The 72089-nt window shown below is 34.8% G+C and overlaps 3 protein-coding genes and 2 pseudogenes across 4 annotated transcripts; 2 read left to right on the forward strand and 3 right to left on the reverse strand.

Annotated features, from left to right (window-relative positions):
• Window positions 1-29616: 29616 nt before the first annotated feature.
• LOC143623184 (uncharacterized) lies at window positions 29617-31756 on the reverse strand. Its single transcript, XM_077094150.1, has 3 exons — window positions 31084-31756; window positions 30345-30571; window positions 29617-30009 (listed from the first exon to the last, which is right to left on the reverse strand). Exons 1-3 carry the CDS (start codon window positions 31754-31756, stop codon window positions 29617-29619), a joined length of 1293 nt encoding a protein of 430 aa, XP_076950265.1.
• Window positions 31757-39753: 7997 nt separating this feature from the next.
• Window positions 39754-41014, forward strand: LOC143623984 (CST complex subunit TEN1-like). The gene is made up of 3 exons (XM_077094755.1): window positions 39754-39880; window positions 39978-40128; window positions 40661-41014. Exons 1-3 carry the CDS (start codon window positions 39774-39776, stop codon window positions 40778-40780), a joined length of 378 nt encoding a protein of 125 aa, XP_076950870.1. The 5' UTR covers window positions 39754-39773; the 3' UTR covers window positions 40781-41014.
• Window positions 41015-52152: 11138 nt separating this feature from the next.
• LOC143624450 (putative protein phosphatase 2C 34) lies at window positions 52153-55470 on the forward strand. Its single transcript, XM_077095105.1, has 5 exons — window positions 52153-52883; window positions 53431-53739; window positions 54245-54362; window positions 54452-54684; window positions 55112-55470. The coding sequence occupies exons 1-5, from the start codon at window positions 52641-52643 to the stop codon at window positions 55277-55279; spliced, it is 1071 nt and encodes a 356-aa protein (XP_076951220.1). The 5' UTR covers window positions 52153-52640; the 3' UTR covers window positions 55280-55470.
• Window positions 55471-57052: 1582 nt separating this feature from the next.
• On the reverse strand, window positions 57053-57563 carry LOC143623990 (early light-induced protein 2, chloroplastic pseudogene; annotated as a pseudogene).
• Window positions 57564-60562: 2999 nt separating this feature from the next.
• On the reverse strand, window positions 60563-61277 carry LOC143623997 (major allergen Pru ar 1-like; annotated as a pseudogene). The gene is made up of 2 exons (XR_013152009.1): window positions 61053-61277; window positions 60563-60902 (listed from the first exon to the last, which is right to left on the reverse strand). The product of XR_013152009.1 is annotated as a major allergen Pru ar 1-like (transcript).
• Between the last annotated feature and the right edge of the window lie 10812 nt (window positions 61278-72089).

Here is a 72089-nt window from a genome sequence, read left to right on the forward strand (position 1 = left end):
TGGGTTACTAGGTTTATTCTTATTGGATTTTGTTGGGTGGAACCAAAAACCAAATTAAATCGATTTCTATGAGGTTTAAACCGAACTGAAAAAATGAATACTAATTCGGTTTGGTTTTGATTTTGGTTTTCAACCAAATAAAAGGCCTACTACAATTCTAATTGCTATAAAAAATTCTATGAAAAGTGAAAACAAGTCAATATGCAACTAGACTTTTTTTGAACACCGTATAATGAGCATAAGACTATTTCTTTAATTGTTGTTATCGCAACTAAATCTGCAACCAGACTTTTGTTCAACTCTGGAAACCAATGAAAACCGATTTGAAGTTTCTTCTTAAGTGAAGAACTGTGGACTGAACCAACTACAGACTTGCGGAAAGTATCAAATTAAAAAATATTAAATAGTAATACTAATAATATTATTATTGATTGTAGAAAATTAATTATTCGTTTTGTTTTTAGTACAGGGCTTGGTAATCTTAAAATGGCCAATCACTCTATCAAGTTTTATTGGTTTATAGTTTGGGAATATTTGACCTAAAAGTCAAGCGTGTTCTATCAATTTGGATTTTACTCATTCAATTCTGGCTTCATATTCATATTATTGTACTGCTAAGGTGATTGTTGGTTAACTAGGATTGTTTTTTTATAGTCTTAAGGGTATAATTGTCTTTTTCTATGAGTATTACTTCATTCAAAACTAATTGTAAACTTTGTGTCGTGTTTATATGCAATTCACATGATGTTTTATGGCAATATAATCAAATTTTGAGATAATGAATTACCATGCACACAAGTGTGTATTTACTAGAAAATTTTGAATTTGTATTTTACTACTACTAATAGACCAATGCTTCTATTTATGTATTTATTGCTTAAGTTTAATTATATTCATCTTAGCTTTGAAGTATCACGAGTATCACACTAGTTATATAATTAGTGTGTGTGCATGTGTGTGTGTATAGGAAGGTTATAATAAGAAGTATTTGTTTTTTCTAAAAGGTGTTAAAAGCATTCTCAACCCATCCCCCATAATTGTGTTAGGAGAACTAGTAAATTATATGGTGAAGTTTTGAATGGTTGTGAGTGTAAATTATAGGGTGGAGAAAGAAATGTGATGATTTTTTTTGCAAATTTGGAGAAACAAAGTTTGCCCCTATTTAATTTTTAATATTTATTGAATTGGTTGCGAGTTAATGAGAGAGAAAACTGTAATGATAAAAATATAAAAAGTAACATTTAATTAAACAGAAAAGAGAAATGTAGTGTTTTGTAGTGGAATTATAGAGATGTGGATGAGGGACGGGCTGTGAATGCTCTAAGAAGTGATTTTAACCATTAGATCTAATTTATTACATAAGGACAAGATTGTAAACAACCATAACATGTTAATTATGGAATTTAATTATAATACCTATATCATTCCTTATAACACATATAAACACTCTAATCCGACTGTAACATTAACTACATATTCATACTTTCAAAAACACACTAATTTCAAATCTAACAGAAACACACCAGTTTCAAATATGTGGGTGCATGAGGGGGAGGGGGGCTTTTTTTACTACTGATAGCGTCGAAAACTCAGTAAATATGACTGGAGAAAGTGGTGATGACCGGAAAAGGAAGAATGGTGGTGGTTAATGGTGGTTCATAGTGGATGGTGGTGGTTTGTGATTTGTTATGGAAGTGTTTTCTCTCTCACATGTGACTAATTAATTTGATTGTTTATTTCCAAATTTAATATAACACAGTAGACGATAATGCTCATGAAGAGTTATAAAACAAGTACAAAAATATAACACACCTAAGGAAAAACACTACAGTGAACCACAACCATTGGATCATAAGATCCAATGCTCCAAATCTCTTCCTACACTTCCTGGAACCACATTACTTTTTAGTATAACTGATGTGTGTTTAAAGGATGTTTCTTCTACGGAACTCACAACTAGCTTTAAATTTATAAAACGGATTTTCTTAATAAATCTACACACAACCGGCAAGTGTACCGATCGTAAGTACTATAGAATTAAGGAAGTCTGAGTATCGAACACGAGGACACGTGAAAACGTTTATGATCACTAACCCTAGAAAATACCTTCCTAAGAATAATATTTTTTAAATTTATTTTTAATTATTAAACTACTTAACCTAACTTACTTTAACTAAATTAAAAGACTTAACTTAACAAGGCTTAACGAAACTTTACAAATGAGACTAACAATGGAGAAAAACGTCTACCTAGGTAAGAATCCTATTGAAGGATTAACAAGCTAATGGATTGAATAATCTCACGACACCGGTATCTAAGGATGACAAAACTAAGGTTCACTCAAGAAAGCTAGATCACCTCTTGGTCTCACTAACAAACCCTAACTTACACTTAGTTGATTTTAAGAACAAACCGGGAAACAAATTGCTAAAGTGTTCTAATGTCGACTCTCCTCTCGGTCTCACCAACACACGACCCTAATGGAAACAAATACTACGCAACCAATGATAGAGGAACCATTTGGTTTAACTTAAACTAGATCAACTAATCGCTCACAAACCCAACCCCAACAAGAACCGAACCCGCTCTCGCGCGATTCTAATCCTAACAAGTAAAAGCTATGAGACGACCTTACTTCCTATCACCTCTAGGTCTCTAAGAAGGTGCCTACCCGCTGAATTTAATCAATTAACCCACCCACTAAAACCCTACGGTTGTAAACCCCGCAAACAATCTCTAAACACAAAGTAAAGAGTCAAACAAGCAATAATCAATTAAAACTAATTCAATTAATCAAAGCAAGAGGTATATGAGTATAATTAATCAAATCACAACCACTAAACACAACCTTATTCAATATTAAACCAAACTTTCATTAGTAAATCAATTCATGATGATCAAACAATCCATATTACTTAATAAAACCTAACAATATTCATCAAACCTAGGTAGAACTAATGAGTTTAGCCTAACATTACTTTTAGACAGCAGCAAACACTTAATGTAAACATCAAAAACTCAACCAAATCATAATTAAACTCATTCAATAATCAAAATCAATCAAGCACAACTCAATCTTCAATTCAATTGCAAAACAATTCAAGTTAAAGATCAAAATCAACAAGTTATAAATCTTGAACAAGAACACAAAGTTTATGGATGTATACTCAATTATTAGGGCTAAGATTATTGATGAAGAAACGATCCTAGGTGCTTTCCCAAGTCATCCTAAGCCTTCTTCTTCTTCCCTTGGCTCAAGAGTTGCAACAAAAAAAACAACAATTTTCCCACATGAAAAGGGCTGCCGATCGGACCTCCTATAAGGTTAGGATTTTAATTATTTTTCTTCCTGGTTACTCTTTGATGCCCACGTGAGTTACAATCCCAACCACACAAAATAATATTGTGTGTTTCCTTAAAGGAGACAAACTCAAAACACTTCCTAGCCGTGCACTTCTTCAATCAACAAACCTAATTTATTTCTTTTTCTTCTTGTCCGATCGGCAATTGTTTTAGGTGCTTAGGGTTTTAATTTTATTAATTATATATTATATATTATGCAAGAAAGGTTTTCTCCATGTGGGCTTGGGTCGGGCCTTGAGTTTAGTCTTGTTAACTTGATCATTTAAGCCTCTTATGTCTTCCAAAACCCGAACTCTTTCTCTTTTAAAACTTGTAACATACACAAATATTAAACTTTGTAAGATCATGCAAAAACAAGACATAACTTTTATTTATTATACGATTAAGCACTTAAAACATGATAAAAAGGTACGGAAAGTAAGTGTGTTTTACAACACATCAAACATCCCCACACTTAAGACTTTTTCGTCCAAGAAAAAAAATCTACACAAGATCATAACCAAGTGAAAAACAACAAACTCCCAGATAATTTATCGTTATCAAAAGCACAAGAAATAGCTCGACATATTGACCGCGATTGCCGATATTGTTGTCCACTTAAACCCAGCCACTAACCTATCAAGCCCCCAATTGTGTTAAGTGTTTTAAGTCCAAAAATTAAGGCAACACCTACCCCATCTCAGACCAAGAGAGCTAGAAGAACTAGAGTCGAAGCAAACTGGTTCGACAAATCACCATAAGCCAAGGACTCGTTGATGGTACTAATTAGATGCACTCGGTGAAATTTTGATGGATAAATGGTCATGTGGAGGCCGTACGAGCTATTCCTAAATATTATTGGACTTTGTCCTATAAATTCCTAATTTGATATTAATTGACTAAGAATCTTTGAGCCCTAATAGTGTATCCTCAGAGTCACTATCCCCTTGGTAACACGTAAACTCTAAGTCCCGTCTAGTATGTGCATCTTTGGCCTCTTCTACTAACTTTAAAGAATGCTTCTTTGGCATTTTACAATACATAACTTTCTTCACAAGCATTTGTTTTTCTTGAACAACTTTTGATAATACACATAACTTTAAAAATATACTTCTCTTTTTCTCTTTTTTTTATATCACCCTAAAATATATAACTATTTCTAAGCTCGTAAAAAGATGGACATGTGGTGGTGTGCTGTTTTGAGTGCATTTAATTCTTACCATCTCAAATTTTTCAGATTATGGTAATCCTCCCTAAGAATTGAAATTCGGTTTCACCATTTTTCAAATTATATATATATATAAACTGCTAAAGGGGACTATCAAAGCTAGTTGGGCCTACCGACACATCCCAAATCAGATATGCAAACCATCTCTTTTTATTATTATTATTATATTATATATTTCAAAAGTTCCAAGAGTTCATTGACACAATGGTAATAATATCATTTCCTGCTTAATGTAGAAGAAAAACAATTTTCAAGAGACATTTTTCTTTAAAACTTTCTTTTTTTTTAACATTCAGTCGCCCCAGCCACTTTCAGTTTTCGGGTGAATGGCTATCCCGTATGTCTACATGTGGATAACGGGACCAAACATATACAAGTATATGTCCCTCAAACTTGAGTAACCGACATAATTTTCAGTGAAAGAATATATATATTTTTTAAATATTAACTCCCAAGATTTTCAATATTCTTTTATTTTTCTTAAAAATGAAAACGTCAGTTCCCCATACCCACACTTAGTTATATCACATTTTCCTCAATGTGAGACAAGGAAAAGACAAAACTGAACATAAAGAAAAAATAAAGTGGAACAAACTCCCCTGGTATATGTGATCATACAAGTGTGCGGTGAATTATGTTCCCCGCCCTCATATTCGAACGCAAGCTTAAAACTCCAGTTCTCTCTATCAAGCTATCACTAACGAACGAAAGCAGCAATCCATAAGCAAATTGCATCCCCACACTTGTTTAAAACTCCAGCTCATCAACCGTCATCAACCAGCCAAGGAATAACCTGCAAGTAAGAGAAGAAACAACCCGAAAAAACTCGGAAATTAAAATAAGATAACTAGGAAAGATATTACCTGGTTGCCTCCCTAGAAGCGCTAAGTTTATTGAATAGTCTTCAGCCGGACTCGCTCCCGAAACCTCAATCAGGAGGCTTCTCCTTTATCCTCTTCCCATCGATGCTCCTCAACACTCTCCTTTTACAATTGGTCGGGAAGAAGCCAATTGCACAACTCTCATGGGCCCGACCATATGAATTAAACTCGGCTCACCAACTCTTGAATTCCCCCAAAAATGGTTCAATGAAGTGAGACGGGGAAGTCAATCTCTTCATCACACTACGATTTCTTCGCCCAGAAATACTCTTTCTAATTATTTTAGCCAAATTTTTAAACCTTAACACGTCCCGAATGGAGATTGAGTACGGTTCGTGCTATGGTTTCTCATGAACAAGGTGTACTGTCGGAAGAACTGAATCAACTACTACCTCATGGCTCTTTCCACAAGGCTCCTTCTTGACCCCCACACTTGGCTCTTTATACAATAGATCTTCAAGCAACTTTAAATCACCAAGTGGGTCAAACTCTCCTTCATCCATAATGGTAAAATCCGCAAACACTTCGCCAAACTCACCCATGAACTCGTCCTCCCAAGAGGGAACATACTCCACCTCTAATTGCTCCTCCATTATAGTATCCTCAATCTCACTTAGGGTTCAATAAGCATTTGAATAAGAGGTGAACGTGGAAAATATACTGAATCATTCTCAATAGCAAATAACACATCGTCCATTATTGATTCCAATCCTGGGGTTGGCACTAATATATTTCCCGATAAGTCTTTATACTCTAAGAAGTTCCCCATCTGATCATATGCAAAACGGTATGGAGGCTCTACAAAAAGTGATTCCCAATGAGCTTTTTGTGACTCGATTTATATCTTCCTTATCTCATAAGCATCATGTACCCAATGGTTTCCGCCACAGACTTCTCACCATGGTTCTCCAACTTTTAGTCTGAACATCTTCATTGTAAAGAACACTCAAAAGAAAAGGATCACGGGTACCAGATAAAAATGGATAAAATAATTAAGAATAACTATAATAATAATAATAATAATAATAATAATAATAATAATAATAATAAAACTAAACCTAAACTACAATAAACTAAAATAAACTAAACTAATTAAAATAACTAATCTAATCTAAATATAAACAAGAAACAACTAGCAAACAATGTAGGTCCTAACTCGAGTCATTCTCAATACGCCTCAAAACGTGTCCCCGGCAACGGCGCCAAAAACTTGATGTATGTTTAAAGGATGTTCCTTTCTACGGAACTCACAACTAGCTTTAAATTTATAAAACGGATTTTGTTAATAAAACTACACACAACCGGCAAGTGTACCGATCGTAAGTACTATAGAATTAAGAAAGTCCGAGCATCGAACACGAGGACACGTGAAAACGTTTATGATCACTAAACCTAGAAAATACCTTCCTAAGAATAATATCTTTTAAATTGATTTTTAATTATTAAACTACTTAACCTAACTTACTTTAACTAAATTAAAAGACTCAACTTAACAAGGCTTAACGAAACATGGAGAAGAGACTAACAATGGAGAAAACGTCTACCAAGGTAAGAATACTATTGAAGGTTTAACAAGCTAATGGATTGAATAATCACACGACACCGGTATCTAAGGATGACAAAACTAAGGTTCACTCAAGAAATCTAGATCACATCTCGGTCTCACTAACAAACCCTAACTTACACTTAGTTGATTTTAAGAACAAACCGGGAAACGAATTGCTAAAGTGTTCGAATGTCGACACTAACACGACCCTAATGGAAACAAATACTATGCAACCAAGGATAGAGGAACCATTTGGTTTAACTTAAACTAGATCAACTAATCCCTCACAAACCCAACCCCGACAAGAACCGAACCCGCTCTCGCGCGATCCTAATCCTAACAAGTAAAAGCTATGAGACGACCTTACTTCCTATCACCTCTCGGTCTCTAAGAAGGTGCCTACCCGCTGAATTTAATCAATTAACCCACCCACTAAAACCCTACGGTTGTACACCCCGCAAACAATCTCTAAACACAAAGTAAAGAGTCAAACAAGCAATAATCAATCAAAACTAATTCAATTAATCAAAGCAAGAGGTATATGAGTATAATTAATCAAATCACAACCACTAAACACAACCTTATTCAATATTAAACCAAACTTTCATTAGTAAATCAATTCATGATGATCAAACAATCCATATTACTTACTAAAACCTAACAATATTCATCAAACCTAGGTAGAACTAATGAGTTTAGCCTAACATTACTTTTAGACAGCAGCAAACACTTAATGTAAACATCATAAAACTCAACCAAATCATAATTAAACTCATTCAATAATCAATATCAATCAAGCACAACTCAATCTTCAATTCAATTGCAAAACAATTCAAGTTAAAGATCAAAATCAACAAGTTATAAATCTTGAACAAGAACACAAAGTTTATGGATGTATACTCAATTATTAGGGCTGAGATTATTGATGAAGAACGATCCTAGCTGCTGTCCCAAGTCACCCTGATCCTTCTTCTTCTTCTTCTTCCTTTGGCTCAAGAGTTGCCAAAAAAAACAATTTTCCCACATGAAAAGGGCTGCCGATCGGACCTCCTATAAGGTTAGGATTTTAATTCTTTTTCTTCTTGGTTACTCTTTGATGCCCACGTGAGTTACAATCCCAACCACACAAAATAATATTATGTGTTTCCTTAAAGGAGACAACCCCAAAACACTTCCTAGCCGTGTCAATCAACAAACCTAATTTATTTCTTTTTCTTCTTGTCCGATCAGCAATTGTTTTAGGTGCTTAGGGTTTTAATTTTATTAATTATATATTATATATTATGCAAGAAAGGTTTTCTCCATGTGGGCTTGGGTCGGGCCTTGAGTTTACTCTTGTTAACTTGATCATTTAAGCATCTTATGTCTTCCAAAACCCGAACTCTTTCTCTTTTAAAACTTATAACATACACAAATATTAAACTTTATAAGATCATGCAAAAACAAGACATAACTTTTATTTATTATACGATTAAGCACTTAAAACATGATAAAAAGGTACGGAAAGTAAGTGTGTTTAACAACACATCAATAACTTCACCCTATATTTATGTATATGTTTTTGACAAGTAGAATGGACACGTCACCAATTAAATAACAGAGTTAGTATTCCATTAGTCATGGACTGGTTGAAGAAACAAATGTTAACATTCCGCTAGCCAAAATGAAAGTTGGGACTGTTGATAATCAAAGAGCATTTCAATTGATTTAATAAAGAACAAGAGATGAACAAACGTGAATTCTGATCATGAATAATAATAAACATTGATTAACATTTGTATTGACATCGTCCCTATTTATAGACTAAATAATTACATATTAACCCTACTAATTACAATAATTACAATAAGACCCCATACTTAATATAAATATTAATAAGTTTAGTTTATATACTAATACTTCCCCTTAAACTAAACTTAGTTTAAGTGAGGTCTTCGTTTCTTCAAGATCCGGTTGTCATCACAGTAGCGTTGGCTCGTCATCTTCATCCCGGATCAAGTTTGCCTCCTCCCTTCTTTTCCATTTTGGACATTCATGCATGAAATGCCCACGTTCATTACACTTGAAACATTTTATGTGATCCTTGTCCTGTTGGGCTTGATTTCCTTTTTTTATTCTTCCAAGTCTTCCCATACTTGCCTGTCACACCCCGTCTTAGGGCCTAGGCGTGTGACCACAAGTTGGTACCTGTTTTGTAAATATATCAGAGTTATGGGTTAATTTTAGCGGAAGACTTTAGGTTTGAATATAATATTAATTTACATTGAAAATTTACTCGGGAATTAAATACCCGAGTATTAGTTTACAAAAGATATGTTTCATATTACAAGAGTTTTAGGGTATCAAAAACGGAGCCATCTTGTACGCGCTTCTATCTTCATTAAGACTCACTTGTTAATGTCACTTATACTTAATTAACTGCAATGGGTGGGAAAAATACATCAGCTATATGCAGGTGAACATGTATGACTCTATAAAACATTTGAATGACATTACAATACAAATATAGTTTTCTCTACAAGTTCAGCAGAAGCATTTCTACTTTTGGTCTATGTACCACTGCCCTATACACACATTTGTTCCCGAGCACGTAGCCCTTAATGGGAAACTAGTTATGACCATTAGCTCGCGGCCACGTAGCCTTTGAATGATTAGGCTGAACGGTTATGTTTGGATCCAGACACATGTGTATTCGGTCTGAGTTGATTTTGTATTATAACGTTTTAGAGATCACATAATCTCATGTAAACATTGACTGACTCGTTAAGACAAACACCCGTTCATCTTATCGAGTATAAATATGTTTTGACTGATTAAAAAGGTTAACCTTCACCTGTACCGTCGGTGTTGGAAACCTTGATTGATTGATTGATAGATTGTGAATGATATTTAACCTATGCATAATAGGTTTGTATAAATACTTGAATGATGTTTTGATTAAGCTATGATTTCTAAGCTTAACCTTGAAATCGTTTATCTTTGATTGTGAATGAAAACACTTAGTTTTTATGTGACGTTTGATGTAGCATGCTTTGCTTAATAGGTTATAACACGTTGGTAAGTTTTTCCAGGTAAGTAAACGGGTCCCTCGGTTGATTAGGATTTGTACGAATTACTTTTCCTTAGGCAAGAAACTTACTACTAGTGATATCACTCTTACAGTTACTACATGCCCGTCAAAATATATCTTTTGGTTAACATTACTTTGCTATGAAGTAATGTTTATGAAAACTTGTTTAAGAATGTTTATAGAATGTTTATGAAAACCTTTCAAGGTTATAGGCCATAGCCTCGATTGATTGTCTAAGCTATAATTCAAATAATTTAAACATAACTCCTACCTTAGATTGGATACTTAGATTGATAATAAGAAAAAGGCAGGATCTTGATCTACTCGATTGTATGATTGCTAGCTCGATTATAACTTAGTTCCTTGCACGAACTACGAAAAAATGGCACGTCGGCTTGACACGGCAATAGGGCACGTTTTTCAATGCTAAGTGTGTGATAACAGAGGTGTGATGGGATGAGGAGAGCTCAATACCCATCACCCCCTTTTATAGACTGTTCTGGTGCCCCATCGCGATACGCGATGGGTTCCTTGTGACCCGTCGCGTATCGCGGCGCCGCAATTTGACGCCGCCTTACTGGCTTGTGACACGTGGCCTGTCATATCGTGCCACGTGTTGACACGTTGTTGGACACATGTCCAGTGACTCAGCATGGTCATTGCGATACGCGATGACCTTGATGGTTTGGGCGGTAACGTATCGCTATGCCGCCCATTTCTGGGTCTGCGTGCAAGTCCGTCGCGCTACGCGATGGGCTTAATGCCTATCCCATCACGTATCGCGATGGATGAAGTTTTTTGATTTTTACTTATTGGTCCCTATACTTTATAAGTTAGTATATTAGTCTAAAATTTTATAGGGTAAAAGACACGGTGTTACATCCTCCCCATCTTTTGAATAATCTCGTCCTTGAGATTTATTAGAATAGATAAGGATTATTTTTCTTCATTTCTGACTCGAGCTCCCACGTATACTCGGGTCCTCGTCTTAAATCCCATTTGAATTTCACAATCTTGTGTCATTTGTGCTTGAGAAACTTTATCATAGAATCTTCTATTTGAATTGGTTGTTCCACAAACTTAAGCTTCTCGTTGATCTTAACATCTTTTTATGGCATAGCAAGAGTTTCATCGGCTAAACACTTGCGTAGATTGGATACGTGAAATACGTCGTGAATACCTTTCATTTCATCGGGTAACTCTAATCGGTAAGCAACTGATTCGATTCTATCAAGTATCTTGAATGGTCCAACAAATCGTGAACTCAATTTTCCTTTCTTTCCAAATCGTACCACACCTTTCCAAGGCGATACCTTCAATAATACTCTATCGCCTTCTTTAAACTCCAAAGGCTTGCGATGAACGTCCGCATAACCCTTTTGTCTATCTCTTGCTGCCTTTAATCGTTCACGAATTTGTATAACATGATCAGTGGTTCTTTGAAAAATTTCCGGTCCTGACAACTGACTTTCACCCGTTTCTGACCAACATACAGGTGTTCTACACTTACGCCCATACAACGCTTCAAATGGTGCCATTTGGATACTCGTATGATAACTGTTGTTGTACGAGAATTCCATAAGAGCAAGATGGGTATCCCAACTTCCTCCTAATTCGATAACTCAGGCACGAAGCATATCTTCTAAGGTTTGAATTGTACGTTCACTTTGGCCATAGTTTGGGGATGGTATGCAGTACTTAAGTTTAATCGAATCCCCATTTTCTTTTGAAAACTTGACCAAAAATTTGAATTAAAATGACTATCTCTATCCGAAATGATGGATAGCGGCACACCATGTAAGGATACTATATTTTTGACATATAAGTGTGCTAACTTATCCATACTAAACGTTTCTTGTATCGGAAAAAATGGGCATACTTGGTAAGTGATGTGTGTAATATGATGCTCTCACAACTAAGCTTTAAATTTATTAAACAAGACTCCTAAAGAAACCACACAAAACCGGCAAGTGTACCGATCACTAATAGTATAGCACTATGGAAGTCCGAGTATCGAACACAAGGACACTTGAAAACGTTAATGATACTTAACCCTAACCAAGACTCACCTAAGAATATTTAAATGATTTTTAATAATTAACTACTTAACCTAACTTACTTTAACTAAATTAATTAGCTAGACTTAACTTAACTAAACACTTAACAAAACTTGAAAACTTAACTGCAATCGGAGAAAACGTCTACCAAGGTAAGAATCATATTGAAGGTATAATAAGGTAATGGATTGAAGACTCTCACGACACCGGTTCTAAAGGATGACACAACTAAGGTTCGCTCAAGGTCAGATCACATCTCGGTCTCACTAACAAACTCTAACTTATCTTAGTTGATTTTAAGAACAAACCGGGAAAACAAATTATTAACGTATTCTAATGCCGACTCACCTCTCAGTCTCACCGACACACTAGCCTAATGGAAACGAATACTACGCAACCAAGGATAGAGGAACAATCCAACTTAACTTAAACTAGACCAACTAATCGCTCAAACACCCAAACCCGACAAGAACAAAACCCGCTCTCGCGCGATCTTAATTCTAACAAGTAAAAGTAATGAGACGAGTTTACTTCTTATCACCTCTCGGTCTCTAAGAAGGTGTTTCACAACTGATTTTATCTAATTAATTTACCCACTTATCCCTACGGTTGATCACCCCGCAAACAATCTCTAGACACAAAGTAAAGAGTTCAAACAAGCTAAAATCAATCAAAACCTATTCAATTAATCAAAGAAAGAGGTATATGAGTATAACTAATAAATTCACAGCCACTAAACACAACCTAGTTCAATGTTAAACCAAACTTTTCATTAACAATTCAAGCCATGATGATCAACAATCCATAAAACTCATTAAAACCTAACAATATTCATCTAACCTAGGTACAACTAATAAGTTTAGCTAATCATAATCAATGAAAAATAGATGAAATAGATATAAATGATAAACATGTTCATATAAATCTGATTACAAAAGGTTTGAATGCTTAAAAACCAAAAACGAACTCACAAACGTTAAAATAGTCAAAACCGACAACCGAAGGATAAAAGATGTAACCGTAAGCTTGTCCTCCTTGGTTTCTCCTCTAGAGCAGGTGTGGGATGGCTGGAAACTTGAATAAAATCGTTCATAGGCTTTTAGGGTTTATATATATGTTTAATCACCTCATTCCTAATATAAAATAGGTTAAAACAAGCCCACTAAGCCCACTAGAAGACAAAATAGACGTGGTAGCTGATTCTTGAACATTCTTGGCAGCCTTAGGACATGTTGGAATCTACCACATGCTTCTTGAATGGTATGACCTGGTCGTGTAGCTCGAACATGACATTTTCTGACGTTTTTCAACTTTTAGCTCGTTTATCTTCGTTTTTGCGTATCGGCTTCATCCGAGCTCCGTTTTAGCTGATTCTTTTTCCATTTGACTCATTTTCTCGCTCTCTTCAACATGAGACCTATCACATACACAAACATGTAATTTCATACAAGAAAAATTTACATTTGTTAACGTTTTACGCATAAAACAACCCAAAAACGGGATAAAAACGCTATGTGTTTTGCAACACATTAGTAAGTCTGTCTATGATAACCCAGATCGCATCATTTTGGCAAGAATTTCTAGGTAACTTCATGATGAAATCCATAGTTATCATGTCCCATTTCCATATCGAGATTTCTGGTTGTTGTAGTGATCCTAACGGCTTTTGATGTTCAGCTTTCACTTTAGAACACGTCAGGCATTTAGCAACATATACGGTAATATCTTTCTTCATACCGATCCACCAGTAATCATCTTTTAGATTGTGATACATCTTGTCACTTCTCGGATGCATCATATATTTTGACTTGTGTGATTCTTCTAGAATCTTATCTCTTAAATTCCCGACCATTGGTACCCAAATTCTTGTACCAAGTCTTAGTATTTCATCACTTCCTTTGACTAATTGATCGATTGAACCATTCTCTTTTTCAGCTTTAATGTTTCCTTCTTCCAGTGCTAACTTCTGAGCTTCTTTGATTAGACTAGCTAAATCAACTTTAAGTTCCAATCTAAGAGCTCGAACTTTCTTTGATTTTTCATGTTCTTTTCTACTTAAGGCTTCAGCCACAACATTCGCCTTTCCTTCATGATATATGATCTCACCGTCATAATCATTAAGTGTTTCCATCCAACGCCTTTGCCTCATATTCAATTATTTTTGATTGAATATATGCTTTAAAGTTTTGTAATCAATGTATACAATGAACTTAACACCATACGAGTAATGTCACCATAATTTCAATGCTAAGATTATAGCGCCTAATTCAAGGTCGTGTGTGGTGTAATTCTTTTCATAAACCTTTAACTGTCTCGATGCATAAGAAATTACTTTCTTTCCTTGCATAAAACACATCCCATTCCCGTGTGCGAAACATCACAGTAAATGATAAAGTTTTCTAGTCCTTCTGGCATGGCCAGAGTAGGTGCATTGGTTAACTTTTCTTTGAGTGTTTCAAATGCTTCCTCTTGCTTCGGTCCCCATTCAAATTTAATTGCCTTCTCATGAGTGAAGTTAATGGAACGGCTATTCGGGAGAAGTTTTGAATAAATCTTCGGTAATAACCAGCTAAACCTAGTTCGGACTTGAGTCGGTGTCTTGGGTTTCTCTCATTTGGTAATGGCCTCAATCTTGCTGGGTCTACTTGAATACCCTTATCATTTATAACATGACCAAGAAATTGAACTTCAGACAACCAAAAATCGCATTTCGACAATTTGGCTTATAATTTCTCGTTTCTTAGGGTTTCAACTATGATCTTGAGATGAACTTGATGATCGTCTTTGGATTTTGAGTAAACAAGAATGTCATCATTGAAGACGATAACAAACTTGTCTAAGTATTGTTTGCAAATTCGATTCATCGTGTCCATGAAAGCTGCTGGAGCATTAGTGTGTCCGAAAGGCATCACGGTGAACCCATAATGTCCATATAGGGTTCTAAAGGTTGTCTTTGGTATATCTTTTTCTTGTACTTTCAACTGATGGTAACCCGATGTAAGATTAATCTTTGAAAAACAACTTGCTCCTTGAAGCTGGTCGAACAAATCTTCAATTCTTGGAAGTGGATACTTGTTCTTGATCGTAACTTTATTCAGTTCTCTATAATCTATACACATTCTCATCGATCTGTCCTTCTTCTTTACGAACAGAACTGGAGCTCCCCATGGTGACGAACTCGGTCGTATAAACCTTTTTTCCAAAAGCTCATCTAACTGCTTCTTCAATTCTTTCATTTCTGTGGGTGCTAGTCTATAAGGAGACATAGCTATTGGTGACGTTCCTGGCATGAGATCGATCATAAATTCTACCTCTCTATCTGGCGGGGCTCCTAGTAACTCGTCAGGAAATACATCTTGAAATTCGGACACGATTGGCACCTCCTCCATCTTCTTGGGTTCAGGTTCTTTAGTTACATAAACCATGAATGCAAGGCATCCCTTACCTAAGCAACTACTTGCTTTTATCTTAGAAATGATTCCTACCCTTCCTGCTTCTTTGTCTCCAGTGATACAAATGGTTTTATTGTTAGACGTTCGAATATCAATGGCTTTATCATTACATAAGATACGGGCTTGGTTAGACGATAACCAGTCCATACCTAAAACTACATCAAAACCTGCTAATGTCATGGGTAACAATCGTACAGGTATGACGTGATTGGCTAGAGAAATTGTGGCAATAACTAAAGCCTCAGTTATTCTACTTACACTTCCATCAGCGGTTTCTACTTCATAATGTTAACTAGTTTAACTAAGGGTTCATTTAATAGACTACAAAATTTATAATCTATAAAACTTTGGTTTGCACCGGAATCAAATAAAACCCTAGCATAAACATTATTTATAGGAAACGTACCGATGATCACGTCCGGTATATCGGCTGCCTTCTGAGTGTCTAGCATAAAGACACGAGCGTTTCCTTTCTTGGCATCGGTCTTGGCACCGCTGCCACTTAAACCAGCAGTCACAATCATCGGCTTCCTCTTTGGACATTCATTACTAAAGTGTCCTTTTTCCTTACAATCAAAACATACCACTGCTTTCCTCGTGCAGTCTGCTTCCACATGACCTGGTCTTTTGCAGAAATTACATGTAACCGTGTTGTTTGGTCAAAGACATCTTCCGAAGTGTCTCGTACCACATGACTTACAAATAGGGCGAGTATACACAAACGCCCCTTCCCTCTTTTTCTCAACCTTTCTAAGTTTTCCTCCAACTGGCATCTTGCCATCATCTTTCTTCTTCTCATCCCGATTCCTTATCATTCCATCCATCAAATACCCGGCCAACTCCATAGCAGATTCCTTCGAAGACGGGATATGTGAACGGACTAAGTCACGGATTTCTATTGGCAACCCGTCGATATAGCGCGTCACTTTGTTGATTTCAGGAGTGACCAAGTGAGGTACAATTCTGCAGTACTCAATAAATTTAGTGTTATATTCCTTGAGGTTTGTTCCCACAACCTTATGGTTCCACAACTTGGTTTGTATTTGATCCATTTCATTAATCGGGAAAAATTTCTTTAGTATCATTGCTTTAAACGTTGCCCAGTATAGATTGTATAAATTTTCTCTACCCTTGATTCCGATTAGGGTATTCCACCATTCTAATGCCTCCCCCTTGAACATCTGGGAGGTATATTGCTCCTTCTCACTTTCCGTACACTTGCTTATCAGTACAATCGACTCCATTTCCTCCAACCATCAGAGGGTAACTATCACTCCCTTATCCCCATGGAACTCTTTGGGGTTATAAACTTTAAACACTTTGAAATCACAACCCTCGTGTATCTTTAACTTCTTGGTTTTATCATGGAGGTCGTTTTCAGCGGTTGATCTTTCATCACTTGCTTCTTTCTTTTTCTTACTTTCTTTCTTTTCCGATTCCTTTTTAGATTCTTTCTTTGATACTCTTATTGAAGTAGTAGATTTGCTTTTGCTTCGACTCGCCCTCTTATTAGAATGAGAGGCGGTTCGACTTGGATCATTTTTCATTAAGTCATAAAGCGGAGTTACAACTTCTTTGATTAAATTGCGAATACCGAGCACATAGTCTTTCAGTATCGTTTGAATTTTTTCTGCTACTGTATTTTCTTTATTATTTATTTGTATTTCTTCATTACTGTTGGCTTTAGACATGTTGTTACATGAATAAAACAAAATTCAGAGAAAAGACAGACTATCTTTATAATACATTATTTATCTTACAAAGAAAACATAACAGCAATACGTAACAACGATTCCTAATCCTTAATCCACTTTTTAAAAAGATTATTCATTTTGTCACATTTCTTAACTATTTTCTTTCCTATTCTCTTATTGTCCACTTTCTCATTCCTTAGCTCATCCATCACTGAATTTGGCGGGTTGGGATATCCCGTTGGTGCGGATGCAGCTGGGAAGAGATAAGCGTTCTCTTGTGGATAGAGGTGTGGATTTTCAACGTATGTATTCATTTCCTCATCGAGGATATTATTTGTATAAAATTCCTCAATCAGGTTTGCCTCTACACGGATTTTTTTAGCTTGTTGTGATATGGAAGGTCTTGGTCCAACATATGGAGGAAAATAAGGATTTTCATTTTCCTCATTTTCTTCCTCGGGATCCTCCTCTTCCTCGGGTTCTTCCTCCGATTCATAAGGATTCTTGACTGGTGATTGAACTAATCTCTTTTTGTATGGCAAGATGATTCTCATACTTGGTTTACGGCTTGTGTCTGCATTGGTCGGTGGGATTTGTAATTGATAGTTTGATGGTGGTGATCCGAATTGCCATCTCCTTTGATCACAGTGACAGTTCATCCAGCTAGATGATTCTGATTCCGTCTCCTGTTTAATCTTACTTTGCACTTCCTGTTCCTCGGAAGGATGGTAAGTGGGAATTTCAGATGGGTGGTACTGAGGAATGTTGTCAGCAGTGTTGTCGGAGATTTAGATTGAGCATTGTTGACTTCCTGGGAGATACACAGGTTGGCTCCCATAGGGTAACATCGGAATGATCGGTTGATTGTGATTGAAAAAGCTTGTATAATAACTATTGCTACTCTCCATATCGGATGGTTCGTAATTGATTGTTGGTTTTGATCGGATTGCTACTCGATGTCTATGACCAAGGTAATTAATATAAGACATCTGCATGTAGTTAGATTAGGGATAGGAAGTTTACCAATCCTATCTTATCCCTAAGAATAATAATAATTTTTAAGGTTAAAGCTTAGATACTGATGTTTAAATACCCAATTCGCTGAAACCGATGGCTCTGATACCAACCTGTCACACCCTGACTTAGGGCCTAGGCGTGTGACCACAAGTTGGTACCCGTTTTGTAAATATATCAGAGTTATGGGTTAATTTTAGCGGAAGACTTTAGGTTTGAATATAATATTAATTTACATTGAAAATTTACTCGGGAATTAAATACCCAAGTATTAGTTTACAAAAGATATGTTTCATATTACAAGGATTTTAGTGTATCAAAAACGGAGCCATCTTGTACGCGCTTCTATCTTCATTAAGACTCCAATCCTTGTTAATTTTACTTATGCTTAATTACCTGCAATGGGTGGGAAAAATACTATAACACCCTATTTTGAAACGTCTTTTTATATTATTATTTTAATAATATATATTCCAAACCGGTCCCAGATTTTTCAAAACAACGGAAGCGGTATAATGAACAATGTGACAAAAGAACTATATTCAAAATTCACATTATATATAAAACAGATACGTTGAGTAAGTTACACCATCAAACTTATCTAACTAACCCATAATTTATACATCCAAACATGGGTTATAAACATAGTGTTCGATCTTTCAACATACCGAGGCTCGGCCATACTTTTCTATTCATGCATCGGTGATTTACCTGAAAAACGTTATTTACGATAACATTAGCAAAGCTAAGTGAGTTCATTTATCGAAATATAATAATGTTTTTTTTTTCACATCACAATTTTAACCAACAATCCACCACCATATTCTTTTAATGACAATTTATTATTTAAGATGTGATTTTTACTCTTATCACATAATGGTGATTATTTCCCCCACCACATTGTACCTGTGGCAAAAATTATCACACTATGGTGATTTAACTCCCACCACATTTCACCAGTGGCAATATTTATCACGTGATCGTGATTTAACCCCCACCACGTTACACCCGTGGCAATAATTATACTCTCCAATATATTATCCTAAGATCACTTATCATTACTCATTGTAGGTTCCCAGCCGGATCACACAGGAATATCTCGTAACACGAGGGTGCAGAATCCCCACGTAATACGATACGAGTGTAAGATAGATAACACGTTGAATCGGTAAAGTATAACACACGGAATAGAATGATAAAAGTGATATATTACCAAAGCCAACACGTGATGCTAAAGATCACAATCCAACTCGTTCAGTAAAAACCTTTACCCTATAAGCCGAAGTGGAGGTTTAAATAGACCTCGACAACTTCGCCTAACATACTAGGCGAAGTTGTCATAACTTCGCTTATCCTCCAAGTTTGCCTAACACTAGCGAACATACAATAAACAATATTCAAAACATCACAAACAAACTAAACGATTACAGACACAGACAAAACACAAGATACTGAACTACTGACATTATGCACCAACAGACTCCCCATTGGCAGTAGCTTCATATCTCTATCTTCTTTCTCGTGTCTAGTAATCCCAAAACTCTCATGCCACCCGTCTTCAAGCATGAACGCCTTGTCTTACACAGACAGAGACCACCCTCTGGTACTTCTTGGCTTCATCTTCCCACGAAGGACTGTAGAATATCTTCTTATCGTTTAGTACCTGCAAATCAGCTTGAGACAAGTTTACCAAGTGCATGGGATCATACACTCTCAGAATCTCCTATTCGTCCTCATCTTCCATAACAGCTTCAGCTGTCTGACTATCAACGTACCACCACTTGAGACTCTTTAAAACATCCATGGGCATCATCTTCATCGGCACTTCTTTCAAACACCGAATCGGCTTATACTTCATCACCATCCAAGGCTTGCCATCAGCCCTCATTCCCCGATCCTTATCTTCAACCAATCTTCCTTTCTGAGGCTTTAGAAGCTAAAACTTTTTCTCCTTAATAGCTTCCTTCCATACTATCTTTCCAATTATTCTTGCAACATCATCATCACTCCTATTAATCAATCTCAAACGAGCCATATCTTTCACCTCACACTCAGGCAAGGTGTTTAGCGATCTCAATGCCTTCTTAAAATATTGAATTCCATCATAACGCTTAATCACAAACAACTTTAACTTCTCATCATACAGCCAGCAAATAATACCTTTCTTTGACTCGGCGTATCCCTTGATGTTGTAACTCTTCTTAAACATTGTTGGAACCACTGGCTTCTTTGTCTTGACAAACCACTGAGCACAGCCTTCTTTCCATCTCGGCTGTTCTTCCCACTCAGACTCATCTGACACATCCATATCTTGACTCACATTCACCTTGTCAACATCTGGAATATCATGTTCTACACTATCATCCACAATCTCACCTTCTTCTATCTCACTATCAATCACAATCTGTTCTCCTATCTTTTCAATCTCATCAATAGTTAACACATCATCTGTTAGATCATCATCATCACCCAACATTTCCTCATCATCAACAACGACATTCTCTCCACCTGATCCACCTGATGTACCAGTTGACTCCCCCTGAGATGTGGAAGTCCCAAGAGTTTGTTCAGTTCTTGGCAACTCACCACCTGCACCTTTTGATGCATTGGGATCATTGTCTCTATCTTGTCTCTTCTTGGTTCTCAACTCATAGCCCTTGCAGCTCGTATCCCCCTGAGATGCTAAGAACTCTTTAAGGGCATCGAATAATTTACCCTGTTCAACAAGGAGGGACGACTGTAACTGATTCTCCGCCACAAGTCTCTGGATGGCATGAGTTTGGATGAGATTAATTCTTGACTGTTCAGCAACCACCCGTTCAAGAGCTGCTATCCTCTCGGAATCTGATAAAGTAGCATCAAAATCAAACCTTATGTGAGAAATGTCTTGAGCATACGGTGGAGGAATGCCCAAACTAACTGGAATATCAGAAGTAGTCTAAAAAGTAACCGCGGGTGGTATTGAAACAGGCATCCCCGCAGTAGCAACCAACGTTGACTCAACAAATCTTGCAACAACCTCCGATGGAGTGACAGTAGGAGGTGGAAGGAGACTATCTCCGGTGCTGTAAATTGAAACGTGGTCGGAGGAACTCCAAAGGATGACGATGTGGTCACCACGGGAACACTTGAGGTAATCGGTACTGTTACAGTCATAGAAGCAGGAACCATATTCATACCAGATAACGAGGGTGGAGAGAAACGAACCACCCTTGAGCTTTCACCAACTCCTGAACTTTCACCAGCCCTGGCCTTCTTCGATCTTCGTACCAACTTGTCTAACTCCTCCTCATAGTCAGATTCACTGTCATCCGAGTCTTTCTTTCTCTTGCCATGTATTCTTTCTTGTCTGGCCAGAATCTGTTGTGCTTCAACGATATCGTCAGTGGAGGAGTCAGAGTCGGTTCTCTCAGAATCCGCCACAGATGTAGCGACCATAGAAACATTCACACCAGACGCCTCAGCTACTGAGGCTTGAACCTCGGCAGCTGGATCAATTCGTTCCATGTCAAAGAACCCTTGCCCTCCAAAGGCGACTTCAAGGTCAACCTGTTCTTCCGGAGTTGCAACCGTATCAGTAGTCGGTGCTTGCTGTACCATAGGTGGTTGTTGAACCACAGGAGGTGGTTGAGGAACATCAGTCTGTTGCGGTGCCGGATCAAGAAATTCATCTCGTGGAGGAGCAACATAAGCAGGATTCACCAAATAACCAAACAATGCAGTGTGCCGCGGACGAAGTTCTGGTTTGCTACGAGAACTTGATGACCTGCATTGCGCAAAAATCCTCTTACTCACACTCTCAACATAACGGATAGGACGTCGTTGAGGCAGCGTAGGAGCTACGTGATTCAGAATCATCTGTAGGAATCTCGGATACATCAAAAATCTTTCCCTAGCGACCGCGCGTCTTTGACGATCAATCTCATAAAACACCATCTGACTAAAGCTGTAGGGCTTGTTGTAGGTCAGGGCAGTCATTGCAGATTGCATCGTTGCCCCCATACCGTCTGTACCAGCTTTACGACCAGACATGCACACTATCATCATGTGCATCAGAAAACGCCACTGATCTAATAAAAATCCCTTTCTCCTTTGAGTGTCACCCAACGGACCCGAATAACCCATGCGCAGAAACGCACCATCTCTGAATGTAGCCGGAAAGTCTGTGGGATCATTTGTAGTTTCAACCCCGAACTGTAAAGCAACCCTTATTTGATCTGCCGAGAACTGTACCACCTGATTGTTCACTGTAGCACACATAACCGGAGGATCAACTCTGCAGTCATATTCAACCGTTCGCCAAAAGTCTTCGATATTTGGTAGCGAAATGGGGAGAGTAGTCGTGATGGCGTGAAAAATACGTGAGCTAACGAGGAATGAAGTGATCTCACGATAGTCGTCTATACCACTAGCATCCGGATCCAAAGTGATATACATGTTGTGACCCGGAAAGAACTGTCGGTTGTTGTCACCACCTTCGTCACCACCAGCACTACCAGCCCCTGCCACAGCAGCCATATCTGCATAACAAACGGTCTAAGTTAGAACATTGACGTAGCAAATCATAACTTCGCCTATTACCATGAGCGAAGTTATGATATCTTTTATGTTTAACTTCGCAGAAGCCCAACTTCGCCTGAGTAAAACGAAATAAACCAGATAACTTATAGTTGAAGTTTCTGATAAGGCGAAGTTAATCAGTCGGCGAAGTTATGAGCAACTTCGCCTAAACCTTAACTTCGCTTCTCTAATCGGCGCATCATAATGACCCAATTGGGGCTGTGTTTGATCGATTTTGCGAATGAAAACATGAAATCGGTAGCCGATATAGTCTCAGATGACCATATGAAGACTAAAACACAGTTAACACAAGATGTTGAACGAGGGTTTAAGGTCCGTTTAACCGAAGCCACACATTGGATCATCAAGACGCCGATTATTACCAAGTCTTACGAATTACGGGTCACAATGATCTTACAAACCTTTAACTCGGACAAAAATCAGATTATAATGAGGGTTAATTCGTGGGTATAAGTTCGCCGAGGGTTATATGTTTGGAAATTATTTGACCAAGTTGACCACTGTTTCACCTTTATATAGTTTTGAAAATACAGGGGCGAAGTTATGGTTAACTTCGCCCCTATGACAACTTCGCCTAAGGTCAAACAGCTGGTCAACTTCGCTATTTTGATAACTTCGCCAGACCCAACTACGCTTAAAACAACTTCGCCTTAAGAGAAGTTGACTAGAATTAAGGAAAAGGGGATCAAAACAAGTAACCAAGTGTTTATTAAAACGTACCGAGGTATAAAATATAAAACAAAGTAAAGATAACTAAATAAACGGGATCAAATTTCAGTCATTTCGAGAACCTGCATGTTTTAGAAAAGATCCGAATAGGAATCATACTGATTAAGCGGCTGACACTCAGATTCATGTTCAGCGGTATTATGACATAAAGAAGCAGGTTGTAGGCAGGTATAAAACTTAGTATGGTTTTCATTGCTTCTATGATACAGATTAGGTTCAATTGAGCTCAAAATTTAGATGGATATCACATGAGAGATTGTGATGCCTCCTATCTATTCTCAAAGCATATTTGGCTTTCCCCAAGTCACCCCGAGTTGACTTAGACCCGTAGTGTCTGATTAAACAATGTGCACACATCTATCTTTAGAGTCTTCTTACCGTTCTTTCTTATGCTTGAAATATTCTTTCTTGCCCCTTTCTTGATATTTGAAACAACATAAGCTTCAGAAGGCTAAACAATATACACGTTTTTTTTTTTTTGTAAATAAAGACATTAATACAACTTCAAATTGTAGACAACTGCAAGTCCCGAATCTGGATCATTGCAGGTACTTGACACTCTCTTCGCGGGAATCAAAACACTCACGGGCTCGTGTATGACTGGGTAATCGCTTTTCTGCCTATAATTCGGAAAGATGTATATGGAGACAAGCACAACTCAGAATGATTCTCCACATTAAATCGAGGAGATTTAGCTTGTATCACTTCTACTTTTACGCACCATAGAAAGCTACCATAACATAAAATGACTGTTCTAGAGTCTGTTAGGCCTAATAACTTCACCAGTTAAGCACACAGAATCAGTTTTTCTATCACTTTCCAAGGTTGGATCAATTTTCTTTTAAATATTGTATTGAAACTTCTTACGAAGTTATAGACTTGAAAAATTATATCATCTCCCTAAAAAAATTTAAATCCTATCGCCCCGATCAAGTCAAAGTTTTCAGGTAAACGGCTATCCTGAAGATCCAATGGATCAGCTGGACCGACCACATACGAGTATGTGTCCGTCTAACTAAGTATGAACGACTATTTTTCAGCGAAAGAATAAAAACCCATCATAAACCGCCCCGGTCACTTTCAGTCATCTGGTTAATGGCTATCCTCATAATCTACAAGTAGAAGTAAGGGCCAAACATATCCGAAGATATCTCCTTCAAACTTAAGCAACCGACATAATTTTAAGCGATAGTGATGGTTTTTTTTTTTTTTTGAAAGAAAACAAGGTTACTCGGGATTGATCATCCCATTAAGCTCAACAAGATTCTGAAAACGGGATCGGTCAAACGCTTTAGTAAAAAGATCGGCAAAATTATCCAAAGAATCAACCTTTTCAAGCACAATTAATTTCTTCTCAGCACAATCCCGTATAAAATGATGACGAATGTCAATATGTTTAGTTTTGTTGTGTTTAACGGGATTGTTAGTTACTGAGATTGCAGCAGTGTTATCAATGCAAATAGAAGTTTGAGTGAAATTCAGACCATAATCGCGCAATTGCTGTTGTATCCAAAAAACCTGGGAGCAGCAGTTTGATGCTGCCATGTACTCTGCTTCGCAGGTGGAAATGGCTACTGAGGTCTGCTTCTTGCACTGCCACAACACCAATCTTCCTCCGAGAAACTGACATCCACCGGTTGTTGACTTCCTGTTCTGATTGCAACCTCCATAGTCAGAATCTGTGTAAGCTACCAAATCCAGTTCTTCCCCTTTCGTGTACCACAATCCCAACTTAGGCTTGCCTTTGAGATACCGCAAGATTCTCTTCACTCCCTTCATATGAGATTCCTTCGGGCTTGCCTGAAAACGAGCACAAAGACAAACTGCAAACATAATGTCAGGTATAGATGCGGTTAGATACATTAAGGAAGTCACCCCCTTGACTTATGATATCAAAATCTTTGTTGAACTGTGTCTCGCATCTTCACGAATCAACCCGATAAAGCCGAAGCCTCTTCAATCACCCCCTAAAGGTATGATCCACCTAATTCATTCATGAAGGAGTTATCGCTTCTTTATCCATCTTGGATCTTCAAGCACTATAGATTAAGAAGAACTACCGGGGATAACGATCAAAATGAACAAAGCTTGTTATTTCCTCTTTAAGTCCAAATTCGTATCCAATTTGTTCAAAGTTCACCAACTTCTCGAACGCCTCGAAAATAACATAGAAATAACATGCTTTGAACACGGTCCAACAACGACGAAAACCCGAGCAAATATTGACTTTTTTTCGGTTGGTCAACCCAAATAACAATTATTTCTTGGCCAAAAACTATTCCCCATAATAGACTCAAATAAACGAGCTCATCTTGTAATATTTCTGGTTCTGATCTGGCCCAAGTAATGAACCCACTCTTCATATAACAGCCCAAGTGCAAGAGTATAACCAGGCCCAAAATAGATTATATCAGCCCAAGCCCCAAATAAATATTTGAGCCCACATGTAATAGTAAGAAGATCCAAGAAACATGCAAACCCTAGTTGTTCCATAACCCTACCTTATCACCAACTTACCAGCCACCATCCATCCAGCCATCATGACCGTCGGCGCCGGAAAACCGATTCTGGCGACCGTCCGCCGGAAAACCTTGCTCGAAAATGTTCGCCGCAACCCTGTGTTCATCTACGGCCACCAGACTCGTTGTTGACAGCCAATTAACGTCGTCACAATATGCCGGAAAAAGAAATCCGGCCACCACTTTAACCACTGCCGCACTCTTTTGCCGGAAAACCTTTTTCCGACAACATTGCTCAGTCACCACAACCGTCACCGAAACACCACCTCCGACCACTCCTTCTGTCACAACGACCACCGGACATCTATTCTCCAACACCGACAATGGTTACCCGCAGGCACCTTCACCCGCATCCTCTTAGCCGGAAAAACGGCTATGGCCACAATTTCAAACGCCGTCGCCGTGGCCGTGCTTCACCACCTCCCGCGGCCACCATTACAACCGAAAAGACGACTCCGGCCACCACCAATACTACCAAAATCAACCACGGCCATCAGAAGTTAATTGGCCTTAACCGGAGAAAGACAGCCTTAGCCGTTGACTGCCACCGGAAGAACGACCTTAACCGGAGAAGCGAATTCCGGTGACCAACACACAAACCCAGATCTGCAAACTCGAGACAAACCAAGATCTGCAAACTCGAGACGAACTTCAAGCACCTTTATTTCCTCAAATCTTCAAACTTTATTTCCAAACAACAAACTTTATTTCTGAAACTTCAACGGGTTTTAACGTCTCGGTTCGGGTAATAGCGGAAATAGAACCCGAATATCAAGAGCAAAGTAGAATCATAAGATTCAACCCGCTCTGATACCAATTGTAGGTTCCCAGCCGGATCACACAGGAATATCTCGTAACACGAGGGTGCGGAATCCCCACGTAATACGATACTAGTGTAAGATAGATAACACGTTGAATCGGTAAAGTATAACACACGGAATAGAATGATAAAAGTGATATATTACCAAAGCCAACACGTGATGCTAAAGATCACAATCCAACTCGTTCAGTAAAAACATTTACCCTATAAGCTGAAGTGGAGGTTTAAATAGACCTAGACAACTTCGCCTAACATACTAGACGAAGTTGTCATAACTTCTCTTATCCTCCAAGTTCGCCTAACACTAGCGAACATACAATAAACAATATTCAAAACATTACAAACAAACTAAACGATTACAGACACAGACAAAACACAAGATACTGAACTACTAACATTATGCACCAACACTCATGCAAATAAAATCATGTTTACACAAGTTCTATCATCCAAATAAACTTATGACCAAATTATATAAAATATACGGAGAGTCGTATGAACTCACCTGGACGTCTAAAGAACCTCTCAGGTGAACCCCTTGTCAATTTCTTTTTATCTCCTATAATCAACCAATATTATATATTAATAACCGATACCTACAATACACTTAACCGTACTAATATCTTGTAAGTACCCAAATGATGACATATACAATAATAATAATAATAAAATCTGCATGTGTTCCGGTGGGTATTTTACCTTTTGATGTCGGTGACTCGAATATACGAGATTCTTGTTTTATACTCGAATATCTCCATACTAAAGTCCCATACTAAAGTCCACCACCATCCTACTACCGTCTTTACTATTGAATATAACCACACCGGACGTTAACCGGCCACAACCCACCAACTACCACCTTTTCATATATCACAACCTCCTTATAGTTCTTACTAAATTCTATCACCAATAGGTTTCTTTCTGCAACTCAGAGAGCAATAAGTAGAATAGGTGAGATTTTGGAGTATGACAAATATCAAGATGACATCGACGGTTTATGACACTTATAACTCAAGGATAAGTCTAAAAATAACTAATAAGTGATGAAACAGTAGTCATCACAATATTTGCAACGTGGCTTCCAAAAACCTTTATTAGGTGTCAAGTAATACACATGCACATATAAATATCGAGCTGATATAAAACCACACCCTTGGTTTCTTTCTTTTTCTTTTGTTTGAAGACCAAACATATATTCTTATTATTATTACTATTATTATTATTATTATTATTATTATTATTATTATTATTATTATTATTTTCAATTACGTATAAATCTCATTACTTAATTTATTTATTTAACAAACATATTTCTTTTTTTTATACATACATGGATACCCACTATTCGTATTAATTAATATATATATAATCTTTGAATGATTATTGATAATATTAATCATTCGATTAGACACATCAGACCTAAAACGATCGAGTCTCATGTTAAACAGTTATTTTAAATTTATTGGAATATAATCCAACTACTTTATTTATATTCAGAAAACAGGATGTTACAATTACTCCCCACAAATTTAGGGTTTCGTCCTCGAAACCGCATTATATAGAAAATAAATGAGGATAGTACGTCCTCATTTCATTCTCTGACTCCCATGTGGTATCAGATCCTTTTTCATGTTTCCATTGAACTTTAACTTGATTGATGACTTTGTTGCGGAGTTGTTTTATTTTTCTATCAAGTATATCAACCGGCTCCTCAACATAGTTCAATTTATCATCCACCTCTATGTCATTTAATGGTACATATGCAGTTTCATCGGCCAAACATTTTCTTAAATATGACACATGGAATGTGTTGTGTATCCCACTCAACTCATCTAGTAATTCTAAACGGTATGCCACACTCCCAACTCGAGCTATGATCTTGAAAGGACCAATAAACCATGGGCTTAATTTCCGTTTACGAAAACGAATTACACCTTTCCACGGGGAGACTTTTAACATCACATAATCCACCACTTGGAATTCAATCGGTCGTCTTCGTTTATCAGCATAAGACTTTTGTCTATCCTGGCAGCTTTAAGATGAGATCGAATCAAGTCTATCTTTTCAGTCGTAGCTGCCACAATTTCTTTGCTCCCAAGCTCTTGTTGACCAACCTCTCCCCAACATATTGGAGTTCGACATTTTCTACCATATAGCATTTCAAAAGGAGGCATTCCTATGCTCGAAAGATAACTATTATTATAGGAAAATTCTGCCAATGGTAAATATTTTTCCCAACTTCCCCCAAAGTCTATAATACATGTCCTTAACATATCTTCTAGGGTTTGTATTGTTCGTTCGCTTTGACCATCAGTTTGGGGGTGATATGTTGTACTGATTAGTAAACGAGTTCCCAATTCCTCCTGAAATTTTCTCCAGAACCGAGAAGTAAACCGTGTGTCTCTATCGGACACAATCGACACTGGCACCCCATGTCATGACACCACTTCCTTCATATACACCTCGGCCATACGTTCTGAAGAATATGATTCCTGTATAGGTAGAAAATGAGCACTCTTTGTCAATCGGTCTACAATCACCCAAATTGCATCAAAACCCTTTGACGTCTTTGGCAATTTAGTTACTAGATCCATTGTAATATGTTCCCACTTCCACTTGGGAATTTCTAATGGTTGGATCTTCCCATAGGGTTTTTGATGTTCCGCCTTCACTTGTAAACACGTCAAACATCTTCGACGTATTTAACAATATCACGTTTCATACCGGGCCACCAATAGTCGACACGTAAATCATGATACATCTTGGTTGCACCGGGATGAATAGAATATTTTGATTTATGAGCTTCTTCAAGAAGTAATATCTTCACATCACATGTATTTGGAATCCAGATTCGGCCATATCGAGTCTTCACCCCATTTTCGTTTTCATTCAAATATTTTACATGCCCCACTATTCTTTCTTGTTTAACATTTTCTTCCTTCAAGGCTTCTGTTTGAGCTGCCTTGATCTTTTCAAATAAGTTCGAAGTTACCACCAAATTCAAATATTTAGTTTGAGTAGATTGATGCCCCTCTTTTCGACTAAGAGCATCTGCAACAACATTTGCTTTTCCTGGCTGGTAAATGATTTCACAATCATAATCTTTAACCAATTCTAACCATCTCCTTTGCCTCATGTTTAAATCTTTCTGATCAAAGAAATATTTGAGACTTTTATGGTCGGTGTAGATAGTACATTTCACCCCATATAAATAATGTCTCCATATCTTCAAAGCGAATACCACTGCCGCTAATTCCAGGTCATGAATTGGATAATTTAATCCATTGGGTTTGAATTATCTAGAGGCATATGCAATAACTTTACCTCTCTGCATAAGTGCACATCCCAAACCCAAATATGAAGCATTACAGCAAACTAAAAGATCCTTTGTTCCTTCTGTAACACTAGTACCGGTGCTTGTGTCACTTTCTTCTTTAAGATTTGGAATGCTTCTTCATGTTCACTTCCCCAATTAAATTTAATATCTTTTCGAGTTAGCTTCGTCAACGATGAAGCTATTTTGGAGAAATCCTTAATAAAACGCGGGTAGTATCCAGCTAAGCCAAGAAAACTACGAACTTCTGTTGGAGTCTTTGGTGGAGACCATTTCATCACCGCTTCTACTTTAGCTGGATCAACTAAAATGCCATTTGAATTTATTACATGAATTGTACCTCTCGAAGCCAAAAGGCACATTTGGAAAATTTGGCATAAAGCTTTTCCTTTCTTAAAACTTCAAGAACTTCGTGAAGATGACGAGCATAATCTATTTCATTTCGTGAATATACCAAAATATCATCAATGAAGACAATAACAGATCGGTCTAACATGGGTCTACACACCCGATTCATGAGATCCATAAATGCAGCTGGTGCATTGGTAAGGCCAAATGGCATCACTACAAATTCATAATGACCATACCTTGTACGAAAGGCGGTCTTAGGAATATCGCCATCCCTTACTTTCAACTGATGATAACCGGACCTCAAATCGATTTTAGAAAACCAACTAGCCCCTTGGAGCTGGTCAAATAAATCATTAATCCTAGGTAATGGATACCTATTTTTTATGGTAACTTTATTCAACTCATGATAATCAATACACATATGCATACTCCCATCTTTCTTCTTAACAAATAAAATTGGTGCACCCCATGGCGATATGCTGGGACGAATAAAGCCCTTGTCAAGAAGATCCTGCAACTGTGACATAAGCTCTTTCATTTCAGTGGGGGCTAAACGATAAGGCGCCTTTGCAATTGGTGGAATCCGCAACAAGATCAATTCGAAATTCAACTTCTCTTTCGGGTGGTATACCTGAAAGATCGTCTGGAAATACATCGGGAAATTCATTACTACAAGAACATTTTCAATCTTCATCTCTACCTGACTCGTATAAACAACATAGGCTAGGAACTCCTTACACCCATGATTTAAATATTTCTTTGCTTTCATTATCGAGCAAATAGAGAGGTTCCCCTTCTTTTCACCATAGATTGAGATTTGTCTACCACTAGGTGCGGAAAGATGGATAATCTTTTGATGACATATGATTTTAGCATGATGGCGAGATAACCAATCCATACCTATTACAACATCGAATTCTCCAAGAATCATAGGAATAAGGTCAATAGAATAAACTTCTCCTTCAACTTCAAGACGACAGTTTAGATGCACATCCAACACTAGAAAGCTTTTGCTATCAACTATTTCTATCTCCAAAGGATTTATTATTTTAGTAGCAGGACGAGTAAAAGATTTGCTAAACTTCATAGAGACAAACGAATAGCTAGCTCCGGAATCAAATAGCACATGTGCAGGCATAGAGTTGATTAAGAAAATACCTATCACCACATCCGGTGTGACTTTAGCTTCCTCTGCCGTAATCTGGCTCTTCCACGTACTCTAGATGTCTCGCCTTTCTTGTCACCACCTGTTGTCCGTGCCTGCCTTATATCTACTCCCTTCCCTTCACCCCCTCGTAATTTTGGGCATTCACTTTTGTTGTGTCCTGGCATATTACAATTGTAACAAACATTTATCGGGCTTGAACATTGTGGACTCATATGACCTAACTTTCCACGTTTATAACAGATGCTCTGCTTAAGACGACATTCACCCTGATGGTTCTTCCCACAAGTGTTACAATGATGAGTTCCCATGTGTGACTCCATTTTCTTTGAAAAATTCGTCTTTAATTTTTTTGAAGGAGTACTAAAAGTCTCTATCTTTCTCTTTTCACCACTAGTTTTTTGTCGATTTAATTCGGTTTCTCTTTCTTATGCCCAGTTTATAATTTCTTCTAAAGTTTCACACTTCGACGGATTTATGAATTCACGAATATCTGTTTTCAACATTCGATGATATCGATTAATCCTCATCTTTTCATCTGCCATAAAAGGACAAAATTGGAGTTTATCAAAATAATCTCCGGTAATTTCTTCCACAGTTTGATGAGTTTGAGTCATGTGGAGAAATTCATCAGCAATTCTTTCAACCGATGCTTGTGGGCAGAAATGTTTTAGGTATATTACTTTAAATTCTTCCCATGTCATTTTCATGATTCCTGCATGACCTCTTTCTTTCTTTAACACTTCCCACCAGTCCCTTGCTCGGCCTCGTAGTGAATTTGACGCATAGATCACTTTATCTTTCGGAGTACAGTGACTTGTGTCAAACGCACATTCCAATTCTGTTATCCACCTTTGACTTACAATTGGATTAGTTTCTCCTAGAAATGGATTAGGCTTGCATGCTGAAAAATCCTTGTATGAACATCTGACTTTTTCCAATTCAAGATCTAAAATATGAGTAGTATGCCCTTCACGCGTGGATGGATCTTTAGGATCATACTCATTCGATTTCTTTTCTGCTTCTAACTCTTCTTTCACGACGGATCTAATATTAGATCTTACTTATCAATGATAAAATGAAGAGTATTTTGCATTGCTTTTGCTATCTCTTCAGAAATATATTTCCGAAATTCATCATCTTGAACCCGTGGTATCGTTACATGCGAAGGGGGAGAATTATTTCTTATTGGTCTCTCAATACTACTTGTACCAGTATGCAAATGTTGAGGGTGACTTCCATCACCATCATTTACGCCTTTCTCATGACGTAAACTTGTCATTTCTTATTATTTCTGGGACGACAACGAAGATTTAGGATAATATTTATATCCTATTAACCCCACTAGAAACATATATACAACTTTCTTATCACCGTTATACTTTATATACCTTACCTACTCTTTGTACATTTTGGCAGCTATATGACCATGCTAAAATCACATTAGTACCATGTATTTACAATCATCACTAGCTAGGAGTAATTGTCCATACACTATACAAATATAATTTTCATGTTACCATATTATGCCATAAATCACAAATTTCGGATCAAATAATCATTTAGCACATGATCGTGCTAATTAACAACTTAACGTACAAATAACAACCACTCATGTATGTACACAACTTAACATGCATGTAATTTAGGGATATAATCAAACTTTAATTCCCATCCCCACCCTTAGCCTCAGATCGAACATTGCTTACTCAACATATCAAGAGCACACGGTTTAAGTCTAAGTATTCTTATTATATACGTAGTTCACTTAAACCATTGCTCTGATACCAACTTGTAACACCCTATTTTGAAACATCTTTTTATATTGTTATTTTAATAATATATTCCAAACCGGTCCCAGATTTTTCAAAACAACGGAAGCGGTATAATGAACAATGTGACAAAACAACTATATTCAAAATTCACATTATATATAAAACAGATACGTTGAGTAAGTTACACCATCAAACTTATTTAACTAACCCATAATTTATACATCCAAACAAGGGTTATAAACATAGTGTTTGATCTTTCAACATACCGAGGCTCGGCCATACTTTTCTATTCATGCATTGGTGATTTACCTGAAAAACGTTATTTACGATAACATTAGCAAAGCTAAGTAAGTTCATTTATCGAAATATAATAATGTTTTATTTTCACATCACAATTTTAACCAACAATCCACCACCATATTCTTTTAATGGCAATTTATTATTTAAGATGTGATTTTTACTCTTATCACATAATGGTGGTTTATTTACCCCACCACATTGTACCTGTGGCAAAACTTATCACACTATGTTAATTTAACTCCCACCATGTTTCACCAGTGGCAATATTTATCACGTGATCGTGATTTAACCCCCACCACGTTACACCCGTGGCAATAATTATACTCTCCAATATATTATCATAAGATCACTTATCATTACTCATGCAAATAAAATCATGTTTACACAAGTTCTATCATCCAAATAAAATTATGACCAAATTATATAAAATATACGGAGAGTCGTATGAACTCACCTGGACGTCTAAAGAACCTCTCAGGTGAACCCCTTGTCAATTTCTTTTTATCTCCTATAATCAACCAATATTATATATTAATAACCGATACCTACAATACACTTAACCGTACTAATATCTTGTAAGTACCCAAATGATGACATATACAATAATAATAATAAAATCTGCATGTGTTCCGGTGGGTATTTTACCTTTCGATTTCGGTGACTCGAATATACGAGATTCTTGTTTACTACCCGAATATCTCCATACTAAAGTCCCATACTAAAGTCCACCACCATCCTACTACCGTCTTTACTATTGAATATAACCACACCGGACGTTAACCGGCCACAACCCACCAACTACCACCTTTTCATATATCACAACCTCCTTATAGTTCTTACTAAATTCTATCACCAATAGGTTTCTTTCTGCAACTCAGAGATCAATAAGTAGAATAGGTGAGATTTTGGAGTATGACAAATATCAAGATGACATCGACGGTTTATGACACTTATAACTCAAGGATAAGTCTAAAAATAACTAATAAGTGATGAAAGAGTAGTCATCACAATATTTGCAACGTGGCTTCCAAAAACCTTTATTAGGTGTCAAGTAATACACATGCACATATAAATATCGAGCTGATATAAAACCACACCCTTGGTTTCTTTCTTTTTCTTTTGTTTGAAGACCAAACATATATTATTATTATTATTATTATTATTATTATTATTATTATTTTCAATTACGTATAAATCTCATTACTTAATTTATTTATTTAACTAACATATTTCTTTTTTTTATATACATACATGGATACCCACTATTCGTATTAATTAATATATATATATAATCTTTGAATGATTATTAATAATATTAATCATTTGATTAGACACATCAGACCTAAAACGATCGAGTCTCATGTTAAACAGTTATTTTAAATTTATTGGAATATAATCCAACTACTTTATTTATATTCAGAAAACAGGATGTTACAAATACGTCAGCTATATGCTGGTGAACACGTATGACTTTATAAAACATTTGATTGACATTACAATACAAATATAGTTTTCTCTACAAGCTCAGCAGAAGCATTTCTACTTATGGTCTATGTACCACTGCCCTCCACACACAATTATTCCCGAGCCACGTAGCCCTTAATGGGAAACTAGTTATGACCATTAGCCCGCGACCACGTAGCCTTTGAATGATTAGGCTGAACGGTTATGTTTGGATCCAGACACATGTGTATTCGGTCTGAGTTGATTTTATTCTCTAATTTGTATTATAACGTTTTAGAGATCACATAATCTCATGTAAACATTGACTGACTCGTTAAGACAAACACACGTTCATCTTATCGAGTATAAATATGTTTTGACTGATTAAAAGGTTAACGTATTCACCTGTACCGTCGGTGTTGGAAACCTTGATTGATTGATTGATTGTGAATGTTATTTAACCAATACATAATAGGTTTGCATAAATACTTGAATGATGTTTTGATTAAGCTATGATTGCTAAGCTTAACCTTGAAATCGTTTATCTTTGATTGTGAATGAAAACACTTTATTTTTATGTGACGTTTGATATAGCATGCTTTGCTTAATAGGTTATAACACGTTGGTAAGTTTTTCCAGGTAAGTAAACGGGTCCCTCGGTTGATTGGGATTTGTACGAATTACTTTTCCTTAGGCAAGAAACTTACTACTAGTGATATCACTCTTACAGTTACTACATGCCCGTCAAAATATATCTTTTGGTTAACATTACTTTGCTATGAAGTAATGTTTATGAAAACTTGTTTAAGAATGTTTATAGAATGTTTATAAAACCTTTCAAGGTTATAGGCCATAGCCTCGATTGATTGTCTAAGCTATAATTCAAATAACTTAAACATAACTCCTACCTTAGATTGGATACTTAGATTGATAATAAGAAAAAGGCAGGATCTTGATTTACTCGATTGTATGATTGCTAGCTCGATTATAACTTCATTCCTTGCACGAACTACGAGAAAATGCCACGTCAGCTTGACACGGCAATAGGGCACGTTTTTCAATGCTAAGTGTGTGAAAATAGAGGTGTGATGGGATGAGGAGAGCTCAATACCCGTCACCCCCTTTTATAGGTTGTTCTGGTGCCCCATCGCGATACGCGATGGGTTCCTTGTGACCCGTCGCGTATCGCGGCGCCGCAATTTGACGCCGCCTTACCGGCTTGTGACACGTGGCCTATCATATCATGCCACGTGTTGACACATTGTTGGACACGTGTCCAGTGACTCAGCATGGTCATCGCGATATGCGATGACCTTGATGGTTTGGGCGGTAGCGTATCGCTATGCCGCCCATTTCTGGGTCTGCGTTCAAGTCCGTCGCGCTACGCGATGGGCTTAATGCCTATCCCATCGCGTATCGCGATGGATGAAGTTTTCTTATTTTTACTTATTGGTCCCTATACTTTATAAGTTAGTATATTAGACTTAAATTTTATAGTGTAAAAGACGCGGTGTTACATTGCCTCGACCACGTTCTTTGTTTCCATGCTTTAAACTTTCATGACCGCAATGTTCACATTTTTGTTCCTTTACTTTCTCTTTTCCTTCTTCTTTAGTGAACAGAAGTCTGTCGTGTATGTCTACCTTCTTGTTTTTCTTCTTGGTGCGTTCCACAAAAGCCTTTAACCTTCCAAAGGCTTCTTGGAATGGCATTGCACCAAGATCCACAAACTGCTCGATCGCAGCAACAATCTGTATGAATTTTTCTGGCACAGAACTGAGTAGCTTTCGGACCTGTTTCTTGTCATTCATAGTATGCCCAAGATTGCTCGCTTGTGATGCAACCTCACTTATTTTCTCGGCATACACATCAAGCGACTCGTCAACACCCAATTTTAGAGAATCAAAATCTTACTCGAGTGTTTCTAAACGCGCTTCTTTAACTCTGTCAACTCCAACATGTCGAACATTTAATGCGTCCCAAATTTCTTTAGCCGAAGTAAAATTAGCAATTTGCAATACCATGTTTTCTGGAATCGCTTGGAATAGTAATGCAATTGCAGTATTATCTTTTTTCTCATCAACTTCGTTGCCCTATTTTGGTTTGATGGCTTCCCAAATTCCATGGACGTTAAAGATCGATCTGATCTTTATAGCCCAAATGGTGTAATTTGTGGAGTTTAACACAGGGCATTGAAAACTCATTGATGTCCCTCTTTCCTTTGAAGTCACAACTTCTTTATCCTTGGACTCGACCATTTTACGAGTTTTCTTTTTCCCAATCTCGATAAATTGACTATTACAAATTTAAAAAAAAATTGTTGTTAACTTTAATCTAAACAGTTTCGGGTTATAAACAAACCAACTGTTAATCCCAGAAATAGTGAACGGGTTTTTTGAAACCAACTATTTCAACAACAACGGTACTCGGGTTTTCCGATCACAATGTAAATCAAAACCAAACCATTTTCTACCAAGAATAGTACACGGGTTTACCAAGGCAAGCCAAAACCAACTGTTTGTCTCAACCAACAACAGTACTTGGGTTTATCTGTTGCCTAAGCAGACTATTCTAAACACTAAAATCAACCGTTTTTTTTCTAAACCGAGAATAGTACACGAGTTTAACAAGGCAAGCCAAAACCAACTGTTTGTCTCAACCAACAACAGTACACGGGTTTATCTGTTGCCTAAGCCGACTATTCAAAACACAAACGGTATACTGGTTTATCCAACCGCTTCGACCAAGAATAGTATCTGGGTTTTCAGTTGCAAGGCAAATCAAAACCAATTGTTCGTCTCCACTGACAACAATACACGGGTTTTTCGGTTGCTAAACAAATCAAACCAACTATTCTTTTAACTTTTTTTAAGAATAGAATCTGGGTTTTCGGTTGCAAAGCAAATCAAAACCAATTGTTAGTCTCCACCGACAGCAATACACGGGTTTTTCGGTTGCTTAACAATTCAAACCAACTATTCTTTAACCTTTTTTCCAATGTTTTTCTAGAACAAATCCAGCCCCTTCTTGAAACACAACTTTGTTATATTCAACAATTGAATATAATAAACAACAGCACATGTAATACGTATTCCCAATTGATGTCCAAGATCAAAGGACTAGTAGCCTTCCAATTTGCAAATGATAATCAACGGTCTACAGAACCAATAATATCAAATAGCACTATCAGATGTTTTTTTTCTTTTAATCAAAACAATTCATCAATATAGGACAGACCATACAAACGATAGTCTAAATTGTCAATTGATTGGTGTGTTGATCAATTTTTGAATCGGCTTTTGATTCAAACTGATCACGTATATGATAACTTGGCAATTTCTTTATTGACAATCAAGATTTTCCACTTGATCGATTTCTAATTCACTTCTGCACTTCAAATCAGACTGTAGCGAAAAAAAAAATTGCGACAACCCTCAATATGATGAACCTGGGTTGTTCCTGATCGCAATTTTGACCACCAGATTGATCGATGTTTCCCTTGATCAATTAAACACTGATAATTCCCAATTGATCGATACACCGGGACTTTCTAGTAATGATGAATTGAATCGATTACTTGATTCAATTTCAAATAGACAACTCGATTTAATACTTCCTGTTTTTCCCTTGATCGATTCTTAATCACCGCTCTGATACCAGAGTTGATAATCAAAAAGAAATTCAATTGATATAATAAAGAACAAGAGATGAACAAACAGGAATTGTGATTATGAATAATAATAAACACTGATTATCAATTGTATCGACATCGTCCCTATTTATATATTAAATAATTACATATTAACCCTACTAATTACAATAAGACCCCTATACTTAATATAAATATTAATAAGTTTAGTTTATACACTAATAGGAATCAACGCCGAAAAAAATGCAATAGTTGGAACAACATAAACCAATTTTTCTAATAATAATAAAACAAAAGGAAAGAAGGGCGACAAGAATTCAACCCCCCCCCCCCCAACCTAACCCAACCCAACACACACACACACATTTCGTCTCTTTATCGCCTAGGGTCGTTGTGCAATCCATTTATCGTTCACTTTGGGCATGTTATTGCCCTCACTACGGGTGGCCTAAGATGGTGATAAATATTTTCATTGGAAATCAAATATAAGAACGATATATCCAAAACCACATACGGTTTAAGAGGTCGGGTTGGGTGCTTCATCATACATTGCTATCACTCGAGGTGGAGTTTGCCCTAATTAATTCACATTCAAATTCACCGGTAACTCACACTTTTTTCTCTCATACTTTAATTTGTTGTTAATTATCTCCGTTTGATTTAATTGATAATACTGGCCGTAGGTGTTGAATGTTAAATTGTTATTTTCCTAATTCATACTTAATTATTTGAACAATTGCTTGAATTACAAACACAAATAAGTTTGAGCAATTGCTTACAATAATATTATATTGTTTTCTGTGAATTGTTAGTTAGGGCTTCAATGGCATCGTCACCTAATGTACCCTCTGGTACCTTGGTTATTTTACAAGAACTTAACTCGTCTTCACCGCACTTCAAGCATGGTGCATCCCTTAGGGTTACTGGAAAGTGAGTCAATTCTTTTTATTTCATATGCTATGCATTTTAAGGAATAATCATGTAATGTTTAATATTTATTTGCTTGATTATTGTTTTGTGATTTTAGGTTACAAGAATACAATGTAGGGACGGCCATTGCTGTTATTGCTGACGGAGGCGCTACACTGGCGGTTGACACGCAGCATCTGAGACTTGGTCTTCGAGTCGGTTCTCTTTACCAGTTCATTGGAGAACTCTCCATTCAACCAAGTAATGAGGTACGGGAACACCATGTCTCCTTCGTTTAATTATGTTCATGACGTTTGTTTGCATTCATTTATTCAAATTCGTTTATGTGTATTTATGTTGCTAGTTTACATTTGTTTAAGTTCGTTTGTTTATATATCTATTAAATTTTTTAGGCACATTACAGCTTAGTCTATTATAATGACATTAAAATATCACCCAGTACAGTTTGGTCGAGTTTTTATAAGTTTTTAGGCCCAACAGATTGATGTTCAGGTTTACTTTTAATTGGTGGTTGCTAAGTTATGTCTGTTTTTTTAATTTTCAGTTAAGGTTGTGAATCGTTCGTTTATACTATTAATGAACAAATATAGACAAACATGTACACATTCATTTTCTTAATAAATGAACACAAATAAGAAAACCTCATTCGTTATTTGTTCGTGTTCGATCGTTTGTTCGCTTAAAGTTAAACGAACGAACACGAACGTGTCTGGCTTGTATTCTTTCGGTTCATTTAAAGGCCTGCTTATAACCATTGGCTCGTATATATTTTTATTTCAGGGTATATTGAAAGCAAGAGTGGGTAGAAATGTAGATGGGATGGACCTTAACTTGTATCAACAGTCTTTGAAGCTGTTAAGACCGTTTCAATCTGACCAAAGCAGTCATTTCAATGGATAATCGGAGTTTGTGATGAACATGTTTATTCTGAAAATTGAAAGCTGCAATATTTCTTTTTCAAGAAAGTTTTCATCTTACATTGTACGTTCTTTAACTTATTTATCTTTTGTTTTATGTTTATATCAAAAATGCATAGAAATTATTGCTATGATGATAGTACAATGTTGTCCTTGACAACACCAAGCAGCTTGTGTGGTACTTAAAGTTGAGTGATGTTAGATATTTCATATCCATCAAACAGAGTCTGTCTTTTGACTTTGCATTCAACTCTAATTTTGTAACTATAGCAAATTGCTACATTGTTTTTCAACTAAATAAATTGTTTTTTTTTCATTAAATACTTGTATATTTATTATTATCCATAACAATTAAATTTAGAGGATTGATTTTGGTCAATAATGATATTTTTAAGTGTCTATTGAAACATACTTCAAATGTTTGATATGCATACAATTTTATGCATACAAAATGTAAATGTATACCAGTGTACGTCAAATTGTTTCTGCATTGAACGAGAGAATGATACATGTTATTAGTTGTTGATTGTGCGTCGTGAAACTGTGTTTCTTTCTCTTCTCCATTATATAAGGCTAACGCACGTACGGATATGTGCATGGAAGGGTGTTGAAAATCTAAACAACACAAAACATTAGTTTAGTTTGGGTCAATATATGACATATTGCCCTTTGTGCTCACAGCTAACTGCAAACAAGTAGATGGGAACGGGGTGGACCTTAATTTGTACCAGCAGTCTTTGAAGCTGTTAAGACAGTTTCCAATCAACAAGCAGGAAACTTTTTCACCAAAAGCAAATACCCTAGACAATATATACATGCAAAACTATCGATTTGTCATCCGGTTCATTCTTTTTTACCACGTCCAGAAGCTACAAGATTTATCAATCGCGTAAGACAAAATGCGAGATGTAAGAGAGGTGCGTGAGGATCACTGGGAACGTACACCTGTTGGAGATTGAAGTGAATAGGAGTAGAAATGGATGAGAACAATTGGGCACAATTGGAATTGATATTATATCTCCCACATGCAATCATATTAACTAATATATACATGAATGCAGCTGTTTTTTCGTCTTTGGGCAAAGACAATAATCTTTTGAACCATGAAAACATACACCTAAAACTTACTCTTAAAATCCAGATGCCACTAAGAGGCTGTTTGGTTCATTCAGATCTGAATGAGTCAAATCTGAATGAGCCTCTGTCCCATTCAGCAACAACAAGTCTGAATGAATCGGATGTTTACATCTGAATGGTTCCATTCAGATGTAAACAAACAGCCCCTGATAGGGACCGATTCGAGATGGCCAATCTCCCGTTTTAGCCTTCTGTAGTAGGCAAACACTCTCAAGAATTTAGAGAAGTGAACAAGATATTGCTGCCAATTTTCTATATTTTTCATTACTTTAAATCTAATCAAGCAAACATTTCTATCGGCTAAACAAAGTAAACGATAAAAAAACTGAAACATGGATATAAAACATGGGATCATGGACTACTAAAGCTGATAATATGAAACATGCATGCAACAGTGGAGAACGTGGGCTTGAGGGTGACGTGGAGGTGACCAAGTGATAATGCATGTATCAAAACCAAAAGAGCAAAGGCGTGTGAAATCGATAATGTCTTTTGCATTTAAAAGTAAAATTATTTCAAATTAGAAATCAAAATATGATGTACCCAAAACCATACGAGTTCATGGGTTGGACCGGACGTAGTTCGCTTGATTTATTTATTTATGTTTGTACCGAGTATAGTCTTTGAAGTAGTTACGACAATTTCAATCTAACCAAAACATTCATTTCAAAGGATAATATAAATCTGTGATGAACATTGAAAATTGAAATTTTCAAGTCTTATACTCTTATTCAAATAAGTTTTTGTGTTATATATATTTAGTTATTTTTAATTTTTAATTTTGTTGTATACTTGTATTGTGGACGTTTAACCGGTAATCTAGCATACCAGAGATGGAATCTTTGGGTGTGCATCCAGTTCTTCAACGCATAAATTTTCCACTTAGGAAATCAAATCACATATCGAAGATGTAAAGCTTTTTCTATACATAGTACTAGTAGGGTTGGCCCTCATCTAATCCCGTATACTTTTCCACCTAGGTTAAATGTCATGGTTCACTAAATAGAAACTTTATAACTTGGTATACCTTATAAAGTTTATTGAACTGTCACATTAACATACTATTTTTACTTACTTATCTTTTGTTTTATGCTCACATCAATGCATAAATATTGTTTCTGTGATTCTTTCCTTGACAAGACCAAGCAACTTGTGTGATACTAGTTGAGTGATGTTAGATATTTTATATTTGTATGATTGTATCAAACAAAATGGATATTTTGCCATCAAAAAGTTTTTATCTATCTTTTGACTTTATATTCAACTCTGATTTCGTGACTATCGAATATTGCTACACTATTTTCAAAAAAAAAAAATTCATTATAATACTTATATGGGTTAAACATTGTAAATGTATTCCTTCATCTATGATCTATTATAAACAATATTTGTAAAGTAAATGCATCTTAACATGTTTTTAGAACAAAAATTCACACGTTCTCTAACTCTTATGTGAATTAAATTTCTTAGAGTTAGAATCCTTATCGTTAGAAAGACGAAGTTTTATTTCAACACAAAAAGACTGCTAAACCAAAGACTCTTTAGTACATCTAATCGTTTGATAAAGAATTTTAAAATTACTTAAAATTTTGTATGTGCTTTCTTTACGGATATTTTAAATTAAATCAAATTAAAAAGGAAAGAAAAGAAAATAAATAAGACAATTGAAGCAAAGATTATTTTAGTATATGTGTATATAAATGATAAATATTATTTATTTAAGAGGGTTATTGCAACATCCCGTTTTCTTGTTTCGGTTAATAAACGAAAGTATGAGTTATTATGAGTCGAGCTAGTGTTGGGTTAAATGGAATTGGGTTATGGACTTGGGTTATGAAGGAAAGAGGAAAAGACCATGGGCTTAAGCCCATGATCCATAATTATATAAGTCATATTTCACGCATGTTCCATACACCTCCTAAAACACACACTTAAGCTCTCTCTCTAGTCTTTCTTTCTCTCTAGCCGAAATCACCAAGAAACCGAGCATCAACCCGAGGTAATGATAGTATGTTATTGTATGAGCTTAAACCCATTAGATCTAGTTGCGAAACGAGAAGCCGACACCGTTAAACCGTTTAAGTCACGAGATCCTGGTGGAATTGGGTATAAACCGAGCCTAAGATGAGCTTAAGGATCACCTTAGCTCAGATCTGGATCGAACGGGGCGAAAAACGGTGAAAAACGAGTCAAAACTCGTTTTTTCGGCGAAACCACGTTTTTCCGGCGACGGCGCCGGAAAGTATGTACGAGGTAAGAGAATGTCAGAGAATGTTTCTGACATATTCTGACCTAACCCTAATTCGTTAACAGAAGGTTAACGAACCAGGGGTGATTCGTCATGTGATTCGTTAATGAAATCTTAACGAACTAGCCTTAGTTCGTATCCAGATTCGTTAAGGAAAAGATAACGAATTAGCCCCAATTCGTTATAGTCATTTGTTAAAGGAGATAACGAACCAGCTAACGAACTAGATCATGTAAGATAACGAATTAGACAATGAATCAGGCTTAATTCGTTAGGGCAAATGAGTTAGCGAATTAAAAAATAATTTAAAATTCTAAGAAAAATGTGATAAGACAGTTAATGGAAATAAAATTTTTCCAAGCTGACCTGGCAGCTCGACCCCAGCCAGGGACTCTGCCCCTTGGACCCTGCTAGGGGCTACCGCCCCTAGACCCCGCTGCCAGGGGCGCTGCCCCCGGACCCCCGTTCGTTGAGTGTTATAATTAGACTAGAAACGCGATATGAGTAGTGATAGTTAATTGATACATGTAATATTATTATACAGTTAGTCGTGCCCAACTGAATAAATGAATAACTATTAACGGTGAACGTAACCGACTTCAGTTGAGTTTCTAGCCCCACTTCCTTGTTATGTTTTCGGGGCTGTGTGCATACTCGATGTGATAGTTAATACACTTACCTTAAGTGGTAAGTGTATGCCTTATATGAATTATGTATAATGATTGCTTGACGGTGCATGAACGATCTTCGGATATGGCATGGACCGTCGGGTGGTAGCTAAAGATATGAATGATATATATGATGTATGATTGATGTTTGAATGAAGTATGTATGATGTATGAGTTATATATGTATGGTATGTAAATAGTACATGAACGATCTTCGGATATTGCATGTACTGCCTGGTAAAGGTTTGATGATAAAATTATTATATATGAAGAATGAATGATGTATGTATGTATGAAACATATAATTATGTATATAGAAGGGTATGGTATGAAGGTATGGAAGAAAGGGTGACCGGACCCTAATAATATCTGAGGATGGAGGGTACCGGACCCTGATAATATCCGAGGATGAAGGGAGACCGGACCCTAATAATATCCGAGGATGAAGGGTACCGGACCATAATAATATCCGAGGTATGTAGGGTGAGATACCCTTTATAAAGTAAGGTTAGCTATAAATGTGTATGGATGAATGAAGTACAGGTTGTGTATGTAATGCGTACCTTCGGGCACGTATATGTGTATGAAAAGTAAGTTATGTGATTAACTAGAACTCACTCAGCGTAGCTGACTTTTAGTATGCACGCAAGTGAGTAGAATGAGACAACTTGCTTGAGGGGAAGCACATGGCATCGATTTGAAGACACTGACATCTCAATGAAGTTTTATGTTATGATGTTTTTAAAAAACAATGTTTTAAGTTTAAATGATTTGAATGTTCGTTAAAGACAAGAAATGATGGATATGTAATATATTGGTTTGAAGTTTATTATTCCGCGAAAGTTTTAATTAACTCTGATATTTAGAACTGCGTTTATGAGTAAATCCAACGTCCAAAGTAGGGCACTAGTAATGGGGCCTTACAATTATAGAATGAACATGTTCTCTAATAAGAACACGTTAAACAATGTCTATTAATCTCTATTTAAACTTAAATAAATCAAACAAATTTAATTTGTATATATAAAACATACACATGTATTGACTACACATAACTTACACATAAAATAGTTTAAATTTAAAAAAAAACATACAAAAGAATTAATTGGACGATTTGTTATCTACATAACTAACCCCTTTTAAAAAGTTCAAAAACTAAAAAGATATAAACAACTGATACAATAAAATTAAGCGATATAAATTTGTTTCCCACTGTTCTTGCAATAATTTAATATTTTATAATAAAATTTACCTTGTATATCACATAAAAGAAATTAAAACTATCATCTTACTGGTTGTGGCTCAATGAGAAAGCACTCATTTTACTTGTGAGAGATAGGAGGTTCAAACTTCAATATCACCAATTTATATGGGAGATATGAGGGACGACCCTGGCTTGCCAGGGTTCGAGTCCTGATCTCAACCGGTTTTACCGGCTCCTCGTTGTCGTGCCATTTTGGCGGGCGTGGGGGTCGGGTTTTATCCGGTGAATCCCTCAATAGGTGGATCGCTAGGGGCTTCGTCCGTCCGGACTAGTGGCCGGCTCGGGCTACCTTTAGCCAATGGGGGGCGCGTATGGAGTACCCGGCGTTACTTAGTTGGTCGTTCAAAAAAAAATTAATAGGTTGTTTGGTAGTTTACTAATGATGTTATTAAGAGACTTTTCTATATTAGTCCGCATTAAGTGTGTTTGGTTTACCAGAATAATATCTATGAATCAGTTAACAAACCTCTTAATCATTATGCTTCAAAATTACGTTAAACGAAAATTTTACTTCTTTATTTTTACACATGAGTCCATACCCCCAAGTTTATTACTCATGCACTACATCATCGACCCAACACCACCTCCTCTGCCACCGGTCACTACCACATTAGTGATTGAGCACTAACTCAAAGAGAGCCTTAATTAACGCTTACTGGTATAGTGGTTAATTTCAATACAACTTTTATCATCATACATAATAATACTTTACCTAATTTTTTCTAATTCAATATAGGGTTAGGCTAAATGTACCCCCCCCCTTCCCTGGAAAAACCAACTTTCATATTAACCCTTGAAATCATATAATTACCAAATTAGCACAAAAGTAAGGATTTAATATTATTTTTTTTACAAGTTGCGTTTTCTTTTATGATTTCGAGTTTAGGATTTTGGGTTTCGGTTTTAGGGTTTAGGGATCGGGTTTAGGGTTCGGTTTCGGGTTTAGAGTTTAGGGTTTAAGGTTCGGTTTTGGGTTTCGGGTTTAGGGTTTAGGGTTTGGTTTCGGGTTTAGGGTTCGGTTTCGGGTTTTGGGTTTTGGGTTTAGGGTTTCGGGTTTAGGGTTTTGGGTTTTTAGTTTAGGGTTTCGGGTTTAGGGTTTCGGGTTTTTGGTTTTGTTTGTAAAAGATAAAGTGGTAAAATAAGGATATTATAAATATATATACTATTAAAATTAAAAAAAGATATTATAAATATTTATAATATTAATATTAAAAATATTAATATTAAAAAAATAAATTAATAGTAATACTTGATAGTTTTTAATTTGATATATGTAGTGAAGGTTATCAAATGAAAGTAATGTCATAGGGACTAATATGTATATAAATAATGTCAAGAGCTAATTGTAATTTATGTAATAAATTTAGGGGTAAGGTATATTTAGTAAAAATGAAGTAATGGGGGTATATTTAGCGGCACCTATATTTTATTCATCGTACATCATTTCCATGCATATTTAGTTGTATCAAGATAAGACATATTTAATATCTTATGCATCATTATCGTATAATAAAAAAAATCATAAAAGTGTTGAATTCGATTATTTTATTTACGCTTCTATCATTAACAATGATGACACATTTTACTAGTAGGCAAACAAAATTTCAACAATTTTTAACTCAACTTTAACGGAAAACATTATAATTCTTTAATAATAAATTTTGGATTTGTCTACTTTGTAATTATCGTTTGGATTACTTAATTCATCTTTCTTATGGCAGCATCATTTTAAGCCATCAACATATTTTAATTTAACTTTTTGTATACGTTTATAATTTTTTATCACCGACTTACTTCGGACATGTAAGTTTATTCATTTGTTTAATAACAATAATATTTTGCTTGGCTCATATTACTTTGGAATCAAAATGTGTCCTTTCCATCAAATCTAGCTTCATCGTAACTATTATAGCATTAATTAAATCCATATTTTCAATTATTTAAGTTTGTTACCATTAATCAAGTTAATTAAATATAAGGTAAAAGAATGGTGTTGTGAAATTATAAGTTGGGGGATAGTTTTGAATAACAAAGTTAATTTTATTACTATTATTAGACCATAATCAAATTTAAATAATAAAAAATAAAATAAAAACTAACCTTACCTTTTTCTTTCTTTGTTTTTTTTAATATAATAAAAAGTGATTAATTAACATAACGACCAACTACAAACAAGAAAGGCAAGGACCTCTGCAAAGCACGGAAGAACCAACGCAAGAACCCCTAAAACAAACTTATGTCGTGACATTCTTACACCAATTATACCAACAACTCGTAGGGCTCTTACGCTTATTCTTATTTCATAAGAAGCCCAAATAATATCACAAATAATCTGTTCAATTTTAACCTTTTTACTTTCGTAAAGCTTCTTGTTTTTCTTCTTTCAAATCCTCTTATTAGCAATAATCAAAATACTTAAAAGCTCTTCTTCTCTTTCTCATCAGACCTTAAACTGAAATGCAAATTGAAAATGCCTTCCACTAAAACAAAAATAATGAACATTGAAAAAACATGTTAAAATACTTTTTGGTAGTAAATAAAAACAGTTGACCTTTAGCTTTGTGTGAAATGAAATTTAGCTAGCCCTTGTAGTTTATAGTATTTAACCATAAGTCCAATTTGTTGAGAAATCTAGCAAGAAAGTTGTATTAGATTATTCTTTCTTTATGTAATGACATTATTGTCATTTTGAAAAAGTAAACTATCATTTTCGTTCAAGTAGTTTGGTCAATTTTATGTAAATATTTTCTTCGTCCTCGCCATCCTTATAGTTCTAAAACATGTCATTTCCATCCATTTCATTAACCATAGATAAGGGGTATTGGTCTTTTTTTTTCTTTTAATGTATAATTTTCTGAACATGTACAAGTTGTACTGAAAATAACAACTGTATATCAACGTCTTTCTATTTATCTCTTTCTATATCTCGACAACATAACCACGGCCTGATCACAAGCAACATCGAAAATATGTAAATTATTCCTTTTATAGATATTCCCAACATCTATAATGTCTTTATGTGGACAACAAAGTTCGATAATCCAATAATCCGAGGTCATGTAAATTCCTTTAATTTTAATATATCAGTTATTATCACTTCATTTCTTTCTAACTATCTTTTAGAAAACTAGTATTAGCTCTTTTTAAATACTTGCATCTAGTGAACTGTTCCATATAACTAACACCAAAGATATATAATTATAAAATACATTTCAAATGAATCAAACGTGCTAAAAGTAATTTAATGTATTGTTATTTTAATATTCATAATATCTTAAATTTATATTTGTTAGCACTTAATTAATTAATTATAGTTAATAGATTAATAAACAAGTACGATTCCAAAAAAAATGTACACAAACGTGTTGACCCTTAACCCATATCAAGCTCAACCACCGATATCCCCTTATGTAGAGGCGTTCATCGATTCTCTTTTGGATGATTTGGTTTGGTTTTCTTAGCTTTGTAGTGGGGTAAATATTTAATGGGTTGTACAAATAGCAAAAAGAAGTTCATAGCCAAATATATATAAACTCGGTTTCCTCGGTTTAACCAAACAAAGTTCTAACACCGGAAACTGAATAACTAATTCGGTTCGATGGAAAAACAAGACAAAAAGTCGAGTATGTAATATGAATCGGTTTAAACAGTTTCGATTACATTCGACTTCTTATTTAACCAGTATGCAACATAATTTTTTGCACCCTACCTTTTTAGTTTTTACAAGGAGCACATATACTTTCGGGTTAAAGTTGCAACTTGAAAACCATTAAGGGGTGGTAACTGAATAATAGTAATAAGCTTAAGGTGTTAGGTGAAATAATAGTTGCACACTGAAAAAGCAAGTCATCCAATAAAAACCAAGTAATTATTAATATGCATAGAGGAGGGACCCGGTAACAAAACAAAACAGTAAACACGCCCACCTTCGTATACATATATGATCATCCACCCACCATTTCTTGATCAGTACAAAGGACGCGTTATAGACATTTGAGATATATATATATATATGCACACGACCTGTTTGTATATATTCCCAAGTGACTTGGGACAGTTTACTTAAAGAAATACATTGAGTGAAAGTTACCTGAAGCTTCAGAAGCTGCATATATATACTGATCATTATCTTTGCAGGACTATTCTTTAGGTTTCTGTGTGCTTCTGGTCAACTTTTGGGCTGTGCTTTATATCTTACATCTGCCACAAATATTCTTGCTAAAATACAAGGTTCTAAAAGTTTCTTGATTTAGTTATTATTTTGCTTGTTTATGAAGATTTATGGATCACTTATGATATTTGTTGTTTTGATATTTTGATGTTATATATCTTGTTTTTTTAGATTGTTAATAACATATAGGTTTAATTCCAGTTGAGTTTAGATTCATTTGTTATTGATATTGGAATCAAAAGAACAAGAATTTGATGGGTATCTGTCACAGAAAGTTAAATAATTTCCAAATCTGAACCAAATAAATTATTGAGTCAGTGAATTACTAAGGTCTAAATTCATTTTTTTTTCTTTATGGAGTCAAATAATTAAGATCAACAGGCCATGTTCACTGACAGAAATTTTGCATTTTCTTGTAGTGTAAAGAAATAAGAATAAAAGATTGTTACAGAAGTTGTCTGGATCTTGTTATTATCTGATATATTTATGATTATCTGCTTTATCATTTTTTCTGAAAGGCGGTAATATATTAGAAAGCATCGACCGAGTACAAACTAGACGCCAAAAAACAGAAAAAAATTATATGACTAAAAGAGGATTTTATCTTTTACATTTGTTTATAATTATTCTATCTCTAATTTGGATATTAAGATAGTTATTGAATTATTATCGTTATCATTTCTTTTTCATTGTAACATCTTTATATATACTTAAATAGGTCAGGTTTTCAGTTATTCAATACACATAAAATATTATGCACCATCTAATATCGTTTGTTCATCATTACTGTGTTCTCGAGTTTCATTTAAGGAGAGAAAAGAAAGGGAGAGGAATTCATTTAAGAAAAGAAAGACAAGGAAAAGAAAATTTTCTCTTCTTATCTTTTCTTTTGGTATATGCTCTTTTGCTTCAACTTATTTTCCTTCTTAATCTTTTCAATTTGGAAAGATACAAATTCTTTTATTTTACTCATCATTTTCTCTTCCTTCCCCTCCTTTTCTTTCTTTAAATGAAACTCGGGAACACCTCTTTTAAATTTTCCTTCCTTTTCCTTTCTTAAATGAAACTCGGGAACACAACATATTTTTTCCATCCCTCATTTTCCTTCCCTTTCCTCAGTTAAATAAAACTCGGGAAAAGAAATATAGGGGAAGAAAAATGTGCCACTTCATTTCATGTTTCTGAGTTTAATGAAAATGAAAGGAAATGAAAGAAAATTTAAGAGTTAATAGGTAGTTAATGTTATACACACACACATTTTCTCTCATAATCTTTCCAATTTGAAAGGATGAGTATGGACTACAATTTTCAAACATTTTCTCTCCCTTCCCCTTCCCTCCCCTCTCATTCTTAAAAAATCTCTGAAACATGATTCATTCTATTTTCTTCTCATTTCCTTCTCCTTACCTCTTTAAATGAGACCCGGTCATATTCTCAATGGGAATCTTCCTAAATGTGATTTTTTTTTTTACTTTTTTTTGTAAAATATCATTATTGATCATCTTGAATATCCAAACTCTAGTCAAAATTCAAGTTTCTACCACTTATATTTGAAACATATATATGGAGCCTTAAAAGGTTCCATTTTTAGAAAACAGGTAGGTATAAGTCACAATTAACGTATCGTAAACTTGAGTAGTATGAGGTTTAAATCCATGTTTCACTAGTTTTTGTTTATCTTCAATCACCTAAAGGCCACCTGTCCAGCACAAACAGTACTGCTTATCAGATCTCATTGGTTAGCCGTGTATTAGTAAGTGGGTCCCATAAGTTTTCTAAGTAAATGGTTTTCATGATTGCCAAAAACGCATCTCAAATGGCTAGATGGGAGTATATATCATCCATGTAATGTAAAGATTTTATGCCACCTAAAGGAAGATCAGAAGGATGTGCTTGTGGTCCATCTAGGCTGTTGATTAGTTTGGTCCAAGACGTGGATGGAAAACAGGATACCATACTTTGCCTGCTATTTTGTTATTTTTCAATCATGGTCCAAAAAAGAGACTCATTTGACCTTACTTGATATCAAGCCAAAGTCCCAAAAGAAAATTTGATCACGCGTTCCCTTCATAATTTGTGACACATGTTACATAAACATAATATACTTTAGTTATCAATCATTTTCTCTACCAAAAGTTTACCATCCATAATAAAAAATCTTCCCTTTGGATTCAAAATATCTGACCAACATATATTTGAAGTCAAATTAGTTCTGTGTGTTTGAACTAGTTATATAAGTGGACTCCGTTCATAGTTACATACTTACATGAATGGATGAATCTTTAATGTTATTATGGGTTGGTTTTGTTAGTATAATATAATAACTTTCTAGGTATCAACTGAATTGTAGAAAAGATGGTGCAATTCTCGTCTTTGTTGAGCGGATTAACGAAAAATATTGCAACGAAAAACGGGAAGAAACGGAGGATTAATCTGGGAAGAGAAGCTACTGAGGCTTTGGCAAAAGAAGCAAGGAAAAACGGGTTACTATTAACATCTTCGGGTAACGTTGGTGCCAAATGGTCTGATAACTATGTTTCTGCATACTCTAAGGGAGGAAATAAAGGGATTAATCAAGATTGCTTCATTGTATGGAAGGTAAATCATTTCATTAAGCCCATATTTTTTGCTCTGTCTTTCTATAAAAGATAATAATTTATAAAGATCATGAGTTTATATTAAGTTAAACGAAGATAACACAAACGTACACATAAAAATCTAACTCGTGTGGTAGGGTCTGAGGAGGGTGGTACGGGTGTGCAGAAGTGGGTTTGGGTTGATTTTGAGCTTAAACCAAGTTTTGAGTTGAAAACCGTCCGGGTGGTTCGGTTTGGTTTTTCCATTTGGGTTTGGAATTTAGGACTATATCTTTTTGTTAGTTTAGGCTAAAATATTTGGGTTACACTATTTATTGAATTCTTGTAAACTAATTACATGCAAAACCGATACCGATACCGAACTGAAGAATCCAATTGTCACAAAAAAACATAAAACTAAACCATTGATTTTTGTTTGGGTTTGGTGATTTAGGTTATAGGATGTTTTTTTAGTTACATGCACACCTCGAGGGGTGGGATGACAAATACTAAAAATAAAAGTAGCCTTTCCTCAACTTATATTAATTTGAATGTTGGTTAAATTGCAGGGTTTTGGAGGGAAGGAAGATGTGATGTTTTGTGGCGTTTTTGACGGGCACGGCCCATGGGGCCATCTGGTGGGAAAACGAGTGAAGAAAGTAATGCCAGCTTATCTGCTTCATTTTTGGCAAGAAACAATGGCTCAATGTTCAATCTTGATGAATGGTGAGATGTTTAAAAATGCTAACTTTGACCAATTTGGAATGTGGAAGAAATCTTTCTTGAAGGCTTGTGCTACTGTTGATTATGATCTTGAGCTTCATCCTGTTATTGATTCATTTTACAGTGGTACGGCTGCATTAACTGTCATACGCGAGGTAATTGCTTGTAATTTGTTTTTGAAATATACATGATCTAATCGAATCAGTTTTCTTTAAAGTCAAACTTGAGGTCGCAATTTCAACTCGTTTATTCATGAATGTGTTGATTTATGTTATGAATTTTTTTCTCTCTAAAATGTCATATGGGTCGGGTCATTTTTCAATCTTATCCCATTTTACATAGAGAATATTAAAGCATTTTATTGAAGAACCAGATTATATTATAAGTGACAATCTTGACTGGTTCTTCGAAAAACGGTTAATTTGGGAGAAAATAAATTGTATAAGGGCTCATTGGGATCCGGATCACCTCAAACTAGTCAATGGTTCAATTTCGTTCTACTCAAATTAGGTAGCGGGTCAAAACGGTCAACTGTGGTAAAACTTGTAAGGGTCCAAATGAGACAGCTTCAAACAATCATAAATATTCATAATGATACATTTTTTGTTATCATAATAGATTTTATGCTGCTAATACTTTTTTCATTATCATGACTCACAGGATGATCTTTTGGTGTTAGCAAATGTTGGCGATTCTCGAGCCGTTCTAGGTACAACTTCAGATGATGGTAGCCTAGTAGCTGTTCAACTTACTGTCGACTTTAAACCAAATGTACCTCGTATGCACTCTCCTACATAGCCTAATTATATGAATTCTAGTTATCTAAATGTATGTTTTTTGGCACTTACTATTTTATCCTTGTTTTAGAGGAAACTGATAGAATACATAAGTCGGGAGGGCGTGTGTGTGAAGCAGAAGACGAGCCCGGTGTGTCCAGGATTCGGGCTCCTATTGATGAGGCACCAGATGGACCAGGGCTTGCGCTTTCAAGGGCTTTTGGTGACTTCTTTGTTAAAGATTTCGGTCTTATTTCTGAGCCAGATGTCATACAAACAACTGTAACTGCACGCGATCGTTTTGTCATTTTGGCGACTGATGGGGTATGATCATAACTTTTAAACATGTCAAATCTGAAACATAAACACAAAATTGTTTAATAAGTGGGTTACACGACATGAAACATCTAACACGATTAAATATAACCAGTTCAATAAGACATGACGTCGACATGTTTAACATGAATATTGACACGGTTCACTAAATGAGGTTGAAAAATAATATGACATAGTTAACATTAGAAGATAAAAATAACAAATATTTAATCATATATAATTATAATATATATTATCAATTATAAAATGATAAAACTATGTTGTTTTGATAAGCGTGTCATAAACACGTTGTGTCAACTGTCGACCTATTAGCCTATGTAACACATAAAGTTAAATGTGTTTTGGGTGTGATAGATATGTTGCGTCAACCATCTAACCTGTACAACACGATAAGTTAAACATGTACGTGTGTCAGATATGGGATGTCGTTTCAAATGAAAAGGCAGTGGAGATTGTTGCAGCTGGAAGGGAGGAATCGGCCAAAAGGGTGGTCGAGTATGCAGCCACGCAGTGGAAGCAAAAGCGGCCTGGATACGCGGCAGATGACATTTCAGTTGTGTGCCTATTTCTCCACAATGAGTGATCAGTCATCTTTTACATGATCATGAATGTTGTTGGCATATGGTGAGCAATGTCTTATTGCTGGTAGTATCCACTTTGTATGTAAAGTGTCTTAACTAATCCTTTCTTATATATTCCTATCTTTGTTATGTGTAACATCAAGGCCCAATAACCGGAGCCCAAAGTGTAATAATATATAGATATATAATGTGAGAGTTGGTATTGGTATTGGGCTAGGTAAGATATATTTCTTGGTTATATTGAGAAATAATGCAAATGAAGTGAATAATTTGTTAATGGGTATGAAATCGGCAATCCTCTGATTAATCATGTCCATGTATATTTATATTATATACAATGAAATAATGAATAGACTAACTATATGAGAATAAGATTACTATCATTCATTCAATAAACAAAATCATCTCCTATAATATTGCCTCTACATATCGAAGCAGAAGGTTGTCGAATGTTGAGATTGTGTTTGAAATTATCGAACATAACTAAAGTGAAGATGCCAGCAATCTGATGACGAGATGGGACATGTAAAACACGATCTTAGCCTTCGTCAAACTTTTCACGAACAAATTGTATATCCAACTCAGTGTGTTTCGTGCGTTGCTATTGAACCTGCTTGCAATAAAGGTAGACGACACTCACATTGTCGCAATAGACTTATTAATGTGGCATGAGTAAGCGGATTATTAAGCTCCAAATAAGGGAGGATGGTTGTCCAAAATGCCGAAAAGAGTCAAAAGAGGGGGATGGCCGGTTTTGTGTCTAAATTTTATAGGACTTTTAATCTTGGAATAACAACTCAAAGAACACAAACATGATAATAGTTGGATAAGGGTTAGATATCAACCCCAAATTAAAGGTATAGAGATTCAAATTAATGTTAACAAATTCACTTTACAAATGGGACGTTCCTTCGTCCATGAATCCTTTTTCGGCCTTAGCCTGGTTTGAATACGCCAAGTTGAATAAAAAGGTTTTACTTGATGCTATCATTATGACAACCTAGTGGATGAATTGATGTCCAGAAATTGAGTGGTTTTCCAAAAATATGACGGTTCGACTAAAGTGTTTCTTCAATGTTTCGCTTTTACGGATTTCTAGAATAAACTATAAGGCTAACTTTAGATGGGTCAAGTGGTCGAAGAGTCGACATTGGACATGACCCCGAAATGACAGGTGTGCACATTAGATTTTCTGCCATTAAAAAAAAATGTATTATGTGGTTTCAAAGCCCTCTTATATTTGGTAATGTTTAGTTGTTTGCCCATCTACTTTCTTACTGGTATGTTTTCTTTGATAATATATATATATATATATATATATCTGGCCATAAGAAAAAACCGAGTTCAGTTTATACTAGCTCATTTAAATAAATAGTACAAGTGTTAGAAAAGTATCGTATCAGCACAAGGATAAGGGTTATGGATGAATAGATGTTTACAAATTCACTTTACCATGCTTTTATATTCTTTAATAAAAGTAGTTTTTTTTTTTTTTTAAAATTTAAGTGTAGATCATTATTAACTTCTTACTAAGCTTGGATTTACTATGATGACTAATGGTTTATATATATAACAGCTATTCTCTTTAGAATTGTATGCCTATATATGCTGCGTTTTAAACAAAAGAAATTCTTCTCTCCTTTTTATTTACTGGTTTTACGTGTAACATTAATTTCTTTTCATCTTGTTGACAAATATATAAACAAAACTATATATATATATATATATATATATTAATTTCCCTGAAATTAATTAGTTTACATGATTATAATAATCTACACAAGTGCATTGGCTGTAACATACTCGGTAAAAGCCAAAGCCACCAAACCCAACATCGCAAACCGCCCATTCCAGAGCTCCGCATCCGACGTCATCAACCCACTGGACTTTGACTCCGCCTTCACCCCTTTAAACAGCGGCACCAACGTCAGCACCACACTCGTCCCAACAAACACCCCTACGCCACCGTTAGAGACCTGAGTCAACACACCTTGGCCACTGCTTAGCTCCACAGCCATTGCTGACACAAACCCTATCATCGCCAACCTCCCGTTTATCCTCTCGGGTGCTGGCCCACTGAACGCCAACACGTCTGAGAATCTAGTTCCCTGTACCTTTGGTGTTGGAGGAGTGTTCATTGGTGGTTGTGGTGCCCTCGGTTGAAGCATCTTGAGGTGGTTGTTGTTGTGGTGGCTGACACATGCATCTGACGGAGAAGGTACTGGTGGTGGTTCTTTTGAAGGGTGTGGTGAGACGGGTTGAAGTGAAAACTGAAGAAGCTGCCATTGAGAAGGATGATAATGATAATATGTTAATTGTTGTGTGTAATGTGTAGTAGAAGCTGCTGCTGTTGGTGATTAAGTTGGTGGTGGGTTTAATATATATATATAGGAGTTGGTGAAGACATGGGAGTGGATGGTTAGAGGGCCACGTTGGTGGGTTTTTGAGGCATGGCCACGTGGCTTTCAAACTAGCCGCTAGGAGGTGGTTGTGGTGAGTTTAAATGCTACATGTGTTTCACTGAGTGACTGACTGGTGGTTGGCTACGTCGATGTACAATAGAACTTTCTAGGTGCTTTTTGTTCCACTTGTAGCTGCATGTTGCGGATTTAGTCATTTTTATTTTTAAACAGAGTCGTTGCTTTAAAATGTTGGCCATAATTTTTTTTTGGATATTTCGACTCGTGTCAGGTTCGGGGTTAGTTTGGTGGTTCGGGCCGCGAGTCAAGCATAATAAATTGAAGAACAATAAGATTTTAAGTCTAAACCTTGATTGTTATTATTATTTAATTACAACAAGAAAAAACAGCAATCATACTAGTAAATCACACACATAGTAAAAACTAACTCAAAAACCCTCATGTTTGTAAATACAAAAACTAGGTCTCCGTACTTACCCAAGATTACACTAACAATCACCCCTATAATCCTGCGATACCGATGAAACTTCATATCTCGTTAAACTTCAACTGTGGCAACGTTTTTGTAAGGATGTTTGCTCTTTGTAATCTTCAACGAATCCCTTCATCTCAATGAACTTCAGCCTCGGTAACACCTTCAAGAGAATGTCAGCCCTTTGACGATCTTCGCTTACGTGTTCTACCTTAACTTCTCGCTCAATCCTTTGAAAGAATTCTGCCAACACGTGAGATGTGCACTCACCCACGAATAGTATCGCTTTGACTTGTCTGATTCGACCCATGATCTTAACATTCTCGGCTTTCACAACCGTCTTGGTCCTCGTCATATTAATTTTGACCTCTCGAGACTCCTCTTCATCCATAACCACGTTCTTTCCGCTCTCCCAGACTCGGCTATCTCCATGACCCTGTCCTTCACCATCCCCTTAGTCGTATGAACTCGCATATCCACTAACTTGACTGCGATTCGTGTCATATATAATCAAGCAAACATCAGTCTTCCAGGATCATATCTTGTTTCCGAGCACATCGTTCAAATCAAAACCTTGGTCAAAACACAACTAGTTCAAGATCAAATCAATTTTTTTGAACTCTTGTTCAAACAATGACTTGGAAAACTTCTCCACAATATCTTTAGTCTTGGCCGTTGCCTATCTCTAACCGTCTTTAGAACCGTCACAAAGTCTTGCTATGCAAAATACTTATAATTGCTAGTGTAAAAAAATATGAATTAATTTTTCCTCAAAAGTATCCTCGCTTTTGCTTTTCTTCATAAGCCTTTGTGTCCAAAAAATCAATACAGGTCGTCGGAGTTTTGTTCTTCACCACCGCTGACTCTCGATCTTCAATGCCCTATCGAAACTTGTTGCAAGAAGCCTGCAATTCTGATCTATTGCCTCACTTGCCGGATTGTTTTATTGATTGTTATTAATATTTGATTACAAATAACCCTATTTATAATCATACAATTCCTTATTAGACAATAATAGGAAAAATCTAACTCAAAAACCCCTATTGTAAATACGACAACTAGGTCCATGTACTTACGCAAGATTACACTAACAGAAATCACATAAAACTAATTATCCATAATGTAACAATCAACCAAGCAACAACATCAATACTCGACTAAATATCCAAATTCACAGACTAATAAACCTCAAATGAATCACAAATAAAGTAATAAAAAATCAAACCATGCTACCATAAAATCAATGTTTCAATAAACAATCAAACATATCCATCGGTTATTTTGAAAAAATCGTGCTTCATCAACCGATTATGATTTCTGATTTTGTCATGTTTTGATCCGTGTCGTCTCTGTTCTTGGTTGCATATATTTTTACCATTTTAGTGCATATTGATGATATTTACCATTGTTCTATGATGCATTTTTCACATTCAAGAACCATGTTAAGATTGAAGATCAAATGAAGGAATTAAAAATATCACATTTGTTTGTGCATGAAGGGGGCGTCATGGTATATGTACTTTGTTAGAGTATTCTCAACCCGTTCTCTATCCTTATCTCTATAATTACACTAAAAAACACTATATTTATCTCTCATGTTCAATTAAATAATATTTATTATATCTTTATTATTACAGTTTTCTCTCCCACTACTCACAACCAATCCAACAAATATTAAAAAATAAATAGGGGAAACAATGTTTCCCCAAATTTACAAAAATCACTACATTTCTCTTTTCACCCTATAATTTACACTCACAAACACTCACAACCTCATCCTATAATTTACAAACTTCCCTCACATAATTATAGGGAATGGGAAATGAACGCGTGAAAATATATACACAACCATGAAAATCATATATCTGCTATTTTAGTAAAATGGTTCTCACATTATAATAATTTACTCTATATTAAAAAGACGTATGGGACATTTCCTTTTATTTTGTTTTCATGGGAAAATGAATTTATGTTTCAAATATGTAATATTATTTTTGTAAGAATACGAAATTAAATAGAAGTGACCATATATCTTTTAAATTTAAAGTGTATAGTTTGACTTAATAAAGAAATCAGTAAATAAGATTTTGATAAACAAAGATTATAACAACTTCAAACCCTCCAACCACTATAGTCAATTTCTCATTTCAACCGTCTGTTGGAAAAAACATGGTTCAATAAAACTCAACCGGACAAGTTACATAGGTGGTTCACAGTCTAGTCTGACTGCTGGGTCCAGTTCTAAGAACGTACAATTAAGTAATATTTAATGTATTTATTACTAAAAAATCACAATAAGCCAATCTTAATTGGCACAGAATTCATTGAAGACTTGAAGAGACACGACATTCCAATATTAATACAAGCTTGAAAACACGAAATAAGTAACCCATTGATTAAACCACGTTCAGAAGGTTTGAGTATAATTAAATTACCAAATTAGACATAAGCATTTGGATTTGCCAAGAGAAATGCTTCAATGGCTTTAAACACACCAAAAGCTTTCTCTTTCCCCTCCTTAATCTCCTCTCCTTTGATCTCAGAACCTTCTTTGATATGATACGTGCTTGTGTTTTTGCCAATGCACCCTCCGTTCGGGCTCGACTCGAATGTCATGTCATATGAAATCGACTCAACCTTCCCAGCAGCCACCTTCGATCAATGTATATGCATATACCATCTTTTCCTCATCCAATGCATCAATTTTGTGCTTCATGTATATCTCTTGACCGTCTGCATTTCAAATGAAAGATCGATGATATAGCAAGAATACATAGTCACCAAAATCTTATTAGTTTTCTCGGTTGTGATTTAGTAAGTGTTAAAGATATTAATGTAGATGTATGAAATGAATGCATTTATGGATTAATAATGAAACTTAACCGTGAATAAAGTTGATCTGCTTGATGCTTCCGGGACCTCCGTCACCTTCAACGGTGTCGATACTTTTGATCCCAAGGGGCGTGATCTTGGGATAGAGGTTATGGGCATCAAGGATCAAGGCTTTAAACAATCTCGCTGCAGGAACGGTGCTCGTGAACTCATCGGTGATGGTGATCACATTCACACCCATGGCTACTTTGTTTTGTATTGTTTGAGAGGATGAGGAGGAGAATGAGAATGAGAATGAGAATGAGAATGAATGAAGTACATGAAGAGTTGGAAGTATAATATATAGAGGAAGTTGTAACCATGGTGTTTATTTTTTTCCCTTGGTTTTTGAAAAAAAAAATTATATAATAATACGACTTTTATGAAATAATACGACTTGTGATAAATAGCTGAAAAAATGGTTGAAAGTTAGCAATGGAAATAAATAGAAAATCACGAACATGTGGTTGGATAGGGTTCTCTATTTCTCAACAACTATGACAACTTCCCACATCCATATCTATTTCAACACTTTTGGTAATACTTTTTTTTATATACGTATGATGGAATCCTAGTTAAATCGACAATAATATTGATACAAGTTTAAAGTTTGCTTTATTGAATGATCGGATTATGTGTTACAAAATGGAATGTGAGCATAAGAGGAGTATAATGTTAATACAAGTGAAGTGTGAATGTCCTAAACAAATCCATATCCATTCTTATATAGGCAAGGGGAGTAAAAAAGACTAAACCTAGATCTACTTGGGCTTTGTTACTGGGCATTTCTTATCAGGATTTCCCTTTCTTCTTGTCTCGACCTGCTCTTTGGTCTCGCTCTAGGGCCTAAACATGGGGAACCTCATCAAGCCCACTAGTCTGTTGTCCTTATTATTTATGATAAGGATAATGGACTAGTCCCGACCCATTCTTTGCATCCTTGATAGGCCCATTCGCTTTGCCTCTTGGGCCAATTATTGATTTTGATGAGTTCTTGTTTTGACATCGGCGCAAAGTATGATGTGACCAGAACATCCATTAAATCGTTCTAGTGGCCAAACCAGTAATATTTCAAGTGATCAGGTAAAACCTTAGTTGATGCAGGTAATGTTTGATCTCCCTAGTCTTGACCCAGAGTTTTTGTTATGACGCAACATTTTTGGAGTGACTCTTGACTAGACTCTCTTGATAGTTTAAATGTACCGTGGTAGAAGCAAAAGGCCACATTTCTACATAATAAAGTGTGAGTGAGCCGTAGGATAAGATAAAAACCAAACATTTTTAAATTCAACCCCGTACAATACGCTTAGTCATGGGGTCGCCCCTTCAAATCCCCCCATTCCCTTACGCTAATTATTTGTGATTGGGACAAGGACTATTATCCCAACCCTTTTCATCATGACCCAACCATGGCTAGTGTCTTTCTTTAAGGATGGTTTTGTATGGTGAGGCGGTAACTTGATAGAAAGTTCGACGATTATCCACAAGTTAGGGAAACAAAGTTGTGAAGTCATGGGTATTGATCATGAGAGGCTCGTAAACGAAAAGGAATGAGGATTCTTTAGACCATTGATGGTCTATTTGGTTATGGCGATGTAATTTTGGGAAAAACAAACGATGACTAGGAGATTCGGCACAACCTTGGTTTTATGAATTATTTATGGAATATGATCATTGTCTTTGTGAGCTAAGGAAACAAAGAAATTGACTGACAGAAATGCAATTTATCGAGACAAGGTCATACAAAAAGGGTTCCGAATGTCAAAGTTATATGTGTTAAGTGAGGGGCCAACACAAGGGGCCATAAGTTGATTATGACATTTGGAAACATGTTATGGAGCAATTGTTTGTGGTAGCAGCGGTGTTATGACGAGGATTGTGGTTGATATGATCACAAATAGGTTATTCTAGTAATAACATGGTGGATAATGTAGTCCGCTGAAAGGGCTCAAATATACATGCAAGGGTTATTTGTTGGGTGAATCCTTTGGCATTCCATTTAGGCAACTTTTTCTTAAACTTCTAAATGACAACATCCCAACTCGGAATATTTCTCATCTTCACATTCACAAGAAGACCCAGAGATAAGAAATGATGTTTATCCTGTTTACATACTGCAATATTCGCAAAAACAACCACCTCCTTTGTTCCAACCCCACTCTAACATATGTTAGGTTTGTTAATCACTATACAGAATATCAATTGCTTTCAAGATTAAATTGGTGAGAAATAGTAACATTACCTCCGCCAAACTTGGCACCGTTAAAGAAACCCGCAAAAGCTCTTCAATCATCACATGTAACCTTTCCATAGTTAGTATGAATAAAAATGCGAAAAGAGGATCTCTTTGACGAAGGCCCCATTCAAGCTGAAATTCATCAGTAAGACTACCATTAATTAACACGGGAGCTCTAATATAATACAAACATGCTTGAATCTATTCAATCAATACACACTTCCAAAACCTAGAAAAGGACATCTTTAAATACTATTAAAGCAATACAATTTTGCCACATGTTCTTCTACTAGGGTGTCCACCTAGGCCTCCATGTCATCTCATTTCCATTCTAAGACTCTCTAATATGCTGCCATGTGTCATCTCACACTCTATTAAAACCTTAGAATTTTCCACCATCATTTTAATCTCTCTCTCTCTCTCTCTCTCTCGGCTTAATTACTAACTCCACCATCTTCCATATTCCGGTAATGTAGATCGAGATTAATCGTTTTCCGGTAATGGCCAACAATGTTATTTGATTTTCCGGCAAGGTAATATCTTTTTCCGATATGATTTTATATTTATTTTAATTGTTATATGATTTTGTAATAATCTCTTTAAGTTGTATATCAAAATCTAAGATTGAATTGATATTTTGAAGTTATTACGGTTTTCCGGTAAGATTTTTGTTTTCCGTTTTTGTTTGTATTTAATCTCTCTCTCTCTCTCTAACTCCACCATCCGCCATCTTCTATATTCCGGTAATGTAGATCGAGATTAATCGTTTTCCGGTAAGGTTATATATTATACTTTAATGCCCAACAATGTTATATGATTTTCCGGCAAGGTTATATCTTTTTCCGGCAATATCATATTTACTTCCGGTTATTGTAGATCTAACCTTTTTATCTTTATTTTCATTTTTAACTGATTTTTTTTAAATCAGTTTAGGTTCTAAATCAAAAACGGCGATTAACCTAATATTTCTACGTTTTTACGTTTTTTCGGTAAGTTTTTCGGTTCATGTGTTATACCTATAACAATGATTGTTTTATATTTATTTGAAGTTTTATATTTTTCCTGTATTTTTCTTTTACATGTTATTCTTCTAGGTTCTAAATAAAAAGTTTCATCCATTGACATTATCATTATTCTTTTTCCGGTAAGGCCAATAATAAATTGTAAATCAGTGGTTTAACATTCCATAACATGTAGCATTACCGCGATTACTTTTTTTTATTTCTAAAACGATTACAATTTCAAATTTTAAATTCCAAATTTAAGTTAAATTTGAAATTTGTAAATGGTAAGTCAATATTCCAAAACGTCTAAACTTACCATCATTACGATTTATTATTTTCTAAAACGATTTGATTTAAAAAGTTTAAATTTCCAAATTTAAATTAAAGTTGATTTTTTTATTTAATTGTTGGTCAAACGTTTAAGTTGGTAAGTTAAACGATTTGATTTAAAAATTTTAAATTTCCAAACGATTTGATTTAAAAAGTTTAAATTTCCAAATTTAAATTAAAGTTGATTTTTTTATTTAATTGCTGGTCAAACGTTTAAGTTGGTAAGTTAAACGATTTGATTTAAAAAGTTTAAATTTCCAAACGATTTGATTTAAAAAGTTTAACTTTCCAAATTTAAATTAAAGTTGATTTTTTTATTTAATTGATGGTCAAACGTTTAAGTTGGTAAGTTAAACGATTTGATTAAAAAGTTTAAATTTCCAAATTTAAATTAACGTTAATTTTTTTTATTTAATTGTTGGTCAAACGTTTAAGTTGGTCAAACATTTTTAAATTGTCTGGTCAAACATTAAAGTTCAATTTAACTTTAAGTTGAACTTTTTAAATGGCTGATTAAACGCACATTCATAATGTCTAAAATTACCATCACTAAAATTTATTATTTCTAAAACGATGTAATTTAAAATTTATAAATTTTCAAATTTAAATTAAACTTGAATTTTATGAATTACTGGGTAAATATTTCATAACATGTAACATTACCATAATTAAAATTTATTATTTGTAAAACGAATATTAATATTTAATTTTCTCATTTCAGGTTATGTTCCCAACTTGATATAGCTAATTTCATGGGTTGAAGATTTGTTGATAAGATATCTTATTTTTCGTTTAATATTGATGTATATTTTTGTTATTATTCATGTATTTATGTATTTTTTCACAATTCATGTAATTTATTTGATTTTTATATAATCAATCATATATAGTTGTTGGTTTTGTCCATTTAATATATTTTAATAACAACCGATGTATTAAAAAAATATATTTTTGTATCTTATATTTATCTATTTATTAATGATAATCTCTATAATTTATAATAATTATTATAATTTTAGTAATTTTGTTATTATTAATTTATTACCTTTTCTAATTAGTTGTTACATGTTATTTGACAAAAATAATAACATTTACTCTTTACCATTTTTATATTTCAATATATTTGACTTAAAACATTATTATTTTATTATATTGTAAGATACATTATATTTTCTAACATTTACACATTTCCATCTTTTTTGTTTGACCAATGTATATGAGGCATAAAAGTCACAATTAATGCTAATGGGTGTCATCATTTGGTTATGGAAACTGTAACAATTAATGCACTATAAAAATTTGAAGTATTATTTGAATTTGAATTCTAAAAAAAATACATTACAGTTGGTTATGGAAAATTTTTGTTTTCATTAATATTTATAGTTTATTAGTTTTCAATCTCCACAATTTTCCTATCTTATATGTTTGACCAATTTATAATTAGACATAAATATCACAATTAATGATAATGGGTTTTTTTAACAAAATTGAATGCATATTTCTTTGACTGTAATAAAATAATATTAATTGTGGATCGACTAAAAAAGTAATAATTTCAAGATTACATTATGCCATGATTTTTGTATTTAGGATCTTTGACTATACCAAATTTCGTTTAACAATTTTGGTAAACAGATTTATAACTTAAATAACAATTTATTATATTCTAATTTAATCAAATCATATAATAAAGTTTAAAGTCATTATTTATAATTATTACTTTTTATGTGTATTCAAATTAATAATTCGAATTTCAAATAAATAAGTTGAGTATAATTTATTTATTTATTTTTGGAATTGACTATAATGTGGGTCGGTGTTTCTAAAATTTTTAAAGTTAATAACTTTCTTTAATATTGTTGACCGACCATTTAATATATTCTAATTTAATTCATTTTCCTAATATATACTCAACATAAAATGTCAATATCTTAAATACGTGTTTATTACATTTTCTGTTTGTACAGGATATTCATATACGTTCGTTAGTAATGTCTTTAATAATATTCTCATTTAAATATAACAATTAATTTCCACGTTTTTAATATATATTCTTTTTATAAAAATACATGTATATATGGTTATATATTTTTGTATCATATTTTTTCACCTTTAAATATTTTTAAAGTCAACATAAATTTTTTTAATCTTTCCAAAGTTATTTGAAAATTCATTTATTGTAAATCGTTTTTATGTTTTGCAAGTTTAACAAAATATTAATGTCTTGTAAATCGTTTTTATGTTTTGCAAGTTTAACAAAATATTAATGTCATTGATTTAAAAGTTTGTTGCAAGATTTGTCAAAACTAAAAAAAATTCATAATTTTTTGAAGTTGACTAATTCCAATTTTTTTATATTTTGTAACTATTTTGAAAATATTTCAAAACGGGTTGTTTTAAATGAGTATCAAATTTATTATGTATAAAATTACGGCCAAAAAAGATTGTTATTGATATATCTTTTTGGTTTAATGGTTTAAGTTAGAAAGATGTTTTATGTTGTTGTTTTACTTTGTTTGTTGTTGTATGTTATTTTGTTTTAATAAAAACAACTTTATTAATGTTCAAATGTTACTCATTATTAAATATATTTAATATTGATGCTAATGTTTTATTATATTTTCAGGTGGTGAGCAAAATGAGTTTGTTTTGGTATAATTTGATGGTGGTTTAATATGAAAATACATGTTTATGTCTTTTGTTGATGTTTTTTGGTTGTTCGATGTACATTAACTTATTGTAACTTTTAACTTTTAAGATCTAGACAATGTAAATGGTTAACGTTTTGGTCTGAAAGTTTGAAGAAGTATTGTGTTGCTTGAATTTGTTGTTTAAATTTATTATGTTTGTTATGTTCAAATTAACTTCCTGTAATTTGAAAGTTTTAATATTAAGACAATTTAAATCTATTACTTTTTGTTTGGTATGGTGATGTGTTTAGTGACAATGTAAATCTATTAAGTTTTAATAGTTAAATAAACATTATGTTTGTTTAAATTGATGTTTAAGATGATTATATTTAGTGACAATTTATTCCACCCGCGTGTCACGCGGGTATATACCCTAGTTATAGTAATATATAATCCCAATTGAATGAATCACAAGCCTTGGCTTTCAGTATTATGGGGTTACGATTACTATGTTTGTCCACATCCACAATATTATTGACCATAAGGCCATGTGTAGTGGGCGTGGGCTCAGACAATTTTTGGGCGAAATGGGGCTAGAACACCGCCCCCTGGCGATTTTTGTGTGTGTATATATATATGTATATGTATATATGTTGTGTGTGTGTATATATATATGTATATGTATGTGTATATGTATATGTATGTATGTTGTGTGTGTGTATATGTATATGTATATATGTTGTGTGTGTGTGTATATATATGTAAAGGTATATGTATATATGTTGTGTGATATATATATATATATATATATATATATATATATATATATATATATACTAGGTTATGTACCCGTGTCTTACACGGGCTGGACAACATAAATTTTGTAAGTAATAACTTTTGATAAATAAAGTTGGGTAATACATTAAGTAAGTACGAAGTTAAGTTACAACTACTATTCACAAACTTAAAAATATGTACCTGTGTCTTACACAGGTTGGACAACTTTGTAAGTGATAATTTTTAATAAATAAAGTTGAGTAATACATTAAGTATGAAGTTAAATTATAACTACTATTCACAAATTTAAAAATAAATCATAAATCCCCTAATACTTCTTTTGATACAACATTAGATAATACACTAAAAATTGGTAGCAACTAAAGTAAAATATTATTATGAGAACATAAATGGTACATTTGAAACAATACGAATCAACCATCAATAGAAGAAACCTTTCGATTAGTTGAAGAATGTACAGTAAATGAGAATCAATAAGGTTTTGATCGACAAAATATGGATAAAAAGAAAGATATTACGGTTACATGTGAAAAGAAGGCGGGTCGGGTTCAATTAAAAATTCACGTGTTTTTAACAATGAATCCGTTAAATAATAAAAATGTTCAGTTTATAAAAAGGTTTTATAAATAAACCTATTTTAAAAAAAATTTAAAATACGTTTTGTAAAAGCAATTAGAGAAATCATTAAACAAAAAATATATAAAAATAACTTTAAAAATTATGTATAATTAATAGGAGAGATATGCGGGAAAAATAAATAAGAATGTATAAGAGAATGACATGTGTCATGAGAAAAGTTGTATTTATTATATAGTATAGATATGTATATGTATATGTATATATGTTGTGTGTGATACATATATGTATATGTATATGTATATATATTGTGTGTGTGTATATATATGTATATGCAAAATGAATCCTAGAAACAACCCGAACCAACCGAACCACCCATTCCCTCCTTTGGGTCAACACCATGGTTCGCAAAACCAACCGAACATGAACCTACAATGGAACCCCATGAACCTAAACCAACCGAGCTATCCGTTTCAATTTCCCGACCCGAACCTAAATATGTACGCCAACCGAGCTATATGTTTTTTTTTTATATTTTTAGTTATGTATTTTTTTAGTTATGTATTTTTTTTGTGTTTCTTTTTAATATTAATGCATTTTTATATAATTATTTGAAAAATTGGTTTTTATTTGATTAGTTTAATTATAAAAAGAAAATAATAAAAAAAGATACCGTGGGTCCAATTTGTAGCCCCTACACCATTACACCCCATAAACAAATTCGCCCCCTTTGCTGACTGGGCGTCACGTGTCACAATTCGCCCATATTTGTAGCCCCTCCACTACACATAGCCTAAGAGGCCCAACCAAAATCTCTCTCCCTTTAATAAAAGCAGTTTTGTTGACTTGTTCCAAATTAGCTAAACGTTTAGTAATAATTTATATTGCTATGTTATCCTTCACGATCATGGTGCTAGCCACTTTGGGAATGAGCGTAACGGACAAAGAGTTACCCTCAATAGAGATATAACCAGTAAAAAAAAGAGCAACAAACTTACAACTATTACCTTTTAAAGATCCCAAAACCTTTTAGCAACCCAAATGAAAACCTGTCAGGTCCCGAAGACTTTGTACTATCACAAGAGCATGCCGCTTCTTTAATTTCATAAATGGAGACTTAGGTTTCTAGAGACTTCGAGTCACTCTAGCTCTGATAGACGTTTAAAAAGTTAACTTCTTGAACATTGTTTTATATCATCAGGGTTATCAACCAATAATCCGTCATTTTTAATACCTCAAACTGAAAGATGTCTTCTTTATTAATCAACCAACAACCCAAAGTTGTCTTCTTTCTTAATTAACCAGCCCGTAAAAGAATTTTGAGTTTCCATTGAACTCAATGCTAGTTCCATTAAATTAGAGGACTTATTCACCTTAGGATATTATTCCAATCTTCACCAACCACCTTTTCTAACCCTTCAACATCCAGCCAGGAATTCAATAGTTTGAAAGGTTTTGACCAAACTTCATCTTGTATACCCTATGACTATACGTATAACTATTTAATAATATATAATAAATTTAAAAAAGATAATGTTAGAATCACATGCACACTTTTTATTTAACATAAATACTTTCAAAAAAAATTATTTTATTATTATTTTTATTAATTCAAAACAGTACTAGATTATATATTCAACTAAAAAAAAGGTTCTTTTTTTCTAAACAATGGGCCGACTGGCCCATTATACACTCCACATGGATCGCATTCAACAATGGTGGCTGGGTAGTTGGCTGATCGCTTGATGATCATTTGTTATATTCCAAAGCAAGCCTTGGTTTCATAGTGTAATTTGATGCCAACTAATCAATTATCTAGTCATATTTTTTAGTTTTTATTTTTCTTTTATTATGATTGATAAAATTGAATTTTGATAGACGTAAAGGGGAGTTACATAACTTTATTCATACAATAGATTTCAAATTCATTTAATTATATACTATTGGATTCCAGTTATCTATACTATATTTAATTATCATGTCGGGGTGAGTTTAGATCGAAAAGGTTAATGTCAAAACGGGCTTCAGGTTAAAACGCTTTCGGGTTGAAATAGGTTCGTAAAAAAAGATTGGGTTAAAAGTAGTTTATTTGAAATTATTGTACATTTCATCTTTGCTTCTTGCTTGTCGCCACCTGTTATGCGCGTTCAAGCATCAGTTACATGGATGACATTGTTTATACAAATCGGTTGCTCGCGTATAGGCATTATGTGGTGCGCTTACTGGCACCGGTTACAGGCCCGATGCCACGTTAAATGCATACCACTCTCGGGTTTCGCACGTACCGTTGCGAGGTTACAAACGTACTAACAACGGTTGCGTAGCTTACTGGCACCGGTTACAGGCCCGATGCCACGTTAAATGCATACCACTCTTGGGTTTCGCACGTACCGTTGCGAGGTTACAAACGTACTAACAACGGTTGCGTTTCTACGTACACCGCTGCATCGCGCAAGCAACTGGCTAGTTGATACCTAATATGTAAAAGCCAAGACAAATCTCACATATCTGTAGACATAATAATTTGGTGGCTACATAACACATGTTCGATCTCAAATATTACCCAACGTTTTCTCTCGAAGTCTTGACTGTAAATAGGATAGGCTAACAGTTAAGCATGTTTAGGTTTAACTCTATTGCATTTACTCAGCCAACCAAAACAAATACTAAGCTTCGTGTAAAAAGCCGTTGGGGATCGGATAGTAACTAATCTTGTTTTTTAGGTGTACTTTAATATACTAAAACACCAATAAACGGGGAACACAAGAAATTATGAAGCATAGTTTAGACATGTATTATTAGGAAGAAAAGGGGAAAAACACATTTTATCTATTCATAAATATATTATTAAATAATTTAACACATGGCATAATCAAAACAAATCTTGTCGTGAATATAAAAATAAAAACGTTGAAAATCAGATAGGACACAAAGTGATGGATAATATATTAAAAAAAGAAATTTGAAGATCAAATTCGTCCAGACAACGTATCTTTTGAAGAATTTAAAGAGAGTGACTTCAACTACCACGAAAGGATGAGAAACTAGCCTTGACTGATTGACACAATATATATGTTAAGAGAGTGGGAGTGCGTTTTGCGTGTAAACGTACGGATAATCAAAGTCGTCACACTTATATTTTATGATGAGCATTTTATATATATATATATATTAGATATTTAAGATTAACAATTGTTAATTCTCGATCTTAATCAATGATACTATATGATTTACGCACTTCATGTCGAATGACTTGGAGTGCATTTTGTGTACTTCATGTTATCTTATTGTCTTCTTTATCATGTTGAAAGAAAATTTTACCCAAATTGTTAAATCGTTGAATTATGCCGGACTTTTTTTTAACAACTGTTAAGCCGACCCAGTCAATTAGACTTGTTGTTTTCTAAAATCAATTCTAGTGGCATGGCATTGAAATTTAATAAAAATCAGTCAAAAGAATTCTTAAAATTATTAA

The sequence above is a fragment of the Bidens hawaiensis genome, unplaced genomic scaffold (assembly GCF_021521415.1).
Source record: "Bidens hawaiensis isolate Kalapana, Puna unplaced genomic scaffold, B.hawaiensis_p1.1 tig00000369_1, whole genome shotgun sequence".
In the NCBI taxonomy this organism is placed as follows: domain Eukaryota; kingdom Viridiplantae; phylum Streptophyta; class Magnoliopsida; order Asterales; family Asteraceae; genus Bidens; species Bidens hawaiensis.

What these genes read in the sequence shown, in the direction of transcription:
- LOC143624450 (XM_077095105.1), top strand. Translation starts at nt 52,641, where the DNA reads ATGGTGCAATTCTCGTCTTTGTTGAGCGGATTAACGAAAAATATTGCA. An exon ending in ATTGCTTCATTGTATGGAAG is followed by an intron (nt 52,884 to 53,430) that starts GTAAATCATTTC and finishes GTTAAATTGCAG; the next exon opens with GGTTTTGGAGGGAAGGAAGA. An exon ending in CTTTAAACCAAATGTACCTC is followed by an intron (nt 54,363 to 54,451) that starts GTATGCACTCTC and finishes TCCTTGTTTTAG; the next exon opens with AGGAAACTGATAGAATACAT.
- LOC143623984 (XM_077094755.1), top strand. Translation starts at nt 39,774, where the DNA reads ATGGCATCGTCACCTAATGTACCCTCTGGTACCTTGGTTATTTTACAA. An exon ending in TCCCTTAGGGTTACTGGAAA is followed by an intron (nt 39,881 to 39,977) that starts GTGAGTCAATTC and finishes TTGTGATTTTAG; the next exon opens with GTTACAAGAATACAATGTAG. An exon ending in CCATTCAACCAAGTAATGAG is followed by an intron (nt 40,129 to 40,660) that starts GTACGGGAACAC and finishes TTTTTATTTCAG; the next exon opens with GGTATATTGAAAGCAAGAGT.
- LOC143623184 (XM_077094150.1), bottom strand. Translation starts at nt 31,756, where the DNA reads ATGCCTGCACATGTGCTATTTGATTCCGGAGCTAGCTATTCGTTTGTC. An exon ending in TCCCAGCATATCGCCATGGG is followed by an intron (nt 30,572 to 31,083) that starts GTGCACCAATTT and finishes ATGGCATTTTAG; the next exon opens with TTGATCCAGCTAAAGTAGAA. An exon ending in AGAAAGTGACACAAGCACCG is followed by an intron (nt 30,010 to 30,344) that starts GTACTAGTGTTA and finishes ATCATTTACCAG; the next exon opens with CCAGGAAAAGCAAATGTTGT.